The sequence below is a fragment of the Aulonocara stuartgranti genome (assembly GCF_965226115.1).
Source record: "Aulonocara stuartgranti genome assembly, chromosome: 17".
Classification (NCBI taxonomy): Eukaryota; Metazoa; Chordata; class Actinopteri; order Cichliformes; family Cichlidae; genus Aulonocara; species Aulonocara stuartgranti.
Window position 1 is genome coordinate 13324133 of NC_138953.1, and position 72089 is coordinate 13396221.

At 40.3% G+C, this 72089-nt stretch overlaps 3 protein-coding genes across 4 annotated transcripts in view; 1 reads left to right on the forward strand and 2 right to left on the reverse strand.

Moving 5' to 3' along the window:
* Nucleotides 1-3494: 3494 nt before the first annotated feature.
* On the forward strand, nt 3495-54031 carry exoc2 (exocyst complex component 2). Its single transcript, XM_082509642.1, has 28 exons — nt 3495-3575; nt 16109-16266; nt 18084-18260; nt 19189-19306; nt 21463-21576; nt 23029-23153; nt 28957-29037; nt 30017-30162; nt 31995-32076; nt 32175-32277; nt 35558-35676; nt 39713-39826; nt 40131-40255; nt 41364-41432; nt 41534-41691; nt 41813-41934; nt 43455-43516; nt 43730-43810; nt 45599-45658; nt 46955-47016; nt 47103-47172; nt 48736-48852; nt 50492-50633; nt 52122-52177; nt 52291-52413; nt 52630-52691; nt 53058-53117; nt 53221-54031. The coding sequence occupies exons 2-28, from the start codon at nt 16149-16151 to the stop codon at nt 53312-53314; spliced, it is 2760 nt and encodes a 919-aa protein (XP_082365768.1). The 5' UTR covers nt 3495-3575; nt 16109-16148; the 3' UTR covers nt 53315-54031.
* A 5181-nt stretch (nt 54032-59212) lies between these two features.
* LOC309691744 (interferon regulatory factor 4-like) lies at nt 59213-67248 on the reverse strand. Its single transcript, XM_082509643.1, has 9 exons — nt 67041-67248; nt 66628-66867; nt 65937-66123; nt 65511-65587; nt 64459-64597; nt 64274-64375; nt 62916-63290; nt 62119-62225; nt 59213-61050 (listed from the first exon to the last, which is right to left on the reverse strand). The coding sequence occupies exons 2-9, from the start codon at nt 66823-66825 to the stop codon at nt 60889-60891; spliced, it is 1347 nt and encodes a 448-aa protein (XP_082365769.1). The 5' UTR covers nt 66826-66867; nt 67041-67248; the 3' UTR covers nt 59213-60888.
* A 1810-nt stretch (nt 67249-69058) lies between these two features.
* The window catches only part of LOC309691746 (dual specificity protein phosphatase 22-B-like), a 9497-nt gene continuing 6466 nt past the window's right edge, over nt 69059-72089 (reverse strand). For both annotated transcript variants that reach the window (XM_082509646.1, XM_082509645.1), the window contains one exon: nt 69059-70186. In XM_082509646.1, coding sequence (XP_082365772.1) covers nt 70043-70186 — 144 coding nt within the window. In that variant the 3' untranslated portion in view covers nt 69059-70042. The remainder of the gene's footprint in view (nt 70187-72089) is intronic.

Consider the following 72089-nt stretch of genomic DNA (forward strand, 5'->3'; position numbering starts at 1 on the left):
TTTGCAATAAGATATCATTTTACATTTGAATTAATAGCTACAATAAAACCCCGCCGAAGGATAAAAAGATGGCAGCATTAAACTGTATAAATATTCAAATTAAAACATCTGACCTACAACAGCAGAAAGCAGAGCTTGAGCACATGACATCAGCCTGCTAACTGTATGATTTTTTAGAATGTCCTCTTGATTGCAATTGGCATTGGCCCATCCTGCACACAAATAACCCCGAGCTGTAACCAAGTCCACCTGTTCGTAAACACAAACAGTTATGAACGCACTCCAGCCAGTCACATCTCATCAGAAACAGAACACACAGTGCAGCATGCATCGACGGCTTCAGCTTGCCCCCGTGGATGAAAGCTGTTTCCCCTCAGCGCTGTGATGCTCATACGAGGGGCCGGTGTACAACAGTAAAAAAAACAAAAACAAAGAAAAACAACCAAAAGAGGTGGTATTACACAACAAACTATTTGTGAAGTAAATGTTTCTAATTTGTTTTTACCATCCATGAGGATTTTTAATTTTATTCTTGTAGGCTCCCCCTAGTTCTCAGAGCTGATCTGGGCTGTGCCCCCAGAGACACAGTAGCCTGTTGTCTGGCCTGGGGGGAAGGGGGGGTTGAAGGAGCGTTGTTATGAGAAGGCAAGGAACATGTTATGTTAACCTGGGTGGTAAAAGCCCAAGCATATTTGGGAAAATGCGCCTTTATACCTTCTCACACCCATCGTTTTCGGCCAAATTCCCCCGTAGTCTTTATGTCTTGGTTCCAAATTACTAAAACTAATATTCTCTGACTTTCCTCTTATGGTATTTAGCCATAGCTATCCTGCAATCATATTTAATTTGGTAGCTAATGACAAAATCATCAGAAATTTATTTCCAAAGAAACAATTGCCCTGCATGGATAGTGACAAGGTCTTGCTGAGGAAATGTACCCCAAGCCTATCAGTGAACGTTTCTGAACTCATCACAAATGTCTTTAATAACATAATAGCATTCATAACATTAACAGGGCCAAAAGTAGAGTGCCCACTAGTGATGACCCGTTTAAGGTGATGGAACAGAAATCATTAGCTGTGCAGTCATTGACAGTGTTGAGCAGTGTGTCAGCACTCAGACTGAAAGGCTCTCTGTTCCCCTCAAATCTCATTTTTGTATTGTGTTCATCTGGATGCTTTTCCAAGCTAAGCCTGGCACAGGCCTGGATTTCCGGAGACCAAAATGTGAGCCCAGGGAACTGGACTCCTTCAGAAAAAGGGGGGGAGATAGAGCACCACTCAGAAGCCAAACAAACCCAGAAATCAGAAGTTTATTTAAAATCCCCTGTCTTATATTAACAGCGGTGCTACAGGCTAGTGATTAGCCACACATGGGTCAGGGGTTCCAAAACCTCACTTAATTTCCTTTGGAATACATATTTTATGTTTATTTTGAGATCCATAATACGGGCACGGGTTGGACTCATATATGCTCATTAAAAACATATTATTGGTATTTAATGCTATGAAACAGACTAAAAAGTAGCTTTGGGACAGATAGAAGACTTTTTTGTTTGTTCAGTTGTTTTTTTTAGGAAGCAAATGGAATTGCATGTACTGTAGATACTATACCATAGTATAGTATCTACAGTATAGTAGCACAGGTTATTGTAATGTCAGCACCAAGCATATGATCTCTGCAGTAATCTTTGACATTGAGGGATTCACACTTGTTTGATGTCATACAGTTTAAATGCCCTGCGCAGGAAGGAAGTGCTCACCCACTGGCCGTCTGTTCCATCTTCAGGAGCTCTATGGGAGGGCGGGAGGATTTCAGTGCAATATTTACAGTGACCTTTTCCTCTCACTGGCCAGGGGCCCATGGGAAAAAACTGGAGAAGACAAACAATGAACAATAGGGTTCGGGGATGAGCAATGGTGCCAGCGCAGCATGTGCCATTGCGAGATGTAGATTACAGAAGGTTAGGGGGTCAAAGCAAGGATGAGGGCACCAAACCCTCAGGAGCACACCTGCTCAGAAAGCCTGCACTATTTAAAAACGCAACATGCAATCGCATGTTCCTCACTAAATAAATCATTTTGAATGGAGAGTATATTTCTTTGGCACTTTGGGATATAGATGAGAAGATCAATACGACTGATATATTCCCAGATGGGAAACATCCAGTCTGACATCTGAGCCAGACTAGCTGTTTCCCCGCTCTTTCCAGTTGTTATGCTGGGCACACACCACCACATGCTGGCATGACCTTCATCTTTAACAGACAGACAGGACAGTGGTCTTCTCATTTTATCACTGAGAAGCAAAAGTTTATTCCCCAAGATTGTGAAATATTCCTTCAACTAAACATTTGGTGCAAAATTGTGAGTATATTAATATACGTATTAATTAATATGTACAAATGCACAACATTTATATTACAAAACATATATAATATCTGTTCAATAACACAATAAAATAAAATATGTGATATATACTGCCACTTATTTCTGTATTCAGCGGGTGATATGTGTGATATACTGCCAGTGTAGTCATTCATTGGCAAAGACTGTACCACTGAGACTGAGATCAAAATCTTCCACCATCATTGCTTTAAGTAGATGTTTATGTAGACAAACAGCCTCTGTGTTACATCAGCATCTGTGCAAACTCCCCAGTCACAGTTTGATCCCTCAATTATCAGATTAGTCAGTCTAATTGGACAATATGCTTTCCCTGGGGATTGGGCCTTGCCTTATCACAGAAATTATTTCTGCCCTGCACAATTTGGTGAGATAAATGTAATGCCATCAGTGTTCTAGTGTGTGCCTGGGTGGTCTCTGTTGCATTTCTAATGATGCTGCGCCTTTCCCAGAACAAGTGGAAATACCTCAATGATGCACCGTGAAAAGAGAGATGAGGAAAGGAGCAAAGCTCCCAATGGGCTTCAAAATTCTCACACAATGGACAACCAACACTTCAGAAGAGCAGGCTGGTTTTATTGCTGCATGGAGACTTAGATCCACCCTGGATACATGATTACATTAAAACCTTGGTCAGCAAAATTTTGTGTGTGTGTGTGTGTGTGTGTGTGTGTGTGTGTGTGTGTGTGTGTGTGTGTGTGCATGTAATATAACTGCCTTAAGTTTTCACAGGTAATTAGGATATCTGCTGAGAGACTAAAGTGGCTTCTATAAAGATTTTAATAAATCTGTATGATCACGCTGTTTTCTTACATTTATCCTTTATCGGTTCGTTTATCGATTTTATTTATATAGCACATTTAATTACAACAGCAACGTTGACCAAAGTGCTGTACAGAAATTCAAAATAACTAGTACCAAAGAACTTTATTTATTTATTCATTTAATTTTAACATTTAAAAGGCCTGAAGTGTATAAAACAAAACATTAAACTTACTATGTTACAGAAGCTTGTTTGAAGTTATGGAGATCGCTGAGTTAAACACATTTATAGTCAAAAATATAAATGTGCATTTACAAAGTGATTCGTTTTATTTTGAAGGCTGCATGAAAAACGGAAGACCGGAAATAGTTAAATGATACAGGAAACACCGCAGAAGGCAAGCGACTGTAAGTTAAATATTTCCCTTTATATCTTCTACTTTTTCTACCCCAAATAGCTTGCTATAATTGCCATGTCCTTTTGAAATCTAAGCCCTTTTTATGGTCATGACGAACGAGAATGACAGCCTCTAACTCCAATATCATTCTAGCATAACAAATCCGGTTAATGGCAAACGCTAGCATAAGCTAACTGCAGCTGTCAAATTTCTCAGTAAAGCTTGTATTCTTTTCTGTAACAAAACGAAAGAGCTATTTAATTATTGCAGCAGTTGGCTTTAACGTGTCTGACGAAAAAGAAACTGGGAAATGGCTTATTTGTGTCATTCTGCAGTGTTAGCGACATTACGATTAGCTGTACCAAACTCCGTTAAAATTTCTGTCTTATTAAAGTAAATTTGGTGTTGCGTTGTGTATGTAGCGATACACGTAGTGATGAAACTTCTTACTAGTAATCATTGACTTCTGGTAAATTCGGGAAGCTGATACTACGTTAATAGCGATAAAAAATCATCTTCTTGTCTTGCTTAGCTGTGACCCCTCCTTTGTTTTGTTTACTTTTCGATTAGTGCTGAATAACAGCTGGGTTGTTCATAAAGCAGATGTATTATTAAAACGAAAACCTATGTGATGTTGAAAGCACTAATAGGCACTTCATTTACCAGATGCTGTAATCCACAGCGCTATATTCAACGGGTGCTATTCTCTGCAAATATAGAAATGCTTCATGAAGATTTCATTCAGAAACCTCCTTCTTTCTTACGTCGACCCCACCTTGCAACTAATCTCTTGGGTTTTTGTTTTATAAATAAATACATAAAATCTGCAGTAGTGACTCATCGGCAGGTGGTATGATTACTCCTAATTGCCTTTGAAGTAGTAAGAAGTGATTGCTAGTGTGATAAAATTACACTTAAAAACACCTTAGTGGCACTTGGAGTACAAAAAAGAAAAAACGTGGAGAGTGAAAAAAAGAAATAAAGTGATCACACTCAGTTACCTCATGTGACAGAGAAAGGCACTGACTGGAAAACAAACTGATAAGACTAAACATTGGTATATTTCAAATTAGGTAACTTGACTTGTTTTTGAGAATTAATTTGGTATGAGTGTTACGTTTTCTCAGAATGCTCATTCAGTTCATGTGAGAATCATATTCCCTCATTGCCCCTGCATGAATGGCACACTTATCTTGGATGGTTATGAGGTATAATTACATGGTAATGTGGCGCATCAAAGATAATCACTTCTTGTGGTTGAAGCTACTGATAGTTCTGATTTAGGTCAGTGCACCTGTGAGGCTTTTCTGTCTAGTTAATGATTATTTATTATTGATTTGTGTACTCATTACAGCTTTTATATTTGAGAAGGTGAAATCAGTGAATTTTTGTTTGTTTCCTGAAATAGACCACAAACACACTAATTCTCGCTGAGTGGATTGTAAGATGAACTGATTTAAGTGGTTGTATTATGAAAGCACATCTTGAATTTCAACAGCTAAGCAATTGCAACAATTTGACCCTTAACAGGAAAACACATTGTTTTACTACAAGGCTGTAGTGCTGAAAATTCTCAACACTCGGGTCTGAATCAGTGCAGGATGTAACTGACCTACGATATGTTTAGTGTTTATTCCTAATGCTGCTCGTCTGTCACACTTCAGTTGCACTACAAAGTTACAAAGTGAAAAATCACGTTGTTCAGAATCACTTTTCTCATTCGCCTCAAGAATCCTTAGCATAATGCTGCCTCAATGATGAGCATTGCTTCTTTTTGTTTTCTAAATATTCTAACCAGTCTGTGTTATCAAAGATCAAGAAAGTGCATTTCAACATTTCAAGCTGTGGCTGCACATACAATCACTCCTAGTATATGTAAACAGTGAGATACAACTTAATATACATAAAGACCTCCCAGATATTATGTAAACGCTCATTAAGTTTAGTGTTTTCAGACAGAACATAGTTTAAGCCTCTGTAATCCTTTTTCTTGTGTGCTTTTTAATGTTGTTACACATACTTTCTTTAAATAGCTCTATCCCAGGGAAGCAGTTCTTTACGATGTGTGTTAGTTTAACTGATTGATTGTATGAAAGAGTGAATGAGAGCAAGTTGATTGACAAGTCAACAGCAGACTGGTGCCGTGTCATAGAAATAAGATGTCGATCATTCGAGTTGAGGTCCACGGTAGCAATTGTACAGTTAGAGCCTACAGAGCTCTGTGTATCACTTCTCTTTCTTTAGTCCAGAGTCAGCATTGGTGACAGGGGAAGGTGGGGGGTGGCTACACTGATCCATTTCCTGTCCCCTCCTGGGGCTCTAATTGAAAAATTTGGGTGGCCCTGTTGTTTGTTTTGGTGGAATGTGGTAGGCTGCGTTTTTTCTTTTTTTTCTTTTTCTCTTTAGAATTTCCTGAGTGACGCTGCTCCGTAGACCTCGGGGTGAATCAAGTGATGGGGGCTGGGCTAGACTTTGTTTGTAGTGGCACTTTTTGCTTACCCCTTTTTGCTTTCTGCCCCACCTGGCATTACCCAGCCTACACACAGAGCTTGCTGGGCCACTGGTCTTCACTCTGGGGTTTCTGTGACCTTGTCAGATCTAGACAGGCAATGGGGCTGTGGCCCCGTGAAAACAAACATGACATAAGTTCTGTCAACTCTTTTTTTTTTTTAATAATTTTTTTTACGCATTTTAATACAAAATGAATAGGTCAATGATTATTTGTTAGCTTGGTAATCAATTTTGTTGCCTGCAACTAGAGCTGGGTGATATGAGATTGTTTTCATATCACGATATGTTTTTTTCCTTTCAGGCAATAACGATATCTATCACGATATAAGCCAAATAACTATATTTGTAAGATTTAAATGTGCCGTTGCTCACAAGTAAAATGTGAAATAATCAGCAGCTTGTTTTTATTTAAATATTTATTTCCCATAATAAGTTCAACAGGGTAGATGTACTTAAGGAACATGAGACTTTTTCAGATAAATAAAGGCAAATATTGCAAACTACACAAAAGGCAGCCGCTAAAGCGTTTAAGTTTCAAAATAGAACAAACGAAACAGACTAAATTGTCAATTCCACTTAGAAACAAAATATTAATTCTAAAAATAAATCTTAGTTTGTTTTACAGAAGAACAGACAAAATTGACTAACTTTTGTCAATATCAAATAAACTGAGAACTAAAAGGAAATTCTCAATCTGTCCTTGTTGTATAGCTTAGCTTTTCAAACAGTTTTAACAGTTACTTTAGTCTGACAAAAGCCGAATGACGAATTAGCGCTTCCAGTCAGAGACCGAGGCTACGTCCACACGTACACGGGTATTTTTGAAAACGGAGATTTTCTGTTTTCGTTTTAAAAAATAATCCCGTCCACACATAAAGGCAGAAATGAAGGAAAACGCTGCTATGAACATGCCAAAGCAGCAGGTGGCGCTAGATTCCTAACCGTGCAGAAATGTTGGCCAATCAGAAGTCTAGAAGCCTCGGTGGGAAAAAGTAAACAAAGCTGGGGCATAGAAGCAGAACCGAGTCGTATGTGTGGAGGGACAGTAACTGTGTGTATATGTAAGCATTTAAACACTGCAGAGAGTAGAATTAACAGTAACAGTATTGTAGAAATTCATTTCACCGAAACAATAACGTGGCGCACAGTGTGACGTCAAAAAATGCGCACACCTTTGACGCTGCGTGCAAACGCATAGAAAAATCTGCGTTTTCAAAAATACCCGGGTACGTGTGGACGTAGCGCATGCACCAGTTTATTGTATTTCCAGACTTGCTTTCGGCACAATTTACAGTGCACGCTACTCTGTTTTTTGTCAGACTTGAAATAGCCGAAATACCTTCACACTACGGAACTTCTATGGCTCTTCCGTTTGACAATCTCTCCGGCATTGGAACCATCATCTGTTTTCTCTTCGGTAACCTTCGGTCACGCTCGGTTGATTTTTCTAGTCGGCACACTCATTTCCTCCATTACCCGGGCGGTACGGTGGCTGGCTGCTTCCCAAACAAATACACATGTGCGGCTTGGCACTTGTGCTGTACGTAACAAGTCACGTGACGTGACGCTGCGGCTGTGATTGGTTCGGCTCTGCTCTACATAATTTGGATTGGCTGTTCTTTTTTTTTCTTTTTTTCTTTTTAAGAGGACAAGAGCAGCGAGGTCTATCGCGATAGTTTAATTTTTCTATCGAGAAAAAGTTATATCGCGATACATATCGTTATCGTTCTATCGCCCAGCTCTACCTGCAACTTTTTATTTGGACTTTAATATATATTAGCTCTATGCTGATTGTTTGAGATTTTAATTTATTTTAGACTGAAATGATATAAACTCTTCTTAAACATCATATGAGACTGCAACAGAGGTGAGTAACATTATTCTCTAGAAGGCAGATAAAATCCCAAAGGCTCTCTTATTGGAGAAGTGAACTGAAACCTGTTTACAGGTTACAATTGTATCATAAAAAACCCAAACACTCAACAATGTATGAACATTTAAATGACCTAAAATCATGCCAGTTGTCTGACATGTACACCAACACAAATCACAGATGAAACACTGGAATCACGTCATTCAGACTCGCTGCCGTCATTCACCTCAAGATTGCTTGCTATATTGCTGCTTCGTTGATTTGTTTATTTTATGAGGTTTATTTTACCTCTTTCTTTTTTTTTAAACTAGTACCAGCAGTCACCAAGTGTAGTAAAAGTAAAGTAAAATAAATGTTAGCTGCCCTGTATAATTGGTCAGTTTGGGGGTTTGTTTTGTTTGTTTGTTTTGTTTTTTGACAATACACTCCCCAGCTATTCTGACAAACGGGGTAAAACGTTTAATGTGAGTTATGATTTGGCGAAAAATATAACTTATTATTATTAGTAGTAGTAGTATTAGATTAGCTGCATGATTTTATAAAATGAAGTCTTCCATCAGTATTCACAATATAATAGAGAAATATATATTCAGTTAAACATGGATTATCATCACAACATCATTTGCCCTAAATTCAAATACAAGAATGATGACTCAAAAATAGGAAATTGGTTTTAAAGAGTAAATATTGCATTTTTGGGACAAAACATTAGACTTATTTTATTTATTACATTAAATGAAATGCTACTATTTTGGGGAAAAATACCCTAAATTGCACTCTTTGAAAATTGCTTAAGTGGATTTTGTTTTAATCATGATTTGGCTTTGAAATCAAGTAATTGTTCAGCGTTGTTCTGTGGTACTAAAATAAATATTTGGGTTGTTTATAAGACAAAATATAGGTTTAAAACTTGAGCATAGGGAAATAGTGATAGACGTATATCAATATTCATATGCTAGACCAGGGATGTCAAACATAAGACCTGGGGGGAAGAATCCGGCAAAGACTCCAGTCCCACCCGCTGGACGGCTTTGGGAAATATGATGGAGGGAGTAAATTTGTGGACTTTTAACTATATTTGTATAATTTTTACAGCTTTTCCTGCTGATAATGACTTCCCCACAGCCATTCATAGTACACCAAAGTAGTCAAATAATAAACAAGTAAATGGCAAAAAAGTTCATGTTTTTCACTGTGTACAGAGATTTCAGTTTAAAAAGTATTCTTTATAAATACACTTTTACTGTAATTTTACACATTTTCATGTAGAAAAACTGAGGTGTGCTGTTGCAATTGCACTTCTCTATCTTATGTTAACCTATCTCAGGGATTAAATGTTCAGTTAGACATCTGTACACTGACAAAAAGGGTAGTTTCACTCATCTAGCCCATTTAAGATCAAAATGTGTGGGGCAGTCTGTTGTCCTCGAGGTAAAAATGAGTTTGACTGTATCCCTGTGCTAGACAGACCGAGTGTAAATTCAACACAATATTGGCAGCTTTGTGAAGCATTAGACATAGTAAATGACTTGATGGTGTAAACCTTAATAATTAATTACATGCCCACCAAAGTGTTTTAGTGTAAGCAGCGGTCTTTGTATAACTCCTGGTAGTATATGAGTGGATGTTTCTCACGCTGGTGATGTGTTGTTTTTAAATGTGAAAAAGCTGGGGCAGCAGTGTTATAACCTGGCTTATGAAGGTTCAAACTGCTCAGTTTCGCCTTGTCATTGGGCAGAGCCGCCTGTCTCCAGCCTGTTAATCCTCTGAAAACATTGTCTTGCATTTGCAGGCCTATACTTCATGTTTGTGTTTATTAGTACAGGATTTTTATATGGGAAATTGGGGACTCTGCTTCATTAGGCATAACTTAGTAAAGCACTTGAGACTGACAAACAAATAAACAGATAGCCCTAAAGATAACAGACCCTGTAGGCAGACATCATGATGCTTGGCCAGTGAACCAGAAGCACACATCTGATCATTTTCTCTCCTCCTCTGTCACGGAAAAGTCTCCGTAAGGGCTGAGACTGGCTGCTCGCAGTAGAAGCGCTGACTCATTATCAAAATGACTGGTCAGTAGTTCCAGCATTTGTTGGAATTTGGTCCCTTTCTGGCTTTGAGCTGCATGGCCATATCTACACCTTAGAGGTATGCAGTAGCCTGGGTGTGAGCAAACACCGAGGAGGTTTTTTTTCAGACTCCACCCAGGCTGTGTGATCAGGCCAGTCATCTCAAGCTGGGTGATGTTTGGCCGGCTCTGTGCATTCAGGGGAGTGGGGGGGGAGAATCTTTGATGGAATCTGGTGTTTGGGTTACGTTAGATACACAGCGTGAAATGGTGAATGTGTGTCTGGAAGAGGTACCGAGCCACTAGAACAGCCTGTTAGATTTTCTAATGATTGGGGGGGGGGGGGCTTTGAGTGTGATGAGCTGTCTAAATGGGTCCCTTTGTGCCCACTAAACCTATCACACTCTTCCTTTGACACACACATTCACACACCAATCACTGCCATATGTGGATCACCTTTAAATACTCAGTAGCTAATTATCTGCGGTATAAACGCTGTAGTCATGACATGTGTTCATATGCCTGGTCAGATACCATAGATGGTCACCCATGGTAGACATAACTGTTCTGCCATATATCAATAGCAGTTATGTCTAAAGCCTAAGATTTTGGGGGGCATTTCCTGGAAGACTATTGGGAGTACATTGATTCCATTTTCACCAAAGACAAAAAAATTGGAGAGAAATGTTTGGGGTCTGATATGGAGCTAATCATTTAAATTAAAAACTCATCATATTCAGCTATTATTTGGTTTCCTTTATCTAGTGGTTGTATTTCAATTCATAATAATAAAATAATGAAAATGTCTGGGATGGACTCATATATCGGCCTCGTTTAGTGATATTGGCATATCTTCAAATAATTTTTTTGGGTACTGGTACCGGATATCCCCTCCAAATTATTTTTAATATCTATATTAGCCCAGAATTTTGCAGTCATTTGTAAAAATGTTCATACCAGTCATTCAGACGTGAATTAGATGGTTTTACATTCATTTGTTTGTGTAAACCAGTACCACCAGTGAAAAATCCAAATATCACAGAAAAGCTACAAATCCTCACTTTTGAAGAGCTGGAATTAGCCAATGTCTGTTTTCTGTTTTATATTTGCCTTAAAACAACTTCCTGTTTTTTACCTGTATTGTTTATTTGTGTGTGTGTGTGTATATATATATATATATATATATAGACAAATACACATCATTTACAGGCTAAGCTGATTTGTAGTTGGTCATTTTTTTATGTTTTAATTGAACACAATAAAAACAGACAATGGAGCACTTAACAAAAAACTGAAGTACAGTGAAACTATGTCAGTTGAGAAATTCTTCTGTTTTTCGAGTCTGTCAGACTGATTCTTTACATTTTGAGCTCATTACAGCTACACATCAGTTCTAAGGTTCTAGTGACATCAGATGATGGTTTATGAATCCATTTTAATGGATTCTTTTTTTCCTAGTACCTTATTTGAAGTAACAGTAAAGTGTAGTCAACATGAGTTGGACTGTTATGCTTTTAACTGTAATTATGTTAAAACCAGAAACATTCTGCAACAATATTCTTTTATATAATTCTTTAACTGTTATACATTTGATCATAATATATAATAAACCCGATTTAATCCTGTTTGAAAAATACTGGAAATAGTAACATACTTGCTGGTAGCCTGTTGATTTAATGCATCAGATCAGAACGTGCACTCAATAAAAAATATCCACATCAAATGTTCAATTTATATGCAAGACATTCCATTGGGATTCTAAAATGTATATCTTTTCTGGGGTTTTTTGTTGTTGTTTTTTGTTGGATCAAAAAATGTTACAATGAAATGGTTTTATCTGACAAAACTATTTTAGAGATTTAATGGAAAGTCTTTCATTTGTGTCTGCATTTTCCAGCGCTGAGCCAAGGAAGGGTGGTCACTTGTTAGTGGTTCTGCAAAAAGATCCTAAACCTTGAAGTTCCACAGCTTCCATACAGATTAGAGCCAACCCTGCTGTTTGTTAGTGAGCCTCCAAGGAAAACAAACCTGCCTTTTAAGTACTAGAGAGAGAAGGGTTGGAGTTGGTGGTATTGAAGGCGGGGAGGAGGTCATGGTTGGAGGAGACTTGAGCAGGACGAAAGAGGCTAAATCTGTTAATGTATCATCATTGTTTGTTGGCCTCACTTGTTAGAATTAAGTGGGGTATCATCTTAAGGATCTTAATGCCCCCTAGAGGCTGATACCTCTGCAAGTCTTGCAGAAAATGTTGCCTGCCTCATAAGTTTCCAGTTGGAGATTAAGATTTTGTTTTTCTTTTCATGCTACTTTAAGGAAAATCCATTCACAGTGAAGCCTCTGCCCGTATGAAGTTATAGTTTCTATTACCTTGTTTGCAGTTTATTTGTAGTGGTGCATGACATGAGACTTGTGCAGAGGTCTCCGTAGTTTCTGTGTGACTCTGTGCATCGCATGTGTGTGCGTGCACGCTGCTGTTATAGAGAGGGGTCTGGGCAGTGTTCCCGTGTCCATGCACAGCCCCCAGAGTAAAGTAAACACAGCGGCTCTTTTCTCATCCAAGCCGTCAGCAGGCTCTCCCCAGGCCCGCGCCAGAGACCACACACCCAGACCACACACACACATGCACGCACGCACACACACACACACACACACACACACACACACACACACACGAGCTGCATGGACCTCTTTGCAGATCCTTCCACACACTTGCATACGCAGAGACCACACAACACCAGCTCGGGCCCCTCGCACGCAACCTAGCTGAGCTGTCATTCTGCCCAGTGTGTGTGTGTGTGTGTGTGTGTGTGTGTGTGTGTGTGTGTGTGTGTGGGGCCAGGCTATCTGTGTGTTTGTGCACGTGTATTTCCAAGATTAGTGGGGAAGGGATAGAAACACTCCTGAATGCAAAATTAGAATTATAGAAAATAAAGAGCTCTGTCCTCTGCACCCTTGCTGCTCCCACTCTAAACATGTGGGATTGATGATGGATATACCAAGCTCTTGTTTTAGACCTGTTAACCTCTTATCATCTGCATGTCACACCCATAGCCCCTCCATTTCCTCTGACAAGCACAGGGCAGCAGCAACAACATGAGGTAAATCCCGCTGGAGGTTTTATGTTAACTGTTCGATGTCAGGGTAATTGGGGACAGGGGCTGTAGTGTGCATGTGTGTGTGTGTGTCAGTGGGGTGAGATGAGGTTGCTTTGTGCTCCTGTATTTTTGCTTTTTCATGAGCCATTTTTTAAATATAGTTTCCTTAAACTCTAGTGCTACATGTCCAATATTCAGCAACTGTTGAGTTGTGAGGTGCATGTGATTAGTTCTGCTTTGATGCGTCTCAACCGTAATTGCTGCTACAGAATATGTATAGACATTAATTTAGGTTAGTGATTATTATTATTATTATTATTATTACAGGAAGTTTCACAACTTTTTAATGCTACATGGGCATTTTCCTGAGTTGGCACAGAATATTTTGCTGTTCAATATAGGACTGTCACCATGTCAGATTTTTACTCTTAAGTTATTGTGTTTGAAAAAGTAAAAGTGCTTGGATGTTGCAAAACGGTCATTACTTTACTAAACCTCATCAATTATACATTTATTAACAATGATTGATAATAATAAATAATATTAAGAATGTTATCATATGTGCATTACTGACACTGGCTATCATCAGTACACACATGAAGCACATGTTGAAAGAAAGGTTTATTTGCACTCACCATGTCAAATCAAAAGCTATTGTGAATGTAGATATAACTAATGATAATTGATAAATATGTCTTTAGTTGAATTAAATTCAACTAAATGAATAATAAAATTAAGTTAGTTGAATTTTATTATGTAATCTTTTAAAAGAAAGCAACTTGATTGGGTATCTTCAGCATACATATCAATAGCATATTATTATTATTTTAGGATGGTTTTAGATTTTCAGATTTGAATAAAGAAGTTTGCACACTTTAGATTTAGTTAACTAAATAATTTCATGTAAAAGATAAAGAATTTTCTATTGTTATTCACCCCTCCAGTCATAACCATAAATAAATATCTAATCTTGTTCAATAAGATATTAATAATAATACCTAAAAAACAAAAAAACAAAACTGTTTTCACAAAAAACTCAAAAGCACAGAATTATTGTGACATTAATAATGCTGTGAGTCAGACTGATCTATAACTGGTTATTGTGTCTCAACTATTTTGCATATTAATGAGAACTTTAAATACAAGTGAAAAAAAGTTTGTGAGAGTCTGTAACCTGTACAAAAGCATACAAAAAGAACAGTTAAATTAAGATAAGCACAAGCTGCACCCATAAATGTAGTTTATGGTTCCTGATGTAGGGTTTCTGCCTTTTTTGGCCCCGTGCCAGGATTATGTGTGAATATTTATTCGTGTTTTTATTATTATTATTATTATTAAATTTAACTTATCTTATTATCTTGCTATTCTTGATAAACTGAGGTGAAAAAAAATCAGCTTTAAAACTTTAAAGAAGTTAGAAATGGGATTAAAAAACAGGCAGATGTTATTTTATGTAGGCTAACAGAATAAAGTAAATGCTGGAAGTGGGAAATCATCATCTTGTGTCTAACAACTAATAGTTAGCGTTATAGTCATAGATAGAGTTAAATTATTTGAGTGCAGTATTAAATCCTAGCGAATCCCAGCCCACTGCCCCTTGGTGTTTCAGGGCTAACAACTTTTCTGTTGGAAACCTTGTGTCATATGTGGAGCCTGCTGCAGGTGTTGAAAGTTTCACTTTTTTGTTGTAGTCTTTATAACAAGCAGAGTAACCAAATGTTGTGCTCTGTCGATTTTTATTTCCTTGACTTTAAGAGCCTCTGTTCATTCTTGGAAGTCTAACTTGTACACCTACAACTAATTATTGGCCATATAACTGTGCAAAGGGTTACCAGCATGAACACACTGAAGGTCCAGTCCGTGTGAACTCCTGAATTGTTTGTGGAGAACGTGTTTTGGCTGCCGAGCAAAAGGGCGGAAGCCTTTCTCAAGCTGTTTCAGAGAGTCTTGACTGGTCAGCCTTTTTGAGACCTGGCAGTAATTTATTAGCAAACATCTGTGCTGCTGAAATACATCCTTTCATATTTTTTTTCCGTCATTTGGAACCTTTCCTTGTCTTCCTTTACTCAGGCCCAACATGAACTGATTTGCATGGGTGCTCCTTCTTTGGTGCCATAATCTGTTCAGCATTGTGTGGGCTTATGTGGAATGATTGGGGAGGCCAGGTTTATTTATCCTGTTCTGTGAGGTTTACATTCTTCCTTTCCTCCCTGCTCTCTGTCTGCTCCTTCATTCTTGGCTAGCGTCTCTATTTTTCCTATTATCTGAGAGATAACTGCTGCAATGCATACATTGTTTGGAGAAGTTCAGGGTGGAAAATGAACCCTAGCTGCCAGCCAAAATGTTACTCATATTTTGCCAACTCTAGTCAGTACTAAATAACATAATATTGAGCTGCCTGGAAATTTAGTAAGAAATGTTTGGGGAATTTCAGAAAAAAAAAAAGCTTACATTTTTTGTTATTAGGATAATGTTTTTACATTCATTTGCTATGGTTCTATGTTGACATACAAAGATGTTTTTCTTCCCCTGATCTTCAGATTCATGCTGTGAATGCTTGTACACTGCAGTCGTTTGACAATACTTTGCCCAGTCGTGGGGCAGTAATTATTTAGTATTATAAATGGTAAATATTTTCAGTCAGTTTAAATCAATATGTTATGCTTTAAATATGTCAAAATGATAGCGGATTGCTTTTACTGTACATTACAAGCTGACAAGCTTTAAATGGTTTTTATGATGAATAAACAGTGGTTAAAAAAAACAGAAAGGTGTCAGACTAACAGTAGAAAATCAGGCAAAAAAAATCACATGTTTTTACTTTAACACTGTTTTCGTTTGAACTAATTAACTGATTGTCCAAACCTCTGTTTAATGTTCGGTCTGTAGGCTGCTTCATTGATTTTTACACAGATTGCTCTGTCAGTGTGCAGCGTTCCGTGTTACTGACCTCATTCTGTTGTGTATGCCTCGCTTTCTTTTGCCATGTCCAGGTGCTGATTGACCCAGATTACCTGTTCACCTCAGGTCACCATGTCTCGAGCCCGGCAGCCCCCGCTCGTCACGGGCATATCGCCCAAAGAAGGTGCAGCCTGGACCAAAGTCACGATCCGTGGAGAGAACCTGGGCACGGGCCCAGCCGACCTCATCGGTAATCCATTTTCTAACCACATAGCTAACCACACTGTCTGTCCTGTACTGTGTAACATAAATGTCTGTTACACAGTATTGATATTTTTATGGGGAGTGACATCCATATTTAACTTGGTCCTGTTTTGCATGCGAATTATCCATATTTCTTTTGTTTTTTTTTCCATACTCAAATGTGCACATATGTATTTCTACAAATGAATATAATACAGAAATATACAGTTTATCAACATTTTTAGATCTGTACACAGAACTGTCTACACAAGATATCAACACATTAACTAATTAATTAACAGGAGTGAAAATAAAACTATAAATAATGAATGATGACTTATTTTCATATGTTTATTTACTATTTGTATTACTATGTGGTTCACTGAGAGAAAGTTGCTGGTTTGAATATTTTGTAATTGTCACTTGCATTCGCTTCTTTTATTGATGTGGCCCCAATCCCTATTTTTAAAGCAGCTGCTGTAGAGGTTTTTTTTTTCATTATTTAGTATGTAAAACAGGAACTATACCTGGTTTTTTTTTCTGCTCTGGAATAAGAAATTCATGACCAGTTCACAACAGTTTCATAAGTTTAGCACAGAGCTGTTTAAACTTTACTCATTTAATCCCCAAATATGCAATCAATATTGTATCAAATTTTTAACACATGTGAGTAACACTCAACTGTTAATTTCTGACAAATATTGAAAGCATTGAAAAATATGGAAAAATAGAAGTCTTTCCAAAAGTAGACCAACACTGTTCATAAAGTCCTTAAAATATAATACCTACTTTCATTTTTGTTGCAGTTGTAATCACAGTTTCTTGTACTGTAAATTCTTTATACATTTAGAATGACCTTTACTTTTTTCACACAAACACACATATGGAAATTCTCCATTAAAAAAGTCCAAATTCGCCAGATAAACTTTGACTTTTGACTTTTGTTTTGCTTTTTGTGTGACTGATTACTCTCAAAAAACATTTTGCTGCGATCACTTTACAAATCTAGCATACACTAATGTGAAAATTAGTTTTCACGTTATTTTTCATTAAACAAAAAACATAATTCCACAGCTATACAGGTGGGCTACCACCATCTTGTTGTCATCACACTGATATCCTACTTCTGTGATTTTACTGGAGGTGAGGAAAGGAGGGGGCAGTCCAGAAGACTCACACACTTGGCAAGCCGTGAACTGGCCAGTGATAGAGGTCTATTTCTAACCATGAATGCCCCAGGGCCTGGAATTATACAATTAGATATGCACAAATGTGTGTGAGTGCTTATGTATTCAAACAAAGTGGCCAGTAGAGAACAGAGGCAGGAAATGGGGCTCTAATGGGCATATTATTCACGGTTTTATGGGCTATTTGTTGATCGGCTCTTGTGGGCTTTTGTAACGTTTGATTATACACACGTGAAGCTTTCTGAATCCCCTCAGCTGGAAATATCAAACTAATCCTTGTGTATTCCTTCTAGTGCCTAAATAGTATTAGTTAGGGGTTTTAAAAAAGGATGACAGATGCAGGGGCATAGTGCACATTGTGAAAGTAATGAGCCACTTAGCACTGAAGTGGCACTCATTAGCTTAAAGGAGCTGAGTGAGAGGAAGGAAGATCAAGGCCACCCACACCCATCGCAACCCCAACTTGAACTTTGACCCCGGGTGACTAAACTCGCTGATAGACGTCAGAGCTGCCTAAAGTGAGCTCCTCTTGTTTTAGATTGTGTGTCTGCGTGTGCTGCAGTTTGTTTGTTTGCACTGTCACTGCATGTCTGTATCTTTCACTCCTTCCACCTTTTCCCTCTCCCTTCCATCTCAGGCCTGTCCATCTGCGGTCACAACTGTCTGCTGACAGCCGAGTGGATGTCGGCCAGCAAAATAGTGTGCCGCGTGGGACCTGCCAAAGACGACAAGGGAGAGATCATCGTCACCACCAAGTCCGGAGGTCTCGGCACCTCTACGGTCTCTTTTAAACTAATAAGGCCAGAGAGGATTGGTAAGATTGAGATATCACCCTCATGGCATTTGTTATGTGCTAGCCTGGACAAAAGGAGCTGATGCAAGTTTAAACAAGGGCTACAGCTAATGATTATTTACATTAGTTTAGCATTAAATTCTCTTTATTCATTGTGTTTCTCTTCTTGTATATAAAATGTTATAAGATATTCAACATTTGGGTTATTTAGCCACAAATGGCACGCTAAAGCATTTGAGTAAAGCAAAAAACAACCTTAAATGGAGAAAAATGAGTGACCTGAGGGAGAGGACATTAAAAAATAGCCATAACTGAAAAAAACATAATAATAATTTTGATAAAACAATTAATGATTTTTAAGAAAAAGAATAGGACTAACTGGGCATGTGTGATTCTCTAAAGCCAGCCACACATCAGTGATGTTTTTTAGATGAACTCACATTGTTTATTTAACTTGAAACATTCTGACCAGAAACTGATGAAAAGGCACAGGCACGTGTGATTGGCTGAAGTCGACCACACATCAGCGATGTTACTCAAATGTGCAGACTGTGTTTATTCTTTTGGCTGTAAAGTTGGCATTAGCGTTTAACTAAGGCCGGCCATGTTCGTCAGTTTTTCATACCCCAAAAGAATGTATGTTTTCAACACATGCTTTGTGCCATGTATATGTTGCATGTTTTTAGTGAAGTTGCAAAGTTTTGAGTCACTATAAATTCCTTGACAAGAGCCTCCAAGTGTACTGTGTAATTAATTAGGTCAGGTACTGTATCTTCAGAGTACAGTGGTCAGAATTTGTACTAAATTTAAGTTAAAATAATTTACAACAGAAAAATAAATGCATATTTGTCGTGCATTTGCATGTTTGAGTCACTGTCTGTGTGTGTGTGAGTACATCTGTAGTATGGAGGATATCTCGGTCACAGCGTCTCGCCTGTCCTGTCCGCAGGTATCCTAGATCAGTCTGCAGTATGGGTGGATGAATTAACCTTCAGGACAGACCGCAACAAAGGAATCTCTCCGCTGTCACTGCGCCCCAGCAACCCCCTGGGCATCGACATAGACAAGTATGAACCAAGAGCGTACAAATACACACGCAGAAAAATGGCTCGGCACAATCCCACCGCCATAAACACAAGTGCTCCAGCCATTGAGTCATGGTTTACATCCCTAAACAGAAACAAACTCTCCCCATATGCCAGCGTTTGAAATATTATGCCAGCACAGCAATGGCTGAACAGCCTCTAACCGCTCACACAGGCAGTGGAAACACAATAATTGTGTATAAAGCAGACAGGATGGCGATAAAGAGATAAAAGCTAAGGCAGCAAACCCACACATTTGTAGAGCGCCTGAGAGCAGCGAACATGCTGCTGCCTCCCACGTGCCTGGCAGGGAATACACAAGTTGTAATGTATAGTTTGTGTTGTCATGTTCTGGCATTTCTAGCTTAGTGTTTGTTTGGTTTAGGGGCCGGGGGCAAGTGACCGCTCATGGTCAGGAGCAAGACCCCCATAAACAGGCTGTAGCATTCACTTGCTCCTAGGGATGCATTAAGCAGGCACTATGTGAAGCATACAAGAGTCTCTTTGATTTTAATATACAAACACGCTATCGCTATCTGTGTCCCAGCAGTTGCTCTTAATTTGTGACACAAAGGCACTCAGAAGGTAGAGATGTTTTTGTTCATCATAAAGCATCACCCTGTTGTCTGTCTGGTCTGTGTGTTTGTGTACATTTTTGTGTAGTGACGTCCCTGGAAGGTTACTCAGCTGGGCTGTTTGCACCAGCTGTTCATAACGTAATGCTTGGACTAGTTAAAACTTCCAAGTGTTTGAACAACTTCAGACAGATTGAGCATTAAATGGTTACACTCACTGAATATTAACTGTTTGTTATGTGTGCTGTATTTCCTACCAGGGGTACAATGCTTCGGTAATACCTGTTAATATCCAAGCTTATAAAAAGCTACCTGTGGAGCATTACAAAGACCAGTAAATTAGGGGTTCACCAGCTTTGTTGACTGAGCATCTTGTCAACATATTGTCAAATATAACATTTAGTGTTGTCAGTGGTGATATTTCAAGGTTTACTAACAAAGTTGGCCCTAGCTAAATGTTCAAAGGCAACTTGATGAGGAGCTGAAAAACTGCTTGTTTAGTGTTTGCTTGCCACAAAAGATGGAGAAGTTACAAAGACAAAATAAAAGAAAATGGTGTCGGCATCTGTATGTGGTCAGATTCCTGCATACTTAAATATTAGCATTAATAGCAGAAGTAAATTTTATCATTACAGGATGAGCACGGTTTATCACAAGTTGAAGCCAGAGCTGCTGCAATCCATGCTCCGAGTGGAATCAAGCAGGCTAGGAAGTAATTCAGTTTTATGTAGATGCCATGCCCGTTCACAGCAAAAGTCCTCTCTTTATGAGAGATAAAATTTCCCAAGCCATCATACAGGCCCCCAATGAGCAATGGATGGTGCGAAGGGAAAAACCCAGATTTACAGGAAGAAGGCTCCAGCTGAACTAATAAAAGAGGTGCATATAAGGACAGCAAACATGACAAAACATCAACTACAGCAGAGAATAGGAAAAAATTACAAGACATGCAAAAGAGGCATGTATATTAGATTTAAATAGGTGCATAATGATAGCAACACTGGAGTGTGTGTGTGTGTGTGTGTGTGTGTGTGTGTGTGTGTGTGTGTGTGTGTGTGTGTGTGTGTGTGCGTGCGTGCGAGTACGTCACGGAGTGTGTTCTTTTACATGGATTTTGTGTTTCTGTTACTTAAATGCTGCACTGTTTATGTGGGTTTTGTACATATGTGTGACTGCAGAGTGGGTGGTGGTGGTGGTGGTGGTGGGGAGGGGTTTAGTTTGTGTAGGCCACAGGTCATTAGTAAAGATCAAGCTTCCTTAATGAGTACTGGGTCCTCCAGGGGGAACCAGGCGTCACACACTGCACTTCCCACGCCAAGCTCTCCCAGCCACAGTACATCCCCGCCAGATACTGCCCCCTGCTGGAGAACTTGATCTCCCACACGTCACTTTTAAAAATGACTTCAATTGTTTTACGAAAGTCTGCTCACACACAGTTTACTATAAAAACATTTATATGGGTATTTTCTTTATTTTAATTCCACCACAGTTTTTACTCTGTTCTTTTGTTTTATTTAACTGTCGAGTTTTATCGTCATCTTTTTTCTCTCGGTCTTCTTTCAGAGGCAAAATCACACCTAAAGATTTGGAGCTGACATTTCCAGGAATGAGTGCAGACTTCACCAGTGAGAACTTCTCTGCGACGTGGTACCTCATAGAAAACCATGCAGGCTCCAGGTACACAAGCTCCTACTTTGTCACTCATGTTAAGCTACCATCTCTCATAACTAACAATATGAAAGAGGAAAGGAAAATAGAAAAACAAGCAGTAAAATATCTCTACCTTTCACAGAGGTCCACCAAAAATTGAAGCTCATATTTTCTTTAACTCAGTTACTTCGACACAAGACAGGAGCTTACAGCGTAATACATAAGGTGCATCAGTAAAACTCACACTAATACTGGTATAAGAGCAAACTCAAGGCTCGTATATCATTTTCAGCAACTGCTGCTGGTTTGTTGTGCCTCTTTGACTGAACTCATCCAATATTACTCCTTGCCAGTAGGTGTGATTAGTGCTGCTATGATCTTATGACTTTACTAACTACTGACCTGGATAAAATAATCAGAGGGCCACACATTACTAACACTAGTATGTTAACAGCTAATTTAAAAGATGGTTGCAGGTTACAAGGAAAAATATAACATTCCAGTGTAACAATCTGATCATTATGAATGAATTGAGTTAAGTAGCAGTTCAGGCTGGATTTAGGTTGTCTGCAGGCTAGTCCCAGACGCCATCATGTTTGACAATTAGCTGAAACAATTCAAATATTCCTGTATAAATCAGTGCAGTAATAAATATCTGATAGTCAGATGATAATAATCATAATTTGTCACCATATAGTGCAATCTAAGGGATGGCAATGAATAAACTGAAAAATGTACACATGGGCTGAATCTGAAGTCATTCACTATTTACTATATAGTCAGTTTTGTTAAATAAGTTTAATGTACTGTTTATCACAAAATTGCATAACTGTCTTTTCTCTTACTGATCATAACCTGTTACGTTCTAATTGTGTGACAGTAACAACATAATTATTATAGAGAAAATTACCTAAGAAGATGCAAAAGTGGGGTGGGTTGTTTGTTTTTAATTTTACAGATGAGATCACCACAGAGTAATTTACATAAATAGGTAGTAGCCAGTAATAAATGATTTTGTTTTGTGCCATTGAAATGAGGTTATATTTTCTTCACTAAGTTTCTATATGAAGACAAGGCAGCCTGCTGACCCAAAAGGCTGTCAGGGCAGAGAAGAGGAGAGTTATTTTGGACTCTCCTGGCTTCCTCTCCCCCTGCTTAGCCTTCCAGTAACCCAGACCCCGGGATTCAGCATTAGCAGGGGCCTCTGTTTGGACCTCACTGGGTGACTGTTTCTTCCTGTGGAGGAAACCTCACCGAGGAGACTGACACACAGACACACGCACTCAAAGTGCCCCCAGATGTGCGTGTGTCTCTGCGCACACAGAAACACACGCACAAAGTTTCAAAAATATGACTGTATGTTTTGGGCTGTTGGTTGCACAAAACCTTCATGGTTTATGTCTTTATTTAAAAAAAATGGAAAGTAATCATTAGTTGTAGCTTTGATATACTGACAGTGTCATTTTGTTGTTTTCACAGCTTCGATCAGTTGAAGATTGCAGCCAGTAATCTGAAGAAGCAGGCTACTAAGAAGAACGAGGGGAGTCTGGCCTATGTGAAAGGAGGCCTCAGTACATTCTTTGAGGCTCAGGACGCTCTGTCAGGTGAGGGAATTAACACATTTTTGTGTGCTGTGGAAGTGCCCCAAATGATGTCTGATTAATACACTACATTACAAATCATCACTCTTCACTCTCCTCTTAGAAAATGGCTCTTGATTTTTGGAAGAGTGTGTCTTTGGATTTTTTTTCCCCCCGCATGCGGTTTAGCAGCAGTTGATTAAAGAGGCTCATTTGGATGCCGCGTGAAAGCCCTCTACTTGGCACTGAAGTTGCACTGGCCAACCACAACACAGTTAATTCACCTCCATCAAAATGAGATCAGCTCTCACCTGTCACACAGTCTCTCGCTTCACTCTGAAAAGTCGACGTAAACACACACACACACACATGCACACACTCACTGACCTCTGCATGCAAAAAAGATTTCAAGGTAGCAGAGACCGACGGCTGTCGCTCTGCCAGGTACCTCAAATCGATTGTTCACTTCATCATTCATACTTTTGTCTGTTTACCCTTTGCTCCCGCCTTAGCTGCTCAGTTACTTCCCCTTACTATTTATATGTACACTTTTCTGCCTCCATCATTATTATTATTGCTTTCCGTATGTTTGTGCCGCGGTTGGAAGAGAGGCAATGTTTTCATTGTTAGCGGCTGAATCTAAATAAACGGAGCAGCCCAACACAATGCACGCCAGAGTATTAGGACTGATAGTGCCGATAACAGACCCAATATGACCAATGGCAACAATGCGCAGTCATTCTCACGTTCAGACTGAGCGTGCCTACTGTGTGCCCACTGCACCAATGGGAAATGTACAGTTTCCAGGGGTTGAAGGGAAGCAGTGCTCCATGGATGGACTCATGTGACCTGTGACTCACAAGCACATACTATTGTGATGTTTTCTGGCTTGTGTGAATTTTCTGAGATGGATATAAGGCAGCACCTACCAAAGACTTTGTGTCAACTGTATAGAAAATTAATTTACGTGGAGCCAACAGAGAATTCAGGATGACTAAGTTCCCCTAAACATTCTTCAGATGTCTTAAATGGACCTTTAAAATCTTAAATGCTTGTAGTATAGTCACATTACCACATGAATTTCCAGCACACAATACCTTTCTAAAACAGAAATAGAAGAATCTCTTTATTGTCATTGTATGACATTACGGGTGGTGCTCCTGGGTGGTGCATCAAAACACATTTAGATTTCCCAGTAGGACTGTGTTGTTAAGCTCGTACTTCATAGGTTGACTAACTCTTTCTGGCTTTTTACTTATAAACAGACTTAACAGTTGGCTGACAGGATAGATTAGCCAATTAAATGATTGTAGCCAGAAAATTAACCCCCAAAATACTAAAATCCGTCATGATTTGGTTTAGTGGGTATCAATAGGCCTCTGAACTTGTTTGCCACCTGCTTGCTAATCTGTAGAAATGAGAAGCATCACTCTTAATGACAAATGTCTTGAGATTAACAGTTACTTTTGTTGGTTAAAGTTTTGAAATGCTGAGTAAGGAAATTGCTCTGTGTGCCAGCCAATGATATTTCTGTTCTTTGATATTTCTATGACTCCCCCAAAAATGTCACAAGTTCAATTTAAAAAGTGCTTTTAATAAGATTTAAATTTGACTTGGCGGTGATCTGGGCACCCCGAGATTAGCACGGGGCTGTCTTCATCTCCAGAGAACTGAAGACGGCTCAATATTTCAGCTCACCCGATGGTACGCAACATGGCCAACCATTTCATTGCATGCAGACACACCAAGAAACTAATTGCTGAATGTAGTGGAGCATTTCTAAGCTAACAGAGTCACAGGTATGTGACTGCGGGAGTATGTCTGTGAATGTAGTATATATAGTGTTACATAATCAGATGGCATGAAATTTGTCTTCAAATTACTACTAATGGTGTTTTTGATCTTCCTAATGTGTAAACTAGCAGTTTTTGGTTTTTGTCATATTAACTTTCTTCCAGTTGACTAAAGAACCTTTTTTTTTATTAAAGAAATTCAACGTCTGTGTAGATTTTTCAAGCTTTGCTTAGAGATATTTCTTTATGTTCAAGCTTTGTGACCACTGATTTTCAAAAGACATTTTTAGTGAACTAAGAACAGAAACTGTCTCATGTTTGAAGAGGAATTATGACTAAAAATTCATTTTTCAACTTCCTGAATCGTGTCTGCTCACTATGACTCATTGCAGGCCTGCAGCATCCTTTTTATGCCAAAATTTGGCTTTCAGTCATAAAAAATGAAGTGGAGGCCCAAAACGGATGGCTCAAGTGGAGCTATTTTGTACATTATGTATGGTCAGCCAAACCAACATACCAGCCAGCATGCTGCTTTTGAGCCTGCCAGCTATACTGCCAGACCTCGTTAACACAGCTGTCAGAGCAACTGTGAATCCTTTCTTTGTCTCTCTTCGATGTTTGGCAGCTCTCTGCAGTTCTGAATTGGTCCAAATGAACCTCATCTGAAAAGTGTCCATTAGAATTAGAAAAAAATTAACAGTGAATAGAAAAACTTAACAGGGCACTTATGTGTTCTCGTAGTTCAGAATGTGCTGCATTAGAAGTTGCTGAATGCTTCCAAGCCTCTTCGTCACCATTACAACATTCTCGTCTCCTCTCGTGTTTATTTTCAGTTCTGCTTGCATGTGAGATTTTTATTGATGACTTTAATAGGCGACGTCTGGAGCTTTTTCTTCTTCTTCAATGTAAGTGTACTGCTGCCGACAAGGTGGAAACAACAGAGAGGAGCCAAATGTAGGAAAAGAAATGAGGCAGCTAGAAAATGTTTAGAACAAACAGCAGGATTCTGACTTGAACATCTGTGGACTTTCTGCCTCTCCCTCTCTTCTTCTTGTCCAAAATAATTGCCTCTTAATTGCTCTCCAGTACAGCTAAGCTTCTCCAGCACAAATGGCAAAATAAAATCTCATATCACCTTATCTAATTTAGACTTTGGCAAATCAAGAAACAAGGTTACCCAGCAGAAAACGAGCTGAGAAGAACATCTAAATAGTGATGACAATAAGTGAAAGCTGAAAAGTAGTCCTGTTAGCTTGTTGAAAACAAAATGTTTCTTTAAACTTTACTTTGAATAAACGTCCTCCTTCACACCTCTGCAGACTAATCAGACAAGCAGCCGGTTCAACTCCAGAACCTTTTTGTTATGAAGCAGCTGTGCTGCACACTGCACCACCGTGCTGCACTAGCATATTGCAAGAGTGCATGTTCACTGCACAAAGGAGCTTAAGAAAAAGCTCACCAACACATAACAAGACCGAGCACCGACAGAAATCTAATGTAAATAAAATGTATATAAATAGATTAAACATGTTTTTAATTTCCATTCGGTAATACTAATTTGTGAAGTCACAACCAAATAAAGTGTCAGTCAGATGCTGTTTAAAAAAACAGATTCATGTTTGCACTTTTGAAACAAAGGCCTTTGAACACCAGCCCTGGGTAGACGTAGGATTAGGTTAATAGGGTATCAGACACAAAGTCATGCTTAACTTTGTCAAGTGTGCTAGTTACCAAGTACAAAGGTAGAAATCTTACGTTCTGTAAAGGGAAATTTTCAGTGCCTCTGAAAAAGGCTTTAGCAGCTTCAAAGGTAAATATCTTCCTCACTTAATGAGGAATAAAGATTTTCTGTTTCTTGTCAGAGGGTCAGAAATGACCAGAAATTGCATGGATTCCTGTAACATAAGCTAACAGTCTAATTGCTTTTACTATACTTGGTGATCAAGCTTACTGCCAGATATACTCAGCCCTGCCAGTCCTGATGTTGGAGGCCACTTGAGTTGGAATGCTGCAAATGTACATTTTTAAGCAGCTCTAAACCCTTGTAAATTTGTATGTTTCAAATTCCTTGACATGTATGAGCTCTGTTTTATAGTTAAGGTAGTGTTTTGTGTTGGTGTTATTTTTATGCTGCTGAAGAAACCCTGTTCACTTGTACATGTTTGTTTGTTTTTTGGGGTTTTTTTCTATACCACCAAATTTCTGTGGATTACAAAGTATTTTGTTTATGTTTAGAAAGGAATTGTTTAGCAGTTTTAAAAAAACAAACAACAAAAGAAACCCACTGCTTGTGAACCAGCACACACATGGATGGGGTTTGGCTGTAGTGAACATTTGGTCATGGAGCCTCGGTGACAAATGTGACCAAGCCATCAGCCAGACGCACACAGTCAGCCAGTTTGTCTGCGTGCTTCTGGGACGCAGACAAACTGGCTGATTGACTGACTGACAGTCTGTCAGGGACTGGGGTTGTTGCCACTAAAATGTTGAAATTTGTGGTTTTTCATTGTTGTGTGAAAAGGAAGTCTCCCATTGACGCAGGAAGCGGAATAGCTACCGTGTTCCAAAAATGCACGATTCCCAGGGCCTATTCCCCGAGTCTCCATCCCCTGCTGGAGTCAAAACATTGCCGACTTTAGAAACCAGGGACACTGTATTTTTATTCTTATTCTTTTTTTGCCTCGACGGTTCCAGGAAGTTAAGCAGGAGCTGCAGCTCTTCCTCAGGTCCTGGCTCGTGTGTTATCCGGACCCTGACCTAATGTTTAGGTTAGCTGTGACGTCATGAGATCTTCAGTGTGCGACACATGCAGAGGACACGCAAACTGGCAGTAGGGCAAGGAGGAGTGTGGAGACGTGAAGCAGCCTTGAGTGTATGCGTGTGTCTTCTTTTGTGTTTAGTCCTATTAATTCAGCCATCTCCCGTATACACTCCCACGTCTCTGAGCTTTTGACCAAACCGGCATCTGGCCTCATTTTCTGCTGCTCAAGAGCAAGAGGCCAGTGACGTCCATACTGATTAGGCAATGGCATGTTTGAACTGGGTGTTTTTAGGAATACCTCGGTCTCTGCCTTGAGGCTTCTGTCTGTCAGAACGGACCCATATATTTATTTTCAGAACGCTCCCCCTTCACTTTGCCTCCCGCTCCCTCTGCTGTCAAGCTCTGCTAACAGCCAGCATCAGAACAACAGAGGGAGGACAGAAATGAAGAGAAGGAAATGGAGAGGTGTACTGTCCTTTTTTGCCATCCGTTTCTATCTTGTCTTCATTCTTTAGGTGTCTGCTTGTCGCCTATTTGAGTTGCTTCACAAGTGCGTATTAGAAAGTCTTCTAAACCCTCTCCAACTCCCTTCTACTCTGTCAATAAACCCACACTGCAGCTCTCACCACCCAGCTGCCCACTTCTTTATTTATATACTGGGGTAGCCCCGCTGCCTTCTCTCCCTATTTTTTTTTCTCCTTTTCTCCCCTCATTCCTTTAAAAAAAAAAAAAAATTCCCTCTCCCGCGTAAAGCTCTTCTTGCTAAGTGATTGATACAAACCATCAGAGAGTTCCTGCTCCCCACCACGCTCCCAGTACAGTCATTTTTAGTATACAGACCTCAAGCTCTGCTCTTCCCAAAATTGGAAACATTTTAAGATTCACATTACCTCCAGGTCAAAGGGCTCCAAATGTCCCAAGACCACCACACTTTGTTGTTGATGGCTTTGGTTAGGTGAATTGATCCAATACAGTTGTTCGCTGGGACAAGGTCAGGTCCTTGTTGCGTGGGAACAACCATGGGGGTGTGTGGCTTCAGTAACAGCATCTGTGGGTGGAGAACCAAGGCAGTTATCTGCCATCTACCACGGGGGTAGGGCATGTTTATTTGTTTTACCTTTGGTTCCTGAAATTGAAAATGTTCCCGGGGATTGGTTACTCTGCAGCGTTGGGAACGTAAAACCAGTCTTACATTTCTCACCCCTCTATGCTTTAAGTTATGATTTTTAAATTTTGTGAAATAAGCTAATAGTGATTTATTTATTTATTGCAGCTATCCACCAGAAGCTGGAATCTGATGGCACAGAGAAAGTGGAGGGATCAATGACTCAGCGGCTAGAAAACATCCTCAACAGTAAGTGTTCAATCAGTGTGCAGACGAAAACCCCACAAGATGCTTTTTCAGGGGGTGTTTTAATTTAGAAATCTTAATAATACAATAAAAGTTCCAGAATTTGACAACATCTCAGTGACACGGGGCTTTGGTAATACTGCCCAGGAATAACCTACATTAAAAAAGAGAATGAGTATGCGACGAGCCAGCGCAGTGCTGTAGATCACCCACCTTCAGCATCCAGGAGTTGTCGCTGACTCTGATGCACTGTGCCGTCAGACCAAACACGTCTACATTGTTTCACCGTTGCAGATTGTTCTGTTTTTAGCGTGCAGATCCTGCGTGTGCGTGCACGTGTGTCCGCCATTTCATGTCACACATGATAATGGGACTGCTCTAATGGAGGGTCAAGAAGCTGGTCCTTTCCCCTTTTCTAGTATAAATAAACCTCGTAGCCGGACATAGCTTTCATCCCAGACTTGAGGGCCCATGGCCCAGTGGGTCCAGTCTATCGTTCACCCCCAAAAACCAAGAGATTCAAACTACCGTAGGCGCCAGTCAGACTATCACGAAATAGTCTTGTGAAATGTCACAGCTAAGATTGGTGAGGGAAAAATGTTAGATGTTCCCCTGTTTGGTCTCATGCTGTTTTTCCTTCAGGGATTTTGTTTTGCGGGTGGAGTTTTGTTTTGATTAGAAGAACTCGGGTTTTTTTTCTATTTGACGGCACATCCAAGGCCACCCACGAAGTAAGTCAGCTGTGCAAAGGTCCCACCAAGCAGCCTGACTAAGAGATAGCCGTCACTTTCTCCTTAGCAGCTCAGTCTCTGCTCCTGCTCCTCTCTGTGTGTCAAATAACATCCAGAGCGGGAAGAAAACCAGAGACCAGCAATAAGAGGGAAATGTGGTATCAGCATTTATTTATATAGGATCCTAGTTTCTCATTTTCTCCAGCCTCCTTCACTCTCTCTCACTCTTTCTCACTTCGTCTTTCTTGTAGGAGCGAGCAATACTGCCGATACTCTCTTCCAGGAGGTCTTGGGCCGGAAAGACAAAGCTGACTCCACACGCAATGCACTCAACGTCCTGCAGCGTTTCAAGTTTCTCTTCAACCTGCCACTCAATATTGAACGGAATATTCAGAAGGTACTTAACCCTGTTTTCAGGTGTTAATGGGCACATTTTAACCTAAACCGCAATCATTTCCTAAACCAAGTACTCTTTAGTTCTTAAACCTAACTAGTGAGAAAGAAAAGGTAAAAAGCCTGTGTGGACAATGTGAAACAGCAAAACAAGTGCAAACAATACACAGCTCTAAACAGGACGTGAACCATCCTCTGGATGATAACCCACCTTTACTCAGTTTGTCTGCCCTCAGCACCAACTTTTGTTTTTTGTTCAGTTATGGATTAGATGAACATCTGTTTTGTATTGTGCACCTGAAAACTTTGGCCAATGTTTAGGACTGGTTATTTGTTATACCATTCATTTAATCCTGTTTCAGTTAATGTAACTATCAAAACGTAACAGTCTTGTGACCTATTATTGTTTAGTTGGTGGAAAAATAAAAACTAATGCCCCCCATGAGATTCACTTCACTTAAGCTATTTCCTCAGATGCAGCCCTCATCGGCTGAGCTGGATGTGGAAACACAAGCGCCTGACTTAATGTATGCCATAGCAACATCATCACCACAAACTCTTCTAAAACCCTACAGCGTAACCTAACGTGCACCTCTCTAGAAATGTTACTACACGTTGGGTCCAGGCAGTGCACAGCTATTGGGATTAGCCTGTTCACCAACATCAATTCTTCCTGTGCATTTCCATCTGCATTTTTTTTTCGTATATCAGTGAGAGAAGCACAATCACCATCTCAATTTAAAAAACTCAATATTAACAAAATGTGGGGGCTAACAAATGTTAGCATATTCCTCGAGGGAGATTGCTGAAACTATCAGAATATATGTGAGGAGATGTACACAAGCACAGGCGTGAATGCTGCCAATGACACAGTGCACTCACATGGGTTACATCATAGGCACACTATGAGGATTCGTCGGGCCGTAGTTGAATCATACATTAAATGATCTTAAAGCTGCCAGCTGTCAGCACATCTGGAGATAGAGAAGGTGAATATCAGGAGAAGTCGCAGGAAGCCAGTGGGCTGAAGATTTTTCTCTCTTAGCCTCTAATCAGGCAGTTCCTATTTCTAAAACAAACAGAGTACTTGGCACAGTGATGCAGTGGTTAGAATTGTCACCTCACAGCACTCACACTCTGTGGAGTTTCCATGTTCTTCCTGTGCCTGGATTTGGATTGGATTTGGTGTGGATGTGACAAGAATAAAGCAGGGAATAGCATAAAGTGCTGTAATAATGTGTGAGTAAATGCTGCTTGTAGAATAAAGAGCTTTGAATGATTAGTAAGAGTAGAAACGGTGCTTCATTTTCACTAGTAAGTGTGGGACTACAGCACACTGCGCCCTGCTGTTTTCTAAATGAAAGAAAGGACAGTTTGGGACATTGTCCTGGTTTGGTTCTCTCGAAAAGTTTGAGTTGAGTTTCTGTGGAAATGTCTGTAGTAGGCAGCACATAAGCATATAAATATGTAGAGCAAAACAATGGCTCTTCAACCGTTGAAGCCACATAATGGCACAAAGTACACAATTTTTTTCCCTCTACTTCCTGATTTCCATTTTTTTGTATAAGCAAAGGTTTTAATTAAAGCAGTTTTGATCTTTACAAATGTTTATTATTATTATTATTATTATTATTATTATTATTATTATTATTATTATTATTATTGGGGTGTATAGGTGTCCAAATCTGATTTATAAACTCTCCACAGGCTTTAACATGCAGCTTAAATGATTGTCAACCAGAGGGTGGAGCTAGAGAGGCTTAAATGCAAAGTGTGTCTCATGATTGATGAGTTAAAAAACTGTACATTATGAAATGAACTATTTTTTCTTTCCAGGGAGATTACGATGTTGTGATCAATGACTATGAGAAAGCAAAGTCTCTCTTTGGCAATACTGAGGTCCCTGTTTTCCAAAAAGGTAAACTGCTTTAACTTCAACAATTGCATGAAGATCATGGCTTTTTCTAAACTGATTGTTATGGTGATTACCAATGTTTTGACTCTACTTTTCTGCAGTGTACGCTGAGGTTGAGACGAGGATTGGAGCTCTACGGAGTCTCTTGTTGGAGAAACTGCTGCAAACTCCGTCTACGCTTCACGACCAAAAAAGATACATCAGGTCTCTTTACAATTCTATGACCCTGTTCAAGTTTGGATATTTTTCTTTACATGTCTACTCTGTCAGCATCCAGCAGAAAGTCATGACAAGTCCCTCCACTCCCTTTGGTTTCTTTGATGTCTGCTTGTGTCATCGTTTACCAGAACTTCAACCTCCTCCCCCCTCCCTCTTTCTTTTTTTTCCCCTCTCACTTTCCTCAGTTCACCAGTCATATTTCTGTTGTCTGGCTCTCTTATTTCTGCTTCTATTTTTCTCTCCCCCTGTCTTTCTTTTCCTTCTTTTTTTCCACTTCATCCATCTGTCCATTCATACTTGTGGTCTCTGCCTATTTATTATTGTGAAGACCAACCTGTCAGGATCACAGAGACCAGCTCTCAACCACATGGCAAATGGCAACATCTTTCATCCTGGTACATTAGGCACAGCTCTGAACGCCCACTCAGCTCCTGTTTACTCTTCACGTGGATTGTGTGTGTGTGTGTGTGTGTGTGTGTGTGTGTGTGTGTGTGTGTGTACGCGCGCTTGTTTTGTTCTTGTTCCTCAAACTTTTGAAAGATACACTGTAATGAGAAACAAATGAACGGCTGGTTTTTAGAGTGACAGCTTTCGGGGTGAATCATCTGATGTCTTAACTTGAAAGAGCCTAGCTATTCAAACCCCCCTTTGTTTTAATAGAGGATGATAAGAACACATGTTGGTCAGTCAGTCAGTCTCTCAGAATAAAATTGTAGTCCACACACACACACACACACACACACACACACATATATGTGTATGTGTATATGTATGTATGTATATATATATATACATACATACATACAGTGGGGCAAAAAAGTATTTAGTCAGCCACCGATTGTGCAAGTTCCCCCACCTAAAATGATGACAGAGGTCAGTAATTTGCACCAGAGGTACACTTCAACTGTGAGAGACAGAATGTGAAAAAAAAATCCATGAATCCACATGGTAGGATTTGTAAAGAATTTATTCGTAAATTAGGGTGGAAAATAAGTATTTGGTCACCTCAAACAAGGAAAATCTCTGGCTCTCACAGACCTGTAACGTCTTCTGTAAGAAGCTTTTCTGCCCCCCACTCGTTACCTGTATGAATGGCACCTGTTTGAACTCATCATCTCTATAAAAGACACCTGTCCACAGCCTCAAACAGTCAGACTCCAAACTCCGCCATGGCCAAGACCAAAGAGCTTTCGAAGGACACCAGGAAAAGTATTGTAGACCTGCACCAGACTGGGAAGAGTGAATCTACAATAGGCAAGCAGCTTGGTGTGAAAAAATCAACTGTGGGAGCAATCATCAGAAAATGGAAGACATACAAGACCACTGATAATCTCCCTCGATCTGGGGCTCCACGCAAGATCTCATCCCGTGGGGTCAAAATGATCATGAGAACGGTGAGCAAAGATCCCAGAACCACACGGGGGGACCTGGTGAATGACCTGCAGAGAGCTGGGACCAAAGTAACAAAGGTCACCATCAGTAACACACTACAACGGCAGGGAATCAAATCCCGCAGTGCCAGACGTGTTCCGCTGCTGAAGCCAGTGCATGTCCAGGCCCGTCTGAAGTTTGCCAGAGAGCACATGGATGATACAGCAGAGGATTGGGAGAATGTCATGTGGTCAGATGAAACCAAAGTAGAACTTTTTGGTATAAACTCAACTCGTCGTGTTTGGAGGAAGAAGAATACTGAGTTGCATCCCAAGAACACCATACCTACTGTGAAGCATGGGGGTGGAAACATCATGCTATGGGGCTGTTTTTCTGCCAAGGGGACAGGACGACTGATCCGTGTTAAGGACAGAATGAATGGGGCCATGTATCGTGAGATTTTGAGCCAAAACCTCCTTCCATCAGTGAGAACTTTGAAGATGGAACGAGGCTGGGTCTTCCAACATGACAACGATCCAAAACACACCGCCCGGGCAACAAAGGAGTGGCTCCGTAAGAAGCATTTGAAAGTCCTGGAGTGGCCTAGCCAGTCTCCAGACCTCAACCCCATAGAAAATCTGTGGCGGGAGTTGAAAGTCCGTGTTGCTCGGCGACAGCCCCAAAACATCACTGCTCTCGAGAAGATCTGCATGGAGGAATGGGCCAAAATACCAGCTACTGTGTGTGCAAACCTGGTAAAGACCTATAGTAAACGTTTGACCTCTGTTATTGCCAACAAAGGTTATGTTACAAAGTATCGAGTTGTATTTTTGTTATTGACCAAATACTTATTTTCCACCCTGATTTACGAATAAATTCTTTACAAATCCTACCATGTGGATTCATGGATTTTTTTTTCACATTCTGTCTCTCACAGTTGAAGTGTACCTCTGGTGCAAATTACTGACCTCTGTCATCATTTTAGGTGGGGGAACTTGCACAATCGGTGGCTGACTAAATACTTTTTTGCCCCACTGTGTGTGTGTCTATATATATATATATATATATATGCGCTCATCTCATTTTCATTCCTGGACTCTGGACTGGACCAGAGTTGCTCTGCATGATTCAGAGTTCAAAATGTTCCTCAATTATCTTATACTGAGCCTTTGCCCAGCCTCTCAGGTCATCCTGTCTTTGAAACAAGCTTGTTTTTGCTTCTGATGCGGTGCCCCATGTCAAGAGAAGGTTTGTACATTAGGTGGGCGGGGCTTTGTGTTAACAGCCAGACCTCTACTCTTATTGATGTCACATAGAATCAAGAAATGAAGCATTTAGAGCAGAGGACTGAGCTTTTGTCTCTGAGGGATTACTGAGTGTCATTATCTTGACACTTGGACCGTGTTTAATATGAGCATCCACCATCCAGGAAAATCTAAATTGCATATCATAAAAAAATATTTTTTATAAATGTCATGATGGCGTCATTGTGAATTTTTTTTCATTCTGATAGTCGAGAAGTAAAAAACGGATAATGTGACAGTCATATCTTATGCTTAGTGCTTCAAACAGCGTTTCATTTAAATGCAACTTTCCCTTTCTTCCTGCTTGGTGAGGAGTTTGTGGTGGAATTTATTTTTTTTTAAAGAATTGTGATTTGAATTAGCCGTCCTCTACGCTTTATGCAAAAAGACAAAGTGCAGTAAAACCTAATGGGGATTTTAGGCTGACATTAGTGGGCTGTCCTGCCCCGACTTGAGCCAGAGCTTTTATTGTTTTTGGCCACTCTTTATTGTCTGACCTTTGATTTGTCACCCATTTAAGTGTGGATTTTAATTTTGTTGATCTTTTTGTCCCATCTCATCTTCCATCTCCCTGTCCCACGCTTTCGTAGGTACCTGTCTGACCTACACGCTCCAGGAGATCCAGCATGGCAGTGCATCTACGCTCAGCACAAGTGGATCCTGCAGCTGATGCAGAACTGCAGAGATGAGTTCATCAGTGGCCAGAGAGGTGACTAAAAATGCACATTTGTCTGAGTTGATTCGTTTTGCACATGTAGTGAAAAGCCCCTATTTAGCATTTCCAATCAGGCAGCCGGTGGATGTCGTGAGCTGAGGGAAGAGAGCAGTGTCTCAGTCGTTCCAGAGCTCTGCCTACATTCCCTGCTCCTTCGCCGGCCTCCTTCACCCCAGCCTGTGCTGCTTGCTTGAGGCCTGTGTGTTTATTTTTTCATGAATGTATGAATAAGATGAAAGTGATGGAGCACTGGCTTTGGATTTAGGTTTCAGCGCTTGACATGTTACTGCACACACACAAACCCGCTTTCTCACTCACACACACAGCTTCACAGATGGATTGGAACAATTAACCCCAATTAAGCTGTTCCTCTGTTAAATCAGCCAGCAGAAAAATGTGGATCTGAAACCGTCCACTCAGGAAGACCAGTGATTCGCCAGCATGCGTGCACACTCACACTGAGGCACCCGCACAAATCCATTGTGGGGTGGGTGGCTGCTTCACATAGCACAGCTGGAACATAAACATGTCTAATGCTAAAAGTAACAGTGGTTTCCGGGGCTCAGGCTTGATGGATCTGGGGATTGGTTCGTTCCCCACTTCTCCACATTTAAATTTCATCTTGATGATTATGTCAGGGATGGCCCCTTTTACTTCACACTTACATTCCACTGCAGAGCAACATGTGGTGGAGAGGGAGTCTGAAATCTCATCCAACCCAACTGTGCAGAAAATTGCTAGTTTGCAAAAAACAAAAAAGAGCACAGAAACACACATGCTGGCATGGACATGTATGTTAACTTATTGATAAAGTCCTCATACCTCAAAGCATCACATCAATTGTCAGTGTGTCAGTGTCAATTTTTAAAAACCAGGTTGTAAACAAGCTTCTTAGTGATGTTAGTGAAGTTGGGCCTTTTAATATTGAGGTCTGTAGGATGGCTTGCTTATTGAACCAGCCTCAAGTGGTGATTCCAGGAACTGCATTTTTGGAGCCGAACTTTGAGAGTGATGTCTGTTCTTGAGGTAACATCATTTAAGATACCCGTCTGCCTCTGAGAGGACAGTAGTTACAGTCAGCATGCGACCAAAATGACCTACATTTAACTGTGCAGTCTTCTCATAGATGTGCACAGTTCTGTTGAGAGTTGGTTGAGAGCCTCCTGCAAACCCAACTTTTTGTCCAACCTGCATTCTTTAAATCCGTTTTTACGTTGCCTAGAAAAGACTTGCATGTTTGCTTGTTCCTAGTCCACTGCAAATGGAATCAGTGAAATGACAGGCAGCACTTGTGTGCGATCAGTTAGGGTTTGTATTTTTTGGGGAACAGATTTATATTGAAGATTTTGAAATCCCACTGACACCCAGTGTAACAACCTTTGATAAGGTGGGGGTTCATTTGGTCACAGTATCACCTGCAATCCAGACTGTGGCTGCTGAATGCCTAACACCTTACAAGCCCGGGGATATATTGAGGCTTGGTTAGGGTGCCAGCAAAGCACACGGTCCAAACAAGTGGAAAGCCAAGAGCACCACTACTGTGAAAAAACACTCCGTTGTGTTTAAACAAATTACCCATGCTGTCATTCTTCTGGTGAGCACAGTGTTCACACAGACATGCTGAAAGGTACACGCAATCTTTCCTGTTTTTCTCCCTGCTCTTGTTCTTTGTTACAGCTGTCTCCTGTCTTCTCTGTTGTCACACAGCGCCCCTCTTCCCCTCACATACACCTCTGGCAGATATTCAGCATCTCTGGTCTCCTCTGCTCACTTCTGGCCCAAGTGTGAAACCCGTGCCTCCACCCAGGCAATGCTTCAGCAGCCATCATTATAAAAACCACATCCACTGCATTCCCCCAGCTTCACTCTTCCTCTCCTTCCTTCCCACCCTTACCCTTCCTTCTGTATAGGACCCCCCCCCTCAATGGTACCTCACAGCTACCCACTCTTCTGGTGGCCTCCTCTTCCCTTCATATAGATGCATTCACTAGCTTTTTTTATGCTATTGTCAGCATCACACATGGCAGAGATTATTCCGCTGTAAGCATCAGGCATATTTGCAGTAACTGGTGTCATTTTCTCTTTCAACTGTTGTTCCTAGTCAGGAATATAAGGCCAGAGGTCGTTCTGGTGTAGTCACGATTCCATTAATTACCCTATAAAATGCCTTAAATGTAAAATAAAACCATCCATCTTTGTTAGAAACAAAGGCCTGAAAGCTGAAGTTTTTTTGTGAGGGAGCATAGCAAGTTGCTTCCGTATGTCTAAACACTCCCATCGTGCCCCAGTGTTGCAATCTGACTCTGCCCGATCCAATTAGAAGCTGCAGTATTTTTATTTCTCGAGCGGCACTTCTTCTGCCAATGTCAACACAATTAACAGGAGTTTTTTTCCCTCTGGAAAAATAGGTTTTCAGTGAGTAGTTAGTGGGAATTCACTGTTCAGACACTCTGACGGTGTGTTTGGGATTTTATGCTGCAGAAATGCTGCTGTAAGAGCAATGCCGTGATAATACTGGTTAACGTCTGACAGGTGTTTGCGTGGTCGTATTGACTGATTGATTCATTAGGGAACTTTTTTACTTGTATTCAGAAATTTTGTGATGTACATAAAGCCTGGAATTTCAAAACTTTAAGTCACAGATTATTAATAATAGTGATTTTATTGTAAGTCCCATCTTTACTTTTCCTGACAAGATGTCCCGTTGTCTGTGCGCACATAAAATCTGGGTGAAACACTGGGGCGTTTTTCAAGAGAAGTGTGGTGAAGCTTTTGTATTCTGTAGCGTGGGAATAAGGTTTGTGTCCTCTTAGACAGAAAGCAGGTATGTGTGCGTGTGGTCAAGGTCAGTGACCCCTCTGGAAGAGGAACCCATCCAGCCTGCAGAGAAGCCCCAGACACGATGAGGAAGTGTGTATAGATGACACACATTGTCTCAGTTTATTCAACACGCATACACAGAGGCTTCTATAGTTTCCCCCTGTAAATTTGAGCAAGAAGCAGTGCAGCAGCATAGTAAATCCTTTGAACGTACAGAGCAGCAAAACACATGCAGTCCTCAGAATGCAAGTGCTTGTCCATTCTGAGGATTCGGCGGCCACCTGGGTCAACAGCAGCTCTCATCCCTGTAAAAAGACAGGAAAACTTCAGAGAGACAGAGCCTGTATTGCACCATATGGTGTGTGTGTGTGTGTGTGCGCGTGTGTCTGTCTGTGTGTATTTGCGATATAAGAAAGCCTCGTCTGTTTACAGATAGTCTGACTCAAATGAGAATTTCCTTACATTTTCTGGCCTGGATGGGTGTGTTGTGTGCACAGCCACCTCAACCACAATTTTCTCCTCTGCTTGGGGATTTCTCAATTCTTGCTTACACACTACATTCAACATTGTGACTCACCAGTACGCTTTTCTGTGTATGTGAGTGTGTGAGAGACACATGTTTTGGAAATGTGGCTCATCAGTCTCCATTGATTTAGACAAACTGGTGTGGGCGTAGTGCAGCGTTGCACGAACCTGTCCTTAAAGTTTCATTTTCATTGTAGCAATTTTGATCTTCTTAGCACCGCAGTCTTTCACTTTCATTCCTTTTTGCCACCCCTTGTTCTGTTATCATTAAGTTATCTCACAGATTCAATTTGCTAACGTTGTCTCACATGCAGCGATAGGAGTGTGTGGTTGCAGAACTTTCTCATTCATTACCGCTGCATAGCTCCCTGTTGCCATCTAGAGGAGCTCTTAAGAATCAGATGTAACAGAGCACATTGTGGCCAGCGTAAACCCACTTCACCCCAGCACTCGCAAAGACCACTGCTCTGTTTCCCCACCGTGAAAACAAGGGGACATTCTCTCCGCTGAGATGGATCAGAACACAAATAAAGAAAGTAGGGAGGGATTGTTTTGTGTGAAAGCCCGTTAAGCTTATTGAGGAATGTGGAATTATGAAAATGTGATTATTTAATATGTGGAGTATGTGTTTCTTTTCCCTTCAAGCTCATTTCTCATCCCTCCCCACTTTCGTTATGTCTCTCAGTGGGTGCGGGAGCTCTGGACCCAGAGGGGGATACCCGTCCACCAGCCCTCGGAAGGCTCAGCCACACCACGTCTCTGAAGAGAGGGGGCAGTCTCCGAACGCCACGATCCAGCAGTGAGTAGTGCAGCACTTCACAGATTCGCCCACACACTGAGTTCTAAGGGGGGCTTCCCTGTCTGCGCTAAACTCTGTACACACGTACGTTTGTTTGTTTGTGTGTGTGTGTAACACTTTTGGTCGTGTACAGTGTTTAGGGGAATCTTGCATCACACTGTACGGTAAAGGCACAAATAAAAAAAACAAAGATCTTAAGCTTTATGTGCCAGGAATTAAACCATTCTGATATGTGAATATTGGAACTGCACAGTCATTATGCCAATATCCTCTATCATGTCATCTGTGTGTCCTTTTTTTCTAGATTGGCACTTTGAGACCCCGCAGCAGGTGCAGTTTGTGGAGAAGCTTTCAGATGTTGTGATCGGTCAGCTGCCCAATTTCTGGAAGCTTTGGATCTCCTACGTTAATGGAAGTCTTTTTAGCGAGGTGAATACTCACCAAGTAGACAGAAATCCTGCATACAGCATGTTTTTATAGCAACAGTGGTCACTTTGCCACACAAGATAATCCAGAGATGAACGTGGCCCTGTGGAGCTGTAGCCCAAAAATGTAAATCTTTGTTTGTGGTCATTTCCATTATTTTTGTAAATATAGGGGTTCAAGGCAGTGATTGTCATTTGGAGGGTCAAGATTAGAAGTGAGTCAGAATATCTCAAGTCAGAGGGGCAAGGCTGAGATGGTGGTAAAAAGCTTTGTGTAAATAGTGGGAAAGTCACAGCACCACAAACCTCTCCATGGCGTGCTGCATTTTGATTTCACACATCACACAACCAGCTGCTTTATAATGCACAAATTATAATCTTCAAAAGTGTGGTTAAAGTGTAGTGAAAGCAAAAATAAAATTGTGTTTTTGTTGAAATTGTGTGGAAAGGAGTGCCATCAAGGGACCGTGCCCTGTCGAAAATCTTTAACCAGTAGATCGATACGCGTGCTAACACCACATTATGGACAACATCTGCAAAAGAATGAAAGGGACATTAGTTTTGTCACATAATCAATACAACAATTGAAATAAATGACAATAAAAACTGGTATAATAAATAAATTGCTATAAATTTAGCTCAATAGTTCAGCTTTGTTTCACTCATATTCATTGAGGATTATCTCATGAAATTCCTTTGGTGAGTTAGGTATTTAATTTGGGATTAAGAGAAGGGGAATGATTTTCCATGAGTCAACTCAGGTTAATGAGCTTCTACTGATAGGCCAAAACGAATGGTGTTCTTAGTAATACACAAATGTCTCCGTGAACAAGAATATTTCCCATGAAAACTTTAGGCTAGGCTAATAAAAGCTTTTTTTTAGAAACTCAGTTTTTTTCGAAATCCTCTGCAGGTTTACATTCCATATCTGTGTTTTTCAGGGTTTCCATTTAAGAGAAATTATTTGATTATTCTCAAGAAAAGTTGAATGAATGTCATTTGCATTATCATAGTTTGCTCTAATGCAGGCACAGAAAGCAACATAAAATCTATTTTCCGTCAGTAATCTGGACTTCTCAGAGGTGACTAAGTATTTGTGTCTTCCCCTACAGACTGGAGAGAAATCTGGGCAAGTGGAAAAATCCAAGAAGAATGCCAGACAGAGACAGAATGACTTTAAAGTATGAGGATTTCTAACTCCAGTTTACTCTAATGTTAATTTGAGATAATGTTTTTTAAAGACACATTCTGCAGTACATACTGTATGTTGTCTGTTTTGTAGAAAATGATTGAAGAGCTGACCAGTCGGCTCGTGAAGCTCATTCGGGGTGCTCTCTTACCCGCCACCTTGCCGCAAGGGGAGCTGAGTCTTTATGGAGGCTGGGAGAGCAAGACAGAGTTGGCTGGATCATGGCTTACACAAATCATACACACTGTCAGGTCCTCACACTTTGGCTGTAATTAATTTGCTTACATGTTTGGTTAAATGGAGGCATTTGGGAGCCACATGCTTACCTTGCCTTTAATAACAGACCTCTGTTCTCTGGCGTTTCTCATCCAGGGGTTGTCATGAGGCTCTGTCTGCTATGGAGATCCCAAATGATTTGCTGCAGGTGATCCAGGATCTTCTGCTGGATTTGAGAGTTCACTGTCTCATGGTGACTCTGGTGCACACAACAGAAGGTGAGAGAGCTCTCAGTAATGGACAAAATATTTTCATCAAGATCTTCATTTTAATTGACTCCAAGTTACCAAACAGTTTATTTTGTTTTCAATGTTCAGTGTGGCAGGATCATAAAAACTAAAAGCAGCTTTTGCTGTGTCAATGCAATCTTCATGTGACAGAGCCAATCATTGGACTGAGCCCATTATTGTCCTGAACACCCATCTAGTACATAAATAATGTACAATGGCTTCCTAATGAGAGCCTTCTCATCCAGTTATCCAAAATATCACATTTTTCCGGCAGCAAAAAACATCTAACAATTTCTTATTATATGAAGTATTGAGAACTAAAATTAGCACCAGTAATAAACCTGGAGGTAGGTAGGTAAACGACATCCAGTTGCTTTAGATTACAGCCAGATAGATGCCTGTAAATCACTCTAGTCCTAGACTGAGAGGAAAACTGCTTCTTTTCTTTGCGGATCCTAGAGAAGCTAACATGCAAGAAAGTTAACATGCAAGAAACCAAGGTTTTGTCAAAGTTTAACAAGATCGGTATGATATTTGAGGCGAAGCTTGGCATCTGCTAGTGTGCTGATGTACAGTGAAACATGAAACACTCACTCTGGAGGGGCTCATAACATCCTTAAAATCTTTATTTCTAGTGTCTACATTTTACCTTGTTTTTCTGGGTTTTTAAAATAAAGATATGTATAGTATTTATTCATGTATGTATTTGTACCTAATTTATTATTGTACATTGAAAGGCTTTTAAATGTGTTGACCGAGTGTGTTAAGAAGACGTTTACTGGAAAGTATGCCTGCTTGTACCAGATACATGGGGCAAAATATGCCAGGCCCTGCTTACCCTTGCAAATAATGTATTTGTTGGTCTAAGCAAAACAGCATTGGGAATCTTTACCAGTAGAATAAAAAAAAGTTGTCACCATAGACACGTTATTAATCTCCACATGAGAAATAAAAAGCTGTGTCATTCTGAAATCACACTTTGATTATCATCCGTTACTTGTGTAATCCCCTGCTAGACAAGAATGCGAAAGGACATGAACTCAAAACCTGCAGAACACGACAGATTTTTATAAAACCATGTGAATTTGTTAATAAGCGCTTAGTGGTCAGTGTCCTCAAGTGTCACTTTTAGCTAATTCAACTTCCAGGTTAGTAATGGAGAAAGTGTTATGAGACTAAAACCAGACAGGCTGTGTTTCACTTGTGGTTAGGTATGGTCATTTTGAGAAGAGTGACTGTTTTTTTTTCTTAACTCCCCCCACTCACACGCACATTCTCACACACACAAACACACCACACGCACACACCAAATTGTGGTCTGGGAAGAAAGGGTTTGATTTTATATCATGTGGTTTTCCCTCAGAAACCTTTAAATCTGTTCATATTTCCATTACTTACGACCCCTTATGAAAGTCTCCACACTCCACATGTAAACGGCTCTGAGTTCAAAAAACTGTAGCACAGTTTCAAGTGATGGCCCTTTCGATTTGTGCTTTTTATACCCATAGATGTCAACAGGCTTGCTGAAAAGGAAGACTGGTTGGTAGATAATGAGGGAATCACCAGCCTGGTAAGGATTGGTTAATTTATCAAGCAGCACTCTGTGTCTTCATAGAAATCACAGAAAGTTTAATATCTATGTATACTTTCTAGCTGGCAGCGATTCATTGCATTTGTTTAGTCCACTGAGTACTTGTGGGTCTGTTTTAACTAATCTGTGTTGAAGTGTGATGTTATCTAATGTAGCCCATGTTTGTAATCTCTGTTTTTAATGTTTTTGCAGCCTTCACGGTTTGAGCAGTGTATGGTCCAGATGCTGCAGTCACTCAAAGAGCCCCTGGAAATCAAACCCGGAGAAACAAATGTTCGTTCATACCCTGCAAACATCAGAGCTACAGAAGTTTTCACATGATAATCAATAGTCATGAGTTTCTTCATCCATTAAATGAACTTAAATAGCTGACACTGACACGTGACAGTTACTTGTCATCTGTTAGACACAGGCTGTTATGGGGCTGGCATGCCTCCTTTCAATTGCAGTAATTGTCCCTCTGAATGAATGAATGGGAATCCTGCTGTTCCTGGCATTGTCACAAACTTTAGCATCGCTGAGGTGATGTTGAGTTCGATGGCAGCAGCATGTCTTACAGAAAGAAAAAGACTTCTGGATAAGAGCATAAAATCTGTTGTGCCTTTCCAGATGTGCAATGTGTCAGTTCCACTGACTCCTAACGCACACCCATACTATCAGAGGTAGATACCTTTTAAATATGACTGGTTCATCTCCTCTTTAGCTGAGAGGACGCAGCATCAGTGTTCTAATAAAATAATTTCAAATTTTCATTAGTCTGACCTGAGCTTTGTCCCAGAGATGACGGCAGTGTTTCACACAGGCTTCTTCTTTTTGGTCGATGATATTGTAAACTGTTTTCTAAAAGTGTGCCTGAGCCCATGCAGTTATTTTCATTACAGAATCATGCCTGCTTTTACTGCAGCGCCACCTCTGAAACCAAAGTGCACGAGAGTCCAGTACTGATTTTCAGACTTGCCCCTTGTACATAGAGATCGCTCTGTGTTTTTTGGTTTTTGTAAATGATAACACGCAGCGTAGATGATAAGATATTCAGTCTTCATAATTTTACAGTAACAAACACTATTCTGTAGTTGGAGTTGTTTTTGCAGATTGGTGAAACTTTGCCTCTCTAAGACATTTATTATTTTTACCAGCTAACCTAATTAGTTGCAAAATGTTCCTCCAGCTCCTTCTTTAAGTACCACTAACTTTTCAATTTTTTCGTTTCTCCATCCGAACTTTTTTGAGGCATGTTGCTGCCATTGCATTCAAACTAACTAATTGTTTTTCATAAAGTAGTAGAACGTCTCAGGTTAAACATCTGATATGTTTTTGCTGTCTTTTTGTGAAAAATGTAGATTTATGAGATTTGCAAGTCATTGCATTTATTTACATTTTACACAGCATCCAAACTTTTATAGAAGTGGGTTTGTATGAAAAAAGAAAATTCAAATTTTGGTGAATATAAATCAAGCTTAGCCGCATGGTCTCTGTGACCAATGTTAAAAAAGTATACTGATATCATCTTTAGTCATGTTTTGAAGACAGCAGTCTTTGTTGCACAATGAGATGGGTTTAAAATTAAGATCCCTGTTGGAATTGTGAAGAAAAGGGATGTAAATAGATTGATGTAGAAAACAAAACAAAAAGAAAAAATTAAATAAAGAAGAAAATGTAGTTAGTTTGTTGTAGCAGAAGAACAAGTAGTGGAGGAATAACTGCTGTGCGTCCTGGCCTCGGTTCAGTGGGTGCTACATTCATCACTCTTCTTGTCCTGCCCTTGTGCATGTCGCACAGTGCAGTAAACTTATAGGAATGAAATTTCACTCTGTGGAGTTGCTTTATGTGATGATCTTTTATTTGAAGCCACGGTACTTCTGTTGCAAACAGAAATGATATCAAAACTTGGATGGTTTTAATTCAGCACTTCGCAAAGTAGTAAAGTATAAACCCTGCTGTTAACAGAAACTATGAAATAACTATCCAGGGTTCAACACAAAGAAATCCTTTATGAATTTTAGAATAAACAGCTTTAGTCACGTCAAGAAAGCATCGTTACCGTTACGTTCTTTTCCACAGGTGTTGCAGTTGGAGCAGGTCCAGGACCAGGCTGCAGAGCTCAGCGTGAGGATCATGAAGGTAAGACGTGTACACTTATTTTCAAGAACATGCATAGGATTTTGTTATGAACAAAGACTGTTTGCATAGGATGGAAGTAGCCACCATGATGTCTACCACTGGTTTTGATTTCCACATTTTGAAGCCTCAGCCTTCATGTGTTTATGTTGTTTATCGAATACAGAAGTGGCCAAATCTGGATGAGAGTCGGGTGTAGTCAGCTACTCCTAGCAAGCATTGTTGGCAAATAAAGAGATACATATAATTAGTGCTAAATAAAAACAATAAAATTCTATAAATGAACTTACTAAAACTTACCTTTGATGATCTGTATCATAAGGCAGGTATATATTTTTAGACAATTCCTTTAAAATGCTTTAAAACGTAGCAACAGCAAAAACGCAACCATCTGGCAGCTACCAGTCACAGAAGGCTTCCTGGCAGCTCTCGCTTTGCGACTACCAGGAGCCTCCACCAAACGGTCAGGAAAGACATCATTTTCCTCTAGTAGTCAGAGGTTGCCAGGGGCGTTGCTAACCAGTCTCTGGGCCTGTTTGACTGAGGCGTACTGTACTTGGATTAGTTGAGGTGGGTCCTAGCAGGCAGCTGTAAGCTACACCTCACTGTCTTGGCTCTCCTGTCAGTCAAAGCAGCCACATCTCTAACTTTTGAACATTTAACACTTGAGCACTTCACATGAATAGAATATAAAAAATAAATCAGCTACTTGTTTAGAAGGAAGAGAATATCCTTTTAATGCTCTAAGTTGGCCATTTTAGCACAGGAGACTCAACTGGCCATTGAGGAACTGCAGTTCATTTTCTGTGTGGAGTTTGCATGTTCTTCCTGTGTCTGTGTGAGTTTTTCTTCAGGTGCCACAGATGGTCCAGAGATGTCCACTTAGTGGGGTTAGGTTAATTGGTGATTTTAATTTGCCCATAGGTGTGAACATGGTGTACAAATGATTGTCTGTGTTAGCCCTGCGACAGATTGGTGACCTGTCCAGGGTCTATCCTGCCTCTTGCCCTGAGGCCCTGTGCACTGATCACCAAAGTCATATATAGACCTGAAAACCTCTGTGTTCTATATTTGTCTTACATCTGTTCAGTCATAGAGCAGCTGCTAAGATTTTATTTGGTCTTTTATTTACTGTGAGGTGAAGATAACCCTACGTGTTGACATGCACACACTGTCCACTTTACTGTTTCAGTGTACCTTAGATCTAAGTCTGTACTAACCTGTTTTGATCACAGAGTAAGATATTAGTGATGCACCTAAAATTGTCTTTTCACATGTCTGATAAATGCGTCTCCATAGGTCTTTGTAAACAGTTTGGAGCAGCTGAGTACTAAGACAGATGGAGACATTAACACATCTCAGTAAGTATTTGGAGGATTTTTTTCTCATCTCTGTGGTTACTGTGCTTCACTTGGACAACATTTTAAAATCTCTCCCATGTGTACAGCAACATTTCAGTGGACCTGTCCTCTCCTGATCGGTTTACTGGCATTCAAGAGGGCTTTACTCCAACATCTGTAAGCACAGTGTTTTTCTTTATTACATTCTTTAAATCGTATGAGGTTTAAACACTCGAAAACGCACATGTGGCAACTGCCAGCGTCACACCAGAGCGTGGGCTCCCTCCTTTACACAACTAGACAAACATGTGTCACTCATTCGAACCACGAAATGTTATCAGTCTGTTTCCTGGTTGTGGACAAGAAGTAGAGACGTCCTTATTTCCTGTAACTTGTTTGAGATGTTAGCAAAGGGGGTTAAGCGCAGGGGAGGACGAAGAGGAGGAAGAAGGGCAGGGCGTAGAGTGCTTCTGGTAAGGGGAAATGGAGCAAGGTGCAGAAGGGGTTTCCCCAGCCTGAATATGCTGCCAGACTTGACTGAGAGCAGATGACCAGAGTTAAGACTAGTGTCAGTCATGATACAAATGGGTGTTTTTGTGAGTTGGCAATCTAGCAACCAGTACATGCAAACTTGGACAGTGCGTCACTGCTATTAACACAAAGACATCAGTTTACTTTAGGCCACTAAGCTTTTGGAGCATGGTTGGTTTGCTTAATTTTGGACTGCAAACTCCTGCCAGTGATGTTGTAGGCATCAGAATGTCATTCTGACAGTGTCTCTGTGCACACGTTTAATTGACATGCTTTATTGTGTGTTTGTAAGGGTGAATATTAAAAGCATGGGCATTTTAACGAGTGAGAGCTTGTTAAAAGTAGTTTCAGGTTCCTACACTAAGGTAGATTTGTTTTGCAGTTAGGCCAGGCAACCATTCTACCAGACATCAAACACAGGCACTGGACAATATTCACAAAGACATTGTGAGAAAAAGAGCGCTCCAAGCTTCACTGAAACCACAACTTTAAACCAAGGACATATTTTGGAAAGCAAAGCACATTGTGGTTGTAAGAACCTCTCCAGAATTGTACGAGGATTAAAGGTTTGTCATAGGTTTCAGGTTAGGAAGTTTAACCACAGGCTACAGAGCTCAGCCTGATCATCATGGTGGTATGAACGCCGCATACACTGTGTATCTTTTGAACATAAATGATGTGGATTGCAGCTGTCATTGGTTAATGATGTCCCCTTGAGTCAGTTGTTGCTGGTTTAGCGTTTTAAACTTTATATCAGGAGAATGGAGTGAATGTCATGATGCTCAAATGCTAGTGTCCCAGCCTAAAGTGTACCCTGCTCACTGGTCCTTGAGCACGCCATAATTTATAAAAATTAACGTCGTGTTGTATTCAGTAAGACTCGAAACTAGCAACTGAGACCCGAAACTCATCAGAAGTGTTTGCTGAGGTCAAAGAGCGAGAAAGGTGAGGACTGTTTTCCAAGAGACGTCTATGCATTGGGGCTGCTTTTTGCAACTAGAGGAGTCGCCCTCTGCTGGCCAATAGAAACAGGCTTGAGGCACTTCTGCATGCACTTTTACATCCAAACATCCAGAATCCAAATCCAGGTCTACAGTCTGTAAATTGAACCTAAGCTGTGACAATGTTGTGTTGTGGCAGTCAAAGCATTCAAGTGTGTGTGTGTGTGTGTGTGTGTGTGTGTGTGTGTGTGTGTGTGTGTGTGTATAGGAGCAGCGTCTACTGATAATCCTGAGTAACTGCCAGTACCTCGAGAGACACACATTCCTGAACCTGGCCCATCACTTTGAGAAACATAGCTTCACGGGGACAGAGAAGATCACACGGGTCAGTATCAACACTTCTAATCTGCAACTGTGCTTTGAAAAAAAGACTTCACACAAAGGAAGGAGCGCTCAGTGTTGTTGGCGAGAAATGCGTTGCGGTGTCATTAACAACAAAGCTGTCCCCTGGTCTCTTCTAAGCAGAGCGATGACTCTTCTTTAAAAGAAAAATACAACAGAAAAAATAAAGGTCGTGGTCTTGGAAGCTCAGTTCACTGTCACCCTAGTTTTTTTTTTCTTTCACACGTACACACTCATCCAGCTGCACACAATGACTAATGACTGAATCACAAAGCAAAGAAGCATTCTGTTGGTTTTCCAGTAAAAACAGTTTACAGCCATTTTCTTTGAAATATCATTTTTAAACCGATTCTCATGTGTCATTTATATTTAGATACGTATGGGTGACAGTTTGTCTAGATTGTAATCTTCAAATGTTAAAATAGCTGCAAAAGCAAATCTGAAAAATAAGAATTCCCACACAACACATCTGCCACACAGCTGCCGCCTCATGTAATCATACTGTAAATAGTTAGAAATGCAATAAACTCTCAATGAATTCATGTAAACTTGAGAAGTCACTGATATATGCACAATCTAAATTATTCATGCAGTTCATGAAGGATACAGGATTTCAACATGGACTGCAAAGTAAAATTACTCACAGCTTCCACACTCCATAATAAAGCCTTTAACGCCACAGCCTGCAGTTTAAAACAATAGGCATGGAAATCAGAAACTTCACTGTTATGTGTTGATGTAAAGGAGAATCATGCATCCTGTTACAGCAGGTTTTAAAGTGTTTCTTTTGTTGTGTGACTTTTTAATGTTTTCAAAAGTAAAGCCATGAGATAGGCAACATCACTGGCTATGGTAGTTAAATATTGATGAAGCTCTTGAGATGCTTTTACATCGGTGTTCCTCACTGTTTCAATAAAACATATCCACCACAGAGACAGAGAAAACTTTGAGCAAAAGCCTTGTTTTATTTGTAACGAGTGAGCAACAACTCCAGTGAAGAGTAGCCACAATTCTGAGCACCTATGAGCAGTCTGGATCGGAGAAGGTGAGCATGAATCCTTGAGGAGTAGGTTTCATCTTATTTCAGACTGGAAGTGTGGGTTTGTGAGATAAAATGCTATAAAGCACTGGTTATCTCTGTTTATGGGGAATTTTCTAATGCACATGTAACTTTAGGCGTCTGTATGCATTCAGACCACTGTTAAACTGATGCATACGGCTCACAAGACAACCTTGGCAAGATTGTCATCGTAACTTAAAGTAAAAGGCAACAGGAGACACTGACATCTTCACGTTATCAACGTTTTAGTGTTAATGTTAGAACCTGCTCACAGAGATGGAATCAGGTTTCTCTGCTCGCAGCTCTGAAGCTAAAATTACAGGCATGTCAATAAGCTAACACAGCAAAGATTCAGCTAATCTGTACAACTAAGATAAAAATGCTGCATTAAAATCCAAACAAGTAGTGCGTCATTGCAAAGAACGCTGAGTAAATAGTGTATTATAATATGGATCTCTTGTTATTGTGTTGTGCATGTCTAATGATGTGTGGATTGGGGATAGAGAATCTGTTACCTAGTATCTAATCATTGCAGTAACATCGTGTGTTCTTGACCTGCCAGGTAAGCGTGGACGCAGTACGGGGGCTGGACCGGAAACTCTTTGAAGCCTACATTGAGAGACGAGCTGATCCGATCGCAGGCTCCCTGGAGCCCGGCATCTACGCTGGCTATTTTGATTGGAGAGACTGCCAAACACCTACAGGTACCCAGTTACCCTGCGCTGATAAAACAGAAGGAAATCACCGTCAGCAACCACTAACTGACCCTGGTAGAATCATATTTAAGCCCCTAGCAGGGCTGTGGGATGACAGCTCAGAGTCTCTCGTGTCTAATCTTTGTAGCTGTGGTTCACATGTGTCATGTGTAAAGTACGGCTCTTTGATGACTTACTGTAAACACCACTAACATCATTTAATCAGTCTTCCCAAGGCGCTCATGGCCTTTGTGTCTAGCTGTAGGTGTGCAGCGATATGTGTGTACACTTGAGTTGTAGCTTGACTTTTTTCGCTCACGCAGTGCACCCCAAACCCAGGTGAAACTTGACTGTGAATGTGTGGTCTACCTTAGTACAGGATGTGAAGCAACATGTCAGACTGTGTGAGAGCTGCGCGAGTCGTCTCAGGTGGGCAGCAGTTCATAGCACGGCGCTTAATCTTGATGAAAAGTTGTGAGCGTTGATCTGGTTTGTCGCCTGTGAGTTTGTGTGTTTGGACTACATGTGAAAGAGGAACATTTTGGACAGAAAACCACAGTTCTAGGATATGATACTTTCACTTGGTGCATTTTTTTGTGTGGGATTCAAGTTTGTGTGTGGGGTGCTGCAAAGCATTAAGAATCCGGTTTCAGTACTTTCTTTCTGTTTTTGCCTTTGACTGTTTCACCGTCAACGTAATGTTATATTTTGAAGCTTCCACACAGCACACTAACTCATCTGCCCCTTATCCTCCTCACAGACGAGGGAAATTAAATAATGGAAAACGTTGCACTGGCACAGTGTTAGCTTGGCTAATAATGAATCCTGTTGGCACATTTCTATCAGAAATCCAGATGGACTGTTAATCAAACAGCCACTTGGCTCTGCTGTGGGTGGGGCTGTGATCTTAGAGAAACATGGTTTTGCAGTCTTGTTGAGCTGCTACAGGTTCTGGTGAAAACGACTCTGCCCTGAATTTTCAAATAAAGAGAGAAAGATGAGTTTTCAATAGTCTGTTCTGCCAGAGATATAGTGTTAGAATTGCAGATGTTCATCTAAACATGGCCAGAGTTTCAAATAACAAGGTCAACAGTATGTACAAATGCTCAGGCTCACACTGCTGAACATGCTGTCTCACATTTTCTTTTTTTTTACTGTCGCTCTATATGATGTCAGTGAGAACAGATATCCCAAGCACACAGATGTGGCTGTGAAGCCCCACCCACCTGCTGGTTAAACCTTTTGTTTATGAGGGGCAACCAATCTGAAGAAAGCTGGCATAAATTGAGGGGGAGAAAGCTAAAAGTGGGGTTAAACTGAGGAAACTGTGGCCAAGTATAAGATGTATAGTTAAGATGAAATATACATATAAGATATAAGAAGCTGTAAATAAACAAAACAGATTCACTTTCCTTTCATGGCTAATTGTTACATGTCTGATGTTTTGCTTTTTATCTGGATCTTTGTTTGTTCACTTTGTGCCTTCTTCTTTCACAGGTGTAAGGAACTACCTGAAGGAGGCTCTGGTCAATATTATTGCAGTTCATGCCGAGGTGCTTGAATGCCTTTAAAACTCATCACTCATTTGTCAGACACTGCTTCTACTAGGTGCTTTTGCCACCTCGTCCCCCATCGTGACGTTTTTTTTTCTTTCTTTCTGTGTCAGGTGTTCACAGTCTCGAAGGATCTGGTTCCTCGGGTTTTGTCTAGAATCGTTGAGTCCGTTGCGGATGAAATGTGCCGTCTTATGCAGTGTGTGTCCTTCTTCAGCAAAAACGGAGCCCTACAGGTAGGTACACACTCACACGCACATACCCGCAGTCGCAGAGCAGTTTCTCACTCATAGTAGGACCCTGACTCATAAGTCGACCACCGCACTTGGGGGGAATTACCTGTCATTTTTGATAAAGCCATATTTCAGTTCAAGGTACCATCTGGTGTCAGTTGATGATGATTACATGATTACATCTCCGTTGTTGCCCTTTTTCTGTAAACCCCCATACAGGCTCGACTTGAACTGTGTGCTCTGAGAGATGCTATAGCCACATACCTAAACGCCGACAGCAAGTAAGTGCGACAAATACAGATCCCCACAGTGGCAGAGACAGGAAGTCCCACATATGTGCCCAGTGATTTATGGCTGTGGATGTCACGGACATAAATCTTAGCAGTCACACATCCCTCACTACAATCCCTATTTATGTTAGTTGGAGGGTTTTGGAAAGGAAGTGAAAGTAATCTGGTTCTGTTGTGTGCATGTACTGTGATGTGCGCCTCTGTGTGTGTGTTTGAGTGCGCGTGTATGTTCATGTATGGCAGGTTAGTGTGCCCGCATACACACACAGACCCATCTTGAACTGTGTTTTCTAGTTCTCTATCGTTCATAAATGGGTTCCTTTATGTGACATTTTTAACTAAGCTTCTCATTTTCAGCGCCAGCTTCAAACTGGCTTTGGAGTCTCTGCCTCAGTTACACAGCGGCGCCGATAAGAAGTGAGTCTGATTCCGGTATATGTTACTAATTGGAGGGACTGTGACCTTTTGGCGTTTCCTTTGTGTCTTTGAGATTAATCTTTAATTTTAATATTATCTGCAGGTTACTGGAAGAGCTGCTGAACAAGTTTAAGAGCAGCATGCAGCTCCAGCTCACCTGCTTCCATGCCTCCTCTGTCCAGCCCATCAAGAGATAAATCTCATCCACTCCACCACCCAAAACAGAAGTCTGTGTCTTATCTATTAGCTAATGAACTTTGCCTGTATCTCTTCGGTTATCACTTTTTTGTTTACTCATCACTTTCAATTTCTGCTTTACTCGATTAAACACAAGTGTGTATTCATCTAATCTCGAAGACACTAAATGAGTCGATTTCATTGTTACTGTGCAGGACAGTCCCTGTTACGTTGGGTATGCTAATTATGTACGGCCACTCACGTACTGACAAGTAGTAAGTGAGTGGCTAATGTGCTTGTTTCTAGAAAGTTCAGGAACAGTCTGTCAGTGGGATGTGGAGCTGCAGACTCTGAATGAAATGTGTGTCAAAGTAACAAGATTTTTTTAAATGATGATGATGACAACAAGATGGTTTTCATGTACTGTGCCACCTGTATTGCTCAGTAAGTTAACTAAACATCAGCCTTCAGCTAGAGCTGCAAAATCTCAGTCTGTGAGCTACATGGAACTGGATCAGATCCTGATCCTGTCAGGATTTTTAGGCATGGTTGATAGTTTGTTTTTTGAAAGCATTGTACTGCTTTAATCCTTTTCATGCAGCCTTATTGTCCCATCACATTTCATTGAAATCCAGCATGTTTGTCAGTAAGCTTCATCTGTGGAAACCACACTGATGTAACTGTGAGTCAGTTATATTGATGCTTTTCTTCTAATAAAACACCATCATTGGAATTTACCATCAACTCATTTTTTTCTCACCTCATGAGACATTAATAAAAAAATGCTTCTTTAAGACTGCAGTAAATTCTTTTGTATTACCCTGCCAAAAACCCAGTAATACACGAATGCTTGATTTAACATGTGTTTTAAAGAGGGTGTACTAAACAGCTTTATTTAACTATGTATAAACACAGAACCTGCATGTGGCACCATATACATAGATTCGTACAAGCTAGTGGGATTCAGTGGGTTGTAGAACCACCTTGAGAAGCAAAAACTTGATATTTTCTGCGTAGCTTTATCAGTGTCTCATATCATTTTGGAGGAAATTTGCTGCACTCTTCTTCCTAACATTGCTTCAGTTCATTGATATCTGTTTACGCACAGCACTCTTAAGGTGAAAGCATTACAGTAAGGTTGAGGTCTGGACTTTTGTGTTTCATTGTAACACCATGATTGATTCCTTTTTCAGTCATTTAGAATACTTTTTGTGCACAGAGTTCTTGGTTGACTCAGTTTCTGCAAGGTACCTGGGTCCTGTGGCTGCAAAGCAAAACAAATCCAAATCAACACCCCTGCACCACTCGGATTTGACAGTTGGTATGAGGTGTTTGGTTTTCACTAAACATGGTGTTGTGCATTATGGCCCAACACCACCACTTTGGTCTCATCTGTCCAACATTTTTCCACAAGTCTTGATGCAATTTTGCAAACCTTTCTTCACAAGCACAAGAACCTCACGTTTAAGCCGTATATTCGGTTTTGTCATAAACGGCAACCAAATACACAGCGACTTAGGTCTGACACAACAGACAATCAGTTATAAAACATTTATTTTGAATTGTCAGAATGATGTCACTCATTGTATAAAAGGAAACAACTTTAACAACTGGTGAAATACATGTCTATATACATCGTGCTTACCTTATGCAAGGGCTAAAATCATGAAATTCATGCAAAGTTTACATGAGAATGTACAAGAGCTTTCATGTCTTTAATTCGTCTGACCAGACTGACCAGTTCCTTTTTTCAACAATGTCTTTATTAGTGTTTTAAGTAATGACAAAATGAGAACAGAAATGCAAGCTACACCTCTACAGATGCATGGACACTAGCAAGTGCGGCAAAAAAGGCTAAACTCACATGTAAATGTTCCTTTAAAAGGTGACCAAGCATGCAGACATGTTTTACAACTGACTTCATAAAAGCTGTTGTAAACTTTGCCCTTTTTTTTCTTTCTAAAAATAGAATAGTCTAAGGAACATTATTCTTTCTTTATTTAATCTTTGTTCTGTGTTTGTAGGAGGTAAAGTAAAATACCCTTACTGGCCACTATATAATGTTTTAAGGTTTCTTAACCAATGCCATGCCTTGTCTGCCGTATTGAATGTGATACAACTACTGGGTGCTAAGGATAAGTTTGTATTCCCCAACTGGTTTGCAGTGGTTCCTGAACGTTGCTGGGTGAAAGTGGTTGCAAAGAAGCTGCGCCACTAAAAAAAACCCCTAGCGTTTGCTATTGCTAGCAGATTGCCTGTAGTTGGTCTGCAAACATTTGCTAACTACTAGTTGAGTGGCAGTTTGCTTGCCTTCAAAGTTGTGCCCCAACACAATTAAAAAGGCACAGCTTTTATTTTGAAGGCAAACAGTCTATATTTATTGTTTTTGTTGCACTTTTCACAGTTTAACTACAGCTCAGAGAGCAGCTGGGCAGGGTTTGTCACAAGTCCATCATTTCCATTTAAAAGACAGCTGCAGCAATATGCTAGCAACTTAACTAATCACAAGGGGTCTTTTATGAACTGATTAGGAAATACCCATTTTCCTTTGCAACAGGTGGGTTGTTAGAGAAAACAAATGGGAGTTCGCAGACTGCCATCAATCTCTAGCAACTAACCAGTCAATGAATACTCTGCCTCACCACCCCAACTGGTTGTTGCCAAATGATCAAAGACCAGTCTCTAAGCGTTTGTGACTGGGACCTTATTAGTTTGACCCAACAGTGTCTCCGTGATTGTCCAAAAGTGGTCTGCAAGTTATCACATGGTTAGTTGTCAGACATCTGCAATATCTCCATATCTGCTGTGCAGGATTTTCCCACTCAAACATCTCTAGGGTTTAGAGGGAATGGTTAAAAAAGAGAAAATGTCAATGTCAGAGCTCATTACAACCAAGGAGTGAATGAAGAAGCACATCTCTGAATGCACAACACATTAAACCTTAAAGCAGATGGGCTACAGCAGTGAAGATAACTGAATGCCACACCTGTGGGCTAACAACAGGAAACTAAGGCTACAGTTTGCAGAAGTTTACCAAAATTAGATAACTGAAGATCAGAAAATCATCTCAATTACTTCTGCAACATTCACAGAATTTGTCCTATATAACATCAAACTTGGATCTACTCTATTTTGTATCAGCGGTTTCTTGGTGCACACTGAGCCCCTCAATACTACCTGAGCATTGCTTAAATGCTACAGTCTGCCTGAATGTTGCTGCTTAACATGTCCATGTCTTCTTCTAGCAAGATAACATGCAATGGCACAAAGCATTGAGGCAATTCTGAAGGCTACTGCAAAGTGTCTCTATAGACAGTTCTCTATTCAGAATAAACCTCCACTGAAGTTCTTCAAAGATAACATCAAGCGTTGGAAGGTGCAAAATCTTTCCACTTAATTGTAGGTCTGTGAGAATGAAGGGACTTAACCTTGATTTTAACCTCAAGAGTTCATGCAATATTTTTGTTAAAACCCCCTGAGTAAAAGCTGAAAGTTTGCACATTAATCACATCTTGGTTTTGTCATTTCGATCCACTGTGGTTGGGTATAGAAACAAAATTGTGACAACTATGCTTCTGTAAGACAAGTATTTCTGAATCAGTCGGTATTGATACTCTCAATGTAAAACAACTAAAAGCACTGCAAGGGAGGACTTGATTGCAAAAAGCAGCTTGCTGAGCAATTGTTGGCTTGGAGATGAGATTGTAAGGGTGTGACTGATATTTTTGGTCCAAACGTGATGTATGGTGACTGTTCGACTATAGTCGTTAAACTTATCTGCAGTCCAAATGTCACGCTCAGTAGTGGAAATTCTAACGAAGGCACACTTGCAGACAGTTGGTTTGTTTGCACCATGGCTCAGTAGCGGGTTTAGCTATTCATCTCTGGAGTTGCAGCTCACCAGTTCACTCATTCTGTCTGGCATGTCAGCATCTAGCTGTCAGGGAGGAGCATGAACACAGGGTGTATGCAGGGTGGGGACGGAGTGGGCCGTTACTCGGGGCAGCGAGCAGAAGACACAGATCCCAGAGGAAGAGAGCGACAACAGAAAGTGTGGTTCTGTGTGGGTGTAGGGACCTAAGCGAGCAGTTGTGGTAGGTCTAGTCGCCCGGGCAGACACGCCCACAGCTCACATGAGAAAGTTTGACGAGACACAAAGGGTTAACTGAGGACACTGTCGAGATCTGCTGTTGTGTTTTCTAGCAGGAGATGACCCATTAAATTTCAGCTTTTGAATGTACAAACCACACCTGTGCATTTCTGTCTACGTTCATCGACCTCAGACTTTTTCTCTGACTTGGTTTCCCATCTACAAGTAGGGGAAAGCCATAGAGAGCAGGCAAGAGTTGTTTTGATTCTCTGCGTTCTAAACTTAGCACTCTGCCTCCCACGGATTCATTCACAAAATAAGTTCAAAACCCCAAAGCCTTATCCGCTCTCCACCAGCTCTGTTTACAGTAACAGAGGTGAGAAAGGGGAGTTTTTTCTCTTTCTTTTTTATTTCTATTCACCAGTATTCTGTTCCATTCTGGAGACAATATGACAAGACCTGCTTTAAAAAAACAACAAAAACATTTTTGATCTGCAGTTTTCTTTGCTGTGAGTGGGTAAATAAAAGGATGGAGAAATTTGACACATCACAGAAAAGTTGTCCCCTCGATTGCACCTGTTTTTAAGACAGATGTTTTACAGCTGAGCTCAAAAGAAGAAAACATTTTATAGAAGTGGCCAAGATTAGTAAGAAGCAGAAAAACACTGGAACAAGACTGGAAAAGTGTGGCATTTAGACATGTCCTACTTTTTGATTTGTTTTTGTTCCAGGTAATAAGATGCTGTAGCTATTGTGATTGACATCATGATGTTGGCCTATGTACTGTACATAATTTTATATATAATGTGATGTGATACTTTAGCCCCGCCACAAAACCTTTCACTGATTACAACCTCCATCGATTCTATGTTAGGATGGTGTGTAAAATGTGATGGGAACTTTAGCAGTCTGGACTGTTTTTGCAACAAATGCTGTGCAGAATACATGTAAGTTGTTGTATATATGGTCTTGCTGAAACAGAGATATGTTTGACCGCTAGAGTTTGGACAAAGTTGATCGTGCAACAGGACAATGATCTCAAGCGCACCAGTTAATCTACAACAGAATAGCTGCAAAAGAAAATCAAGGCGTCGCAATGGCTTAAAGGCCAGACCGCCACCTGACTGAAATGCTGTGATGGGACCTGTGCATAAACAAATGCCCGCAAATCCCGATGATGTGTAGTAAAGAAGAGTTTCACAAAATTCCTCCATAATGATTTGAAAGATAACCAACAGTGACTTTGCAATTAACTGATGCATCTTTTGCTGATACATTTTTAAAAAATATTGAAATCAGTTAAAATTGCATCAATTAAACTGAACTATAATATCTTTGGATTTTAGGAGAAAAAAAAAGATGCAATCAAAAAGATTGAGTCCAAAGCCGTGTAATTACCCACCCTGCCCTTCCTGCTGAAAAGGCATTTTGTTTTCAAAGTAAGCTTTCTGAGTTGTTTTTAACCTCAAACTAATGACATCTTCCTTTCTTCCTTGCTCTTCTTCAAAAATATTTTGTGGCAGTTACAGAAATGTTGTTGTTGTGGGGTTTTATGGTTGTTTTCCATGAAAGTGGAAACAGACTGTAATCTATGAGCAGAAACCAGGAAGGCTCTCTCGAGCGCTGCACGGAAAACCAACCTCTTCCTCTCTCTCCGCCCCTCTTGATGTCATCATATTGTTTGTGATAACCAAGTGTTTGATTAACCAGTCACATCCTGCATCTGAACCACATTTCCTGTTCAGACGCTCACGCGTAGTGCTGATGTTACCATAGAGCTCACACAGTTATGAAGAGATCTTGTCACTTGTTACGTTTTTAGTCATTTATTTATTTATTTTTGAAGGAAATGACACTTTAAAAACAACAACAACAAATGTTCACTTTAACCCTTTCTCAGATCTGCTATATAACAGTCACATTTAACATCACTATTTGATATAAAATTGAGTTTAAAAAGCTTATCTAAAATCAGCTCCCTGAGTTGCTCTCTCTCTCTCTCACACACACACATACATAAACACAGCCAGGCACAAGACTCCATTCATAATTTACTAAATGATGGTGATAGTGTCTCCTAACAGAAATGTATTTACAAGGAAAAATGTTTTTAAAAATTAACTAAAAAATACAAAAGCTCTTTTGCTTCACTTTCTTGCAGACAGTCAAATGAAGAAGTATGATAACAGACAGTTGAATACAAAAACAACAACATCAAACTGGAGCCAGTAGCTCCTTAGCTAGCAGGGGCTAGCTATGGTTTTGGTTATTAGCTTATATTAGCTTATATTACCTTAGCACAAAGTCTGAAAATTCTTCCATAGTTTTGTCCAGATATAAAATTAGATTCTTGAGTTTAATTTTTTGAAAATTATGGGCCAGATTTACTAAATGTGACAAAATAGCACATGTGCACAATCTCCAAATAGACACCTCATTGGTGTGGTTAGTTTTACAGGTGATTTACAATTGTTGTGCTCTTCTCTGAACATAGCTGCAGTTTCTGCGCTAAATAACATGTTTACTGGTTTTCATTAGAAAGTAACAGAAGGTACATTTGGTAATTTTCAAACTGTTTCTCTTATTTTTTTTCCTAGTCTATAACTAAGCCAAGCTAGGCTAATCTTAGCTAACCAGCTACTAGTTGTTGCCTGGATTGGAGTGGTTTGTGAATGCTAGAGATCTAATATAACTATTGGCATAGAAAGTGATTAGGTTCATTTGCTAATTTTTTTTAAGGCACAAAACTTTCACTCACAGTTTTCTATGATACAATCACCTCAGCTGTCAGTTTCATTTGCATAGTAAGCACATAGACAGTACAAAAATACGACCTCTGGGTCTGAAAAAATGAAGCTAATGCGCCAAGTACCTTAAACTTGCATTCTATCTGAAAGGTACCAGATGGCAATACTTGCGACTGCAAAAAGACTTCCTATTATATCAAAGTCTTTGGGAAAATTGCTTTCTGTCTTGACCTCTGGAAACACTTTCCTGATGTGTTTATGGTCCTAGTCACTTATTTTGGTTCACATTGAATAAAAAACATGAAATTTTTTTAGAAATCTTGATCACTAGGTTTAAAATGGTATGCTCATTGGCTAACAGCTTATAAGTGACAAGTCGTTAGCAAACCAAACTAGCGATAATGAAAATGTTCATCGCGAGGCTTCAAAATGGAACTTTAAAAACCGGTGGATGACATCTCAATCATCTTTAATACTTTAACACCTTCATTTTTAATACTGTCTACGAGTAAGCATCAAAATACTCATTATGCCCAAAAGAATACAAAAAGGGAAAAAATAACACTGCATTTTTGACTTAAGACACACACACACACACACACACAGATACAAAAACCATACAGGGCAGATGGTTGCTGACTTAATGTCCATCAATTTTTGTATACCACTGTCCACTTTGTCCACATCTCAGAGTTTTCTTGCCTGTCGTGTAAAATGTCATCGTGACATTTCCAACAGTCACTTAAACCCGCAAAGTTCACTCCTGCAGGCTGCTGCTGTGGTGATGTGTGATGGCCCTCTGGTAGTCCTCGGAGGCATTTATGTGCTCTGTGACTCCTGGATGCTCATAGCTGCGGTAGTAGTGGCTGCCCGGCTGCTGGGCATAGTACAGGAGCTGCCTGGTGAACAGAGGCTCTACCTGCAACACATGAGAGCCAAGGAGGTCAGCAAAATCCATTCAGCATAGCACTATTTATTTATTTATTTATTTTTACCCCCAAAAAAAGTGAAAAAGTAGTTGGTATTTTTGCCAAACTCAATTAAAAAAAGAAAAAATTCAATACACCCTTTCATTTTTCATTTAGGGCAGGGGTGGGAAACTCCAGGCCTCAGGGGCCGGTGTTCTGCAGGTTTGATCCAACACAGCTGATATAAATGACTCAATGGCCTCCTCAATATGTCTTGAAGGTCTCCAGAGGCCTGGTAATGAACTAATCATTTGATTCAGGTGTGTTGACCCAGGGTGATATCTAAAACCTGCAGGACACCGGCCCTTAAGGCCTAGAGTTGGACACCCCTGATTTAGGATGTTAGAGTTTGGGATATATTGAAGCCTTCTGTTGCAGTTCTGTGACACACTCCCAAGCTGTTTGGTTTTTGATAGTTTATTATTTATGGGCGTTTGACTGTTGACAGAGATCCAGGAAGGTTGATTCGCTATTTCAACTTTCCCAGCTTTGTTTTATGAAACCATTTTGAGAAGTCAAACTAGAGAAGGGCAAACCATTCCTAGTTTGGTTAAAGCTCAGCTACGTGGTTAGTTTGATTGAAAGTGTGTCAAAAATCTGTAGCTAAAAGGCACGAACCTTCACTTGGCTCATCCATTTTCACTTTATATAGAAATCAGAGTCTCGGGAGGGTGACAGTGGAACCAGGCTGGCCCTGAATCTCAGTGCGACTTATTTAGAAACCAAATTTTGTTATGAAACACTGTCAACGCTATGACTATGAACAAGGTCCTACAGACTTTCAAATCTTAGGTTTAAACTTTCAAATCCTATTTTTCACTTTTCAGCCCATACTTTAAAGTTTCAGCACTCTACTTTGAACCTTTCAAATCTTAGTTTTGATTTTAAGAACACCAGTTCGAACTTATTGTCAGCTTCCCAGTAAATATTAGGCTTCACTGATCCTCATAAACAAAATGAGAAAAAAATGAAAGATCTCTGGATCATAATCAGTGGTTAAACTCGGGGGCAGCAGTCACCTGCACAGTGAGGGTCCTTCTTTGTCTCTGTGGGTCCAGACACTCATCTCCGAAACACAGGAGGACCTGGAAGCGGGACGGCGGCCTTAGCCCGTAGCTCTGAATCTCTGCAAGTAGGCAAAAGGACAAAAATGCATCAGTAACAGCTCTGACACCTAAAACACATCAGAATTGATGATTTCAAGCGAATTTCACTTGAAGTGGTGTGACATTTAGAGTGATTCGAATGGAAAGTCCTGGTCACACCATGTATGCAAATACAATTAGCTGTCACAGCTGGAGCTGCTTAGCATGTGGGCGGGATGATGTGGCTGTGTAGACTTCATGTGACTCTCGGCTTATCATAAAATACTTCTTTAAGAAATTATTCTTGGCTGGCACAGTATGTCATGAAGTGACTTCCAGAAAATCAGCTGAGTAATGAGTCTCAGTTTGTTCTACTGCTAATTACATTTAGTGGATTTAGTTTTGAGTTGAGGTGGAGAGTTCTTGACTGAAATCCAAATTTTAGACCAGTTGGTGTTAGTCTTTCTATGTACAGCAAGGTGCCAGCTGGTATGAGTTCTTAAGTGAATCAATCAGATTAAAACATATCAACCAAGCTCTGTCCAGTACACCATGCTGATGATTAAGATACAGGTCAGGGACTTGGTGAATTAGGCATGGCACCATAGATAGGCCTTCATTTAAAAGAATAGTAACATACTAACCCAAAAAAGTGAGAACTTTTTAGTCTTTCGAGCACAAGTGATTGTTGATCAAAGATCCTGAGCTGATTTGAGTTTGTGTCCTCTCACCTGTGAGGTAGTCCTGCGTGTGGAGCAGTTTACAGGTGACGTCTCTCTCCAGCTTGTTGGGTTTGTCTCCGTACGGCGACGGGCCTCCCTGCCAGTACACCCTGCTCTGGCACAGCCTCCGGGCATAGAGCCCATCTGCTCGCATCCACAGCAACACTCCCCTCTCGAGGCTGGCTGGTGGACTCGGAGGACACTCGTCTGGCCTCCTCTGGGATGATAGGCTGTCAACAGGCAGGGGCACCAACTCATGACCTCCAGGCGTCAGGTAGTGCTTATCTGGGTTGCAAGGAGTGATATGGCAGCCATCCGGGCTGGAAGTGGTCACCTCTCTCACCAGAGAGTCCCGGAAATATACGGATACGTGCAGACGGAAGTCTAGAGGAGGACACAGGTAGAAGTTAGCTGAAATTTCTTTTTTTTTAAACTCTTTTATGGACTGTCTTTGTTTTATTTTTTAAAAATGAAGCACGTAAGGTTTTCAATGTTCACCACAGCCCAAAGTCGCAGGGTGCTGCTGTATATTATTATTTCAGCGTTCTACATGCTGCTATGTCTTGTACTTCTATAGGAGCGTTCTGCTGAATCTGACAGCAATCTGCATTTTTTTTGGAAATGGTTTTCTGTGTATTGTTTATATGATCAAAATAAACACAAGCAAGAACGATTTGCATCAGATACAAAATTCCTTCACATGTCACTAAAACTAGACCAAAAAACAAAGCTAGTTTGAACACGCTCGGTCGTCAGCTTTGATTAAAGTTGCGTTCCTTTTTTTCCAGCCTCTAGGGGGCAGAGTAAATATTCAAAATTAGCCGCATGTCTATTGAATCAAGCTACCAGCTTTACCTAAAAATAAATACATTTTAGATTATAGCCACCTCATGAAATTCCACTGATAGCGGCTCTGTAGTTGCTAGATATTTAACTTTATTATTAAATTTGGTGCTGATTTTCTGTCTGCTGTTTGTTATGGACAGTCAGAGTACAGTTAATAAAAATGGCAGCCTGCAGCATGATACAGATCCATACACTAAATGCAAGAACTGAAATTAAACTGCACTGAATAAAGCCAAGGAACAAAGTCTCAGGTGAAATTAGTAGTTTTCTGACTTCTGCACAGCATTACGCAGTTTCAACCTAATTGTACCTTTAAATGCTAAAATCTGTGTCATACTGTGACATTTTCAGCTGTTTTGAGCTTATGTAAATATGCATTTGCTGCTTGTTCTATGTAGATGGATTTTTGCTTTTTTTTAAAAAAAATAGGACCTTAAGTTTAATTCTCAGCAGAGGATTCTGGTGAGAGTTCCTGATTTTATAGCGTGAGGGGAAAAAGTGAACTGAAAGTATTCGTGTACCTGAAAGTGCCTCTGCTGATCTGATGCTGGCGTCCAGTGTGAAAGGCGAGGGCTGACTCTCAGCTGGACCGTATGAGTAAATTGAGGCTCTTAGCTGGTATCCTGCACACAGAACAAACTATGTAGGCAATGCTAAAACTGATAACAATGCTTTTATTTTGCACGCTAAATAATAAGCCGTGTACCATTTTCCATGGATGAGCCCTGCCACGGCAGGGTGCGGGGCGGACAAGGACACTGAGTGAAGGGCAGCTCGGGCAGAGAGGCCTGCTCCTGACAGTAATCTCTCCAGCCGCATTCTGGACTCGCCATGTACTGTGGCATCTATAGAGAGGAAAGCAGTTAGCTGAGTGCACATCTTTGATCATAAGATACCAACAAACAGTCTTTGCATGATGCTTTTGTAATACATTACTCTTTAGTAGGCTTATAAGGACTTTTTTGCAACTTGTTTTATATGACCACTGCAGAATTCTTTCTTCATCCATAGATTTTTGCTTAAGCTAGTGATAAAATCCTTGCACCATAAACTCTGATTTGTTTTTGCATGAAAAGATAACGCCAACTCGCTGACTCACAAAAATAACTTAAATCAACTTGAGAGGAGAAAGCTGATTTGTTCATTTTGAGTGTGTAGTACTTTAAAAGGATAGGTCACACAGATTAATCAGTGCAGAAAAATCAATTATGGTGAGTAACATCTGAAACTACACCATGTCCGAGAAACTGAGATCTAAGAAATAGACATCACATTACTAAAGTACGGATTTAAAACTAAGCATCTGCAGCCTTTGTAGACGTGTTCCATACTTTATGAAAACAAATGTAAATTATTAAGTAAAGCAGAGCATAACTATACTCTTCATTACCCAGGCAGGAAGTACAGATAACTTTAAATAAACTAGGATAGATAAAGTTAAATGCAACAACATTTAATTTGGTAAATGAGAATTAGCATTTACAGTGTGGCAAAAACATATTTTGCCATAAATTGTGTGCTTTTTTTTTAATCAGTTGCTGCCAAGAAATCTAAAAAGGACCCAAAAACTCCAGAGTTTCTATCAGCCCCTGAAGTCAGCACAAGTCATAGTTGGGGATGCACATCATTACCCTTCACTTGTGTTTGTAAGGTCATCCATGCATGCACAATATGACACTGTCTGTGTCTTCAACCTCCCTAATTCTCTCTGTCTTACTTTAGTCCCGCCCCACTTGTTTCTATGTGCAGGAAAATCACCTGAGTCGGCACAGAGGGGTAGGAGGGATGCATCTGAAAGCTCCCTGGGCTCAGAGGACTGTCCTCCTGTCTGGGCCCTGCATGCGGGAAAGAACATTTTTATTAGAAAAGCGCTCTAGAAAATGTCTGAACACATTTTCTGTCAGTACATTTAGAAAAGTCCACATCGATGCAAGTACTTCAGCATGACTTGAGCTGGTGCTTTGACAGTTTGAGGAGTCAGAGAATTTCCACTTTATGTCTGATACACAACTAATTATCAGATTGTGATCATCTAATAATAATAACTACAATAAAACACATCAGTAAAACCCTTTATCCAGTTTGGTTATTGCCGCTGTAGCCCAATCAGCTTTCAGTATTACTACCAGCTTAATTCATGGTGCAGTAAACTTTTTTCAACGCTTTGTTCGAAGGGGGACTGACTTTTCTTGGCGCCCTCGGGGATGATGCGGTAAACTTTGTAGGGGTCCGAGATGTCCAGCTGGCTCCTGTCCACCAGTTCCTCAAAGTCATTGCTCTTGTTGAGGGCGCAGCGCAGGCGTGTCTTCCATGTCGGCGGGTCGGGTTTGTCGATGCCCTCCCGAAACTTGCCTTTGAACAGCGCCCAGGCCTGCAGACAGGTCCGCGGGGAAATGTTTAGAATACCTCCCTCAAGTTTAGCGCGAGAGAATCACACAGCCTGGCCTCTCCTAACTGCGACTGCACGGCCTGTAGAAGAACATCCTCCCGGTGCTGATAACTAGTTACTAACTCTTCACCAATAATTATAAAATAAAACTTTCGTTTATTTTCGTTAAGTGGCTTCTTTGGAGCACACAGTCATTTTAAAGAAGTTGTTTTGCGTCGCTCTCCCAGTAATGTGTGACTTTTTTTTACAGCATGGTTCAAATATTCTTATATGGAAATAATCGCATCCTAATGTATGGAGCGAATTTCATGAAAGACAGCAAAACCCTTTTTTATATAATGCATCAGAGAATATTCAAACGCTACTAAGACGCCTAATCGAGTTAATTATTTTTACACACATCTTTAACACATATTGCTGTTGTTTTATTCTGAAAGGCGCAGCTCGCTTGTGGCTGGCGGACCCCGGAGGATGCGGGTCTCTTACCTTAAAAAGCGCGGCATCCTCATCCCGGTTGTAGTCCTGTTTCCCGGCGTGTTTCCACGGTATCCTGAAGATGGTCTTCTCGTCGTTCTCCCAAACCAGACCGGGATATTTCCCGCAGTCCACCTGCTCGATGAGCCACTGGCGCAGCTTGCCGTTGCCGCTGCTGCCGGAGCCTCCGTAATCCACGTCGGGGTTCATCTCTGACCAAAAAGACGCACGGGACAACTCCACTGTCTGCTCCTGTAACGTAGTAATATCACACGCTCTCGTGTTTGTGTGTGTTTTGAAAGTAGGCTTGTGTAGGTTTAGTAAAGAATGATTAAGTTAAGTAAAACTACTAAAGGTTAACCCACTGCGCTCCCACGCAGACTAACTTCACTGTGCGCTTCGCAGGCTGATCGAAGCCGTCTTACCTGTGAAACTTGAAAGCCGTCGAGTTTTGATATCAGTCAGGGTCAGAAAGTCCTCATCATTCCGGCGGGCCCGCTTAAATCCACCCAGCCTATGGTGAGCAGAGGGAGGGCGGAGCCGGGATGCTGAGGAGGGTGCACCTGCTGCTTCTGCTAGGCCCGCCTGCTTCCCTCCTGCGAAGCTTATCAGCGCGCACACAGCGGCCGATCTACAGTAATACACTGGGGAAACCCTGCCGGCGTCAACCCGAAGTGTCACACACCCGCACACGTGGAAAATGATAGGATGGAGACGAAAACAATTCTTTGAAATTATAAAGCTTTACGAAAAGTACTCTAGAGTGGTCCAGAGGTAGAAGCGACGCAGAAAAACATCGGCAGCAGTTTTCCCACTGGAAGATTATTCAGAACAGCTGACATAACGCCTCAGACAGGAACACAATACCACATAAGATTATCATTTGCCGTGTCAGAGCTTTAGGAGGCCTGTTAGGAGAATTCGACAGATGATCAATTCTGTAAAAGCAATGCGGTCCAGGAGTCCGAGAAAACATGGTTTTGAAAAGTTCCCACTCATTTCCCCTCAGTATGATTTTCAAAGTGAGTCTGGCTCCTGTGGCAGTTTTGCAGTGCTGCAATAAATATCCATCACTGCTTTCATTACTTAAGTGAACGCAGTGATGTGAGTATAAGACAGATCTAAAAGTGTGTTAGTTACAAACTAACAACTTTCCCCCCTTATTTGCTTTCAGTTTTTCTGGGATAAGTACAAATACTGATGTGTTGCGTAACCTACAACTGTTTAAGGTACTCAGTTTGTATTTTATATGAAATATGAGAGAGAAACGTGCCTAGAGAGTCATTAGTCATTATGCAGCAGACTGGTTCCTGTCAGTCTTATGCTGTCAGCATTAATCAGGGATACACAAACTGTGACATTCTGGGCTGATAACCTGTAGTTATCCTTAAAATTTGTGGATATTTTTAACTTTTTATATGTTTTTTAATTATTCTTATGAACATATTAAATATTTATGAATAGATTTTATTTTTGTATGTTTTGAACATTTAACTCTTGGGACATGTATGTGATGGAACAGATAAATGTCAGCCTCTGATAATGGCCGTTAACCAGGATACCGATATCAGTCTGATACCTGTACACGCCTATTATTAATATATGAATTTACCATCAGTACTGATGCATGAAGCGACATTATAATGTACATTGTAGAGCTTAAGCTCATCTCAGATCGATGTCTTTAATGCTCTCCTACTCTTAATCTCTCTCTCTAATTCAGAAAAGTAAGTACAATTTTGTTCTAATGTCGTGAAGTAGAAATATAAAACTTTGAAAGTAGAATTATGAAGTGATATTAGATAGGTACAAGTACTTATTTGAAGCTTTACCTACTTATCAGCACGAGAACTGAAAGGAACTCATTATGCAAATGCTTCCCATCAGCGTTATACCATAGTTGATCCTAATCTGTAACCGGTTGCCAGGTTACAGAAATCAGTCGTGTTTTTTTTTTTTCTCTGTAGTGTTCATCTTTAAAATGACAACTGTGTGAAAAATGCACATGTGGATGTATGATGCACTTCATCACACGTAATCTCAGTGCTGCTCTACATTTCACATATGGCACTTTTAAACCAACAATATTCAGCCGACAGCTGTAGCTGAACAACTTCTCATGTTGAGATTTTAAATAATTCAAAAATGAGCATATAAAAGTGACCATGTACTGTTATATGTTAAGCCACTTGGGGAGGATTCACGAACACGTTCTAGCTCGTGGACCCCCACTAAAAGCTCTGGGCCCCTTGGTTATTGTAGTTCTGAGTTCCTCTGAGGAGTGGTTTCCACTTTTCAGCTGGTGTCATTTAAATAACTGAAAGAGGCCTGAAGAGGTAGAATTGTGCAATATTTTAAAGGGCAAAGACCTGTGACGCAGAATTTTCTCACCACCAGTTATCTGGTGACCTTTGAGCTGACTGCTACAATGTAGACCACTATATGAAGAAGTCAAAACTAATTCAATTACTGTGCGGTCATAATAATGTCAGAATTTCATCGTCAGCAGAGATACTGTTCTCCACAATATGTGCGATAAACTTCTACTTAAGTCATTTATGACCTTTACCTGGATCTGAATACTGCTTTTATCCAGAAACCAGGTCAAAGATGGATTTTAGTCCCTCGTTTTGTTTCGAAAAGGCTTGAAATAACTAAAAAAAAAGAAGATTAATACATTCCTTTGTTGCATTATTACAATCTAAATATTTTCACTTGATGAGTTAAATGTCATCTCAATGCATGCATAATTAAACAAAATACGAAATGCAAACTAACATGAAAACGTTAACATAAAAACTCTACATATATAACTGCATTTACACAGACTGTGCACATATTAAACTGCACAAATAACATCAAATGAAAAGTTTACATTTAGGAAGAACAGCACAATAGTTAAAAACAGCACATCTGATTTTTTTTTTTTTTACTGTAAAATATAAAATAAAGCGTTCTTTAGCTCTCACACGGTCTCAGAAAGTAATAGTCATTTTTCAAGTACAAGACACAGCATAACATAACTGACGGGGGACGGCGGGGTGGGGGGGTGTACAGGAGGAGTATGTGTTCACACTGTGGACTGTATGTACATATATTTCCTTGGTGTCATGCTTGACTGCCCTTGCATGTTGTTTTGACAGTTAGAGGCAAGGACATGACATGACGAAGGGAACTGAAGACGGTGACATAAAATCCCCCCGTCACATGTCTGCTTAGCCACTCCACGCACACGAGACTGAACTTATCATCCTGACACTGAACTTTTTATGAGACAGGTGTTGCTGACGCAGTGCGAGGTCGGGGGCAAAATGATTTTAAAATGTGCACCCGGTCTCTGTGGGATTAAAGGGCCAATCAGAAGCCCGCTGTCCTCTGCTTCTTAAGTTCAGGTGAGAAATGACTGAAGATGCAGAAATGAGTTTCTTTATTTGCTGCTCGTGGCCAGCGCGGGAGTGATGCTGGTTGTTATGGCATCGCTGGTGCTGGATTTCCGGTTTAAAAGGGCCTCGATCTCCTCATCATCACTGAACGTGCTCTTCCCGTACAGCTCCTTCCACCAAGCTCGATACTGCGGGGAGCAGAGTCAAAGACAATGTCTCTGTTTAAGACAGGCACTGGACACGTTTTACATCGGACAGTCACTTAAAACAACACCTCACTGCTGTATAAAATCAGCTTACAGGCTGCTGATTGCCTTACACGCATCACTGCACAGCTTACAGATGAAACGCTGCGTTATGTTATAAATTTGGATTCAAGAGTACATGCCTGCATGAATGAAGCCAAAAGTAATAAAAATCCACAGACATTAAATACAAACAATATTTCTAATTAAAAATGCAATAATTATAATCATAAAAAATAAGTCATGACTCATCCTTTTCTGTTATTTGTGTAATATTTGAGACTGTATGTACTTTTGTACACCTGCATTAGTGAACTGTTGAAGTATCAGGTTAATTACTATTATTATTCATGACTAATGCACTGTTTTGTATATATTTTATATATATTATTTTAATCATTTGAGGGAACTCATCATAGAGGCGGAGCATCTTCAGTTGTGTTTGTAATAGCAGCACTATTCATTCCTAAGTATTCATTACCACTGTTGCCTTTTATTGTTTTTTTGTGTGTGTGATGTGATTAAAGTGCAGACTTTATTTAAGGCTTTTACATTAACTGTTTATGAATTACAAAGCATTTTATACCCAGTCCTCCCTTTTTTCAGAGACTCAAATATAATTTGACACTAATATAATTTAAAGTATAAGGATTTTTTTTTTAAATACCTTTATGAAAAGCCTTTGCAGCTCATGTCTGCCTGAAGTGTAGAGCACACGGATATGACATCTCCCTGGAGATGCTCTGTTAGGTCTCTACTGCCACACCTTCTGCTGCTGGTTATTTGTAGGTCTTTGCCTTCAGTTTTGTATTTAATAACTGAAAAGCGTGCTCGTTACCCATTTGCACTGTGAAGTGAACTCTATCAACAGTCACATCGATATTAACCACCGTTTAAACTGGCAGCCATATGTGATGTGGTATGTTCTGGATCATGAACTGTTCTTTTTCTTCTCCTGGTTTCATCTCTCCAAAGAATTTTTTTCTATGGCTGGGCAAGTTTTTCAGATGTCTAATCTGTTCTTATTGTTCTTGAGTGTAACAAGTGGTTTGAGCAGATTGTTCATTTGGAAGCTCTTAAAGACCTCACATCCACTGAAATCTGCTGCTTTGCTAATTGTCCAATTACTTTTGAGTCTCTGAAAATGGTGTGATGAGTACAAAAATAACTATAGTTTTCAAAGAATTTGTTTTAATCGCCCTGAATCCGAGCTGAAAGTGTCCACTGTTTATGTTTAAATACAACTTCATGTACGGCACATTTTAGTGCTATTTGAGGTACTTCACAAAAAAAATTAAAAGACTTTAAAGTGAAACGAGCAACATAACTGCACCAAAATGCAGTGCAGTTTACGGAATGCATGCTAATTTGATTTAGGCTGCTGTGAAACTTAACTGAAAAAGGTGAAGCATAACCAAAAACAGAGCTGAGGTATCAGTCGTAGTAGTAGCAGGGCCCAGTCCCACTGACAAGTTTATGAGAGCTTTTCGGCAGACGTTCTGTGCCCTTTATGCACACTTTCAATAAGTCTGCATTTTTGCTGACTTTGCCCACAGCTCATAGCATCTTGACTTAAACAGGGTTACTGAAAAAAGCAGAAAACAAGCATGTGATGAGCAGCCTCCTAAATGTTCAAAAATGCTACATTTATTACACACCTGATTTAGACTTTTTTTTAAAGACTGCTCACAGTGCACATACAGCAGGGGGAGTAATTATTTGACACTTATTTCACTCAGTGATGTGTAAATCAATTCTACCTTTTTTTTAAAAAATGTGTTGATGTTCTGTCTCGGTCCAAAAATTAGAGACTGTTCGTTTCTTTGTAAGCGAATAAACTAAACCA

Coding starts and splice junctions, on each gene's coding strand:
- exoc2 (XM_082509642.1), top strand. CDS start 16,149: ATGTCTCGAGCCCGGCAGCCCCCGCTCGTCACGGGCATATCGCCCAAA. Junction 35,677..39,712: donor GTTCATCAGTGGCCAGAGAG/GTGACTAAAAAT, acceptor TATGTCTCTCAG/TGGGTGCGGGAGCTCTGGAC. Junction 41,692..41,812: donor CAAATCATACACACTGTCAG/GTCCTCACACTT, acceptor TTTCTCATCCAG/GGGTTGTCATGAGGCTCTGT.
- LOC309691744 (XM_082509643.1), bottom strand. CDS start 66,825: ATGAACCCCGACGTGGATTACGGAGGCTCCGGCAGCAGCGGCAACGGC. Junction 62,226..62,915: donor CACGCAGGACTACCTCACAG/GTGAGAGGACAC, acceptor GCCTACTTGCAG/AGATTCAGAGCTACGGGCTA. Junction 61,051..62,118: donor GAAGGACCCTCACTGTGCAG/GTGACTGCTGCC, acceptor CATGTGTTGCAG/GTAGAGCCTCTGTTCACCAG.